This window comes from Perissodus microlepis, chromosome 15, assembly GCF_051167445.1.
Source record: "Perissodus microlepis isolate ML-2025 ecotype Zambia chromosome 15, ASM5116744v1, whole genome shotgun sequence".
NCBI classification, from domain to species: domain Eukaryota; kingdom Metazoa; phylum Chordata; class Actinopteri; order Cichliformes; family Cichlidae; genus Perissodus; species Perissodus microlepis.
Genome location: NC_140475.1, coordinates 14,963,940 through 15,027,725, shown reverse-complemented (window position 1 = coordinate 15,027,725; position 63,786 = coordinate 14,963,940). Strand labels below are relative to the sequence as shown.

General features: G+C 40.7%; 1 protein-coding gene across 1 annotated transcript; it reads right to left on the bottom strand.

Annotated features, from left to right (window-relative positions):
- Positions 1-14,406: 14,406 nt before the first annotated feature.
- Positions 14,407-62,466, bottom strand: tmem121ab (transmembrane protein 121Ab). The gene is made up of 2 exons (XM_084953967.1): positions 61,863-62,466; positions 14,407-17,291 (listed from the first exon to the last, which is right to left on the bottom strand). Exon 2 carries the CDS (start codon positions 16,461-16,463, stop codon positions 15,519-15,521), a length of 945 nt encoding a protein of 314 aa, XP_084810093.1. The 5' UTR covers positions 16,464-17,291; positions 61,863-62,466; the 3' UTR covers positions 14,407-15,518.
- Positions 62,467-63,786: the final 1,320 nt, after the last annotated feature.

Below are 63,786 nucleotides of genomic sequence, written 5' to 3'. Positions count from 1 at the left end.
TACATATACTCCCCTGATATTTAGCAAAAATTAATTTTACAGTATTGTCCCAATTTTGGTCAGGTGCTAACATCCTGCAGAGCCTGCACACAGTGAAGGGATAAATCACTATCTGGAAAAATGGGCTGAACAGAAGTAGTTTTACTTGTCTGCTTGTATCGGGTATCAAGATGACCTAATACGAGCGTGTTAATGATGACCCACGGTAAAGTCCTTGTAGTAATAATAATAATGGATTGCGTTTATAGTGCTTTTCAATTCCACTATTCATTCACCCTCACATTCACACACTGGTGATGATACTGGTTGTACTGAGGATTTCCACTTTATTTTATACTGTATTCCCCTAATGATTATTTCTGAGAAACTAATTGACCTAGATTTTCAGCTGTATACTCATGAGCTAATTTGTTAGGTACACTTTATCTGGATCACCGCTAGTACTAACTTACACCCCCTTTGCCTTCAGAACTGCCCCAATTCTTCATGGCATAAATTCAACAAGGTGCTGGAAACATTTCAGAGATTTTGGTCCATGTTGAGATGATGGCATCCCACATTTGTTGCACATATGCCACCTGGACATCAACGATGTGAAGCTTCCATTCCACCACACCAACCAGTTTTGAGATGATTAGAGTTTTGTGGCATACTGCATTATTCTGCTGGAAGCAGCCATTAAAAGATAAGTACGCTGTGGTCATAATGGGATGGACACGGTAGGCGACAACACTCAGCAAGGCTGTGGCTTTTAAATGATGCTCAGTTGGTACTAAGGGGACCACAGTGTGCCAGGAAAATATTCCTCACACCAGGAGCCTGAACAGTTGATACAGGCATGATGGAATCGTGCTTTCACATTTATGCCCTACCATCTTAATGTCGCAGCAGAAACTCATCACACAGGCAAATTTCCGATGTTCAATTCGGTGAGATTGTTTAAATTGTAGATTTAGTTTCTTCTTAGCTGATGGGACTGGCACTCAGTGCGGCCTTTTACTGTTGTAGCCCATTGGCACAACACTGAGAGATACTCTTCTGCTTAACTTGGTTGTAGCAAGTTGTTATTTGAGTTTCTGTTACCTTCCTCTCAACTCAAAGCACTCTGGCATCAACAAGGCATTTTAACTCAGAGAACCGTTGCTCATTGGATACTTTCTTTTTTCTGACCACTTTCTGTAAACCCAGGAGATGGTTATGTGGGAAAAGCCGAGCAGGTCAACAGTTACTAAAATTCCTAATCCAGCCCATCTGGCGCCAGCAACCATGCCAATTTCAAAGACACTTAGAGTTGTGGTCAGAAGTTTGCCCAGTTCTTATTTTAGAAAGTTATTGAAGTTGTATGCTGTACAAGAGATCTAGCCCAGAGAAAGAACAGTTCAAAGAAATGAGCAAAAGCCTAAATTTACCATGACCTTCATGCCCTTGATGTGTGTCTGTAAACTTCTGCTCATAATTTTATATCACCTTTCTTTCCCACTCTGATGCTTGGTTTGACTCTCAGCAGATCTTTTTTTGACCACATCGAGTTTCACATGTTTTTGCATTTACTGGTATTTATTCTGTAAGATGTCTTATTTCTAGTTAAGGTTTGGAAAGTTTGCATAAAATTATTTTCCAGTAATTCATTTTAATTTCTTAGTATAAGATTTAATTAACTGGAAGTGACAGCACTTGAGGACGATTTCAGACTTGCTGAATCAATCACATTTTTCCCTTAAACCAAGAGCCAATTGTATAAGTGCAGTTTCCACAGTTAACATATATAATGATTCTTTCTTGTTCAAAAACCCCTCAAGATAAAAGTAGACTTTTTCTGTAGTTCTCATAGCTGCTGTTGCACAATCATGATTGATCTTTTAAACAAAAGTGGTCGTCTGGAGAAAAAAACTCTTTATTATTCCGGCTACATCACTATGGCTTGATTGCATCCTCAAGTATTACATCTTACTCACTGATTTTCCTCACTACAGAATTCACAGTTTTTTAATTAAGTTCCAGCATCTTCCAGTCACATCAGCAGTTGATAAATTCACACTCAATCAACCCTCAAAGTAATAACATGCAACAATACTCTTTATTTTGGGATATGTGTTCAGACAGAAAGCAAATAAATCATCTGCTACTTGGTTGAAGCATCCCTGCAAAGAATCGCTAAATGAATGAGTCCCACTTCTGATATAGATGTAGCTGCTGCAGCGTGTATTTCGCCTTCAGTGAATGACGAGTAATGATTTATTGGTCCTCACTTGAAACTTGTCTTGTGGGATAATCAAGCTGAAGAGGGCTGTACTTATTAAGACAGGGTGATTGCAAACAATGTGTCATTTACAATGACAGCTGGCAACATGTGAAGAGTCCATTGAGCGGCGAGTGACGGGGAAAAAAAACATATTTTGATTGTATCTCTCCTCCATTAATCTGGAGTTACAGTCAATAGCACCAGTAGGGGGCAATGTTGGAACAGGATTTATGTTTCAGTGCCACCAACAAACTTTGCAAAACAGAAGCTCAGGATAAACTGACATAGAGCTCTTCTCCCCCCAGTGAATTAGACTTTGGCACTCCATGATATAAAGTTTCAGTTATCAAATTGTGACAAAGTCACACAATGAGTGCCTTCTATACTATTCCATCACAAAAAATATAGTGTGCATCATTTGTTAATGATGGATGTCGATAACCTTCTTCATCCAGACGGACAGCCATCTGGTGAGGCCAGCAAGGCCCATGCAGGCGACTGGTGCTTCTCCCTAATGAGCCACCTCTTGGCTACCCTACTACAGTTAACAAGCTCCTCTGTCAGCCGTGATCTTGTGCACTGATGAGTTCCCTCTTTGCCCCCTAACAAGCCCGTTTGGGCAGCTACTCTGTGTCTCCCCTGAATGCCGGCTTAGCTCTCCTTCGCCATTTGCTGTGCCACATTTAGAGTCAAGGCCCACGCATCCTGGCCTTGACATATACAGCACCATAATCCTGCTTTGAAAAGTTGTTTATCTGTTCACCCGCCGCCTCCACAGCTATAGTTTGGGGACATTTTCTTTCCTTGTTTGTGCTTTGCCAGTATTTTTGACACCACGTTGCTGTTTGGGTAAATGGCTGTGCTGCAGTGATGGATGGTTAGCAAACTGGGTTGCTGCTGCTTGCTGCAGTTGCTCATAAGGGCATCCTGTACTGCTGAATGCAAGGTGTTGTGGGCAAATGGTAACCTCAGGAGCCAAGCGAGAGTGCCAGAAACTGCAGTTCTTGTCAAAAGCAGTTTTGGCTTTCATAGATAGTTTGGAGTATTTTATTTTATTATTATTTTTAAATATCCTTGAGCTTCAATGCCAGCGTCAGGCCTGTGAGATTGAGGATGCTGCGCAGAATCTTGGTCGTCCTTCTGAACAGAGCTCTTGGGTGTTTTTCCTGTGATCTGCTGGATCCATTTAGCCTTATTTTTGCCATAATTTATGTATGCAGCTTACTAACTACCAGGTAGCACACCATTATATGCCAACTAGCTCTACTTCAATAACCACACAAACACTGATGCTGTTTTGCTTTCCATCTTTTTCTGTCTTCATTTATGTCCAAGGTGATAGCAGGGCTGCATGTTTCAGTTTTTTTAGAAATTCTGGTCATAACATGGTATATCACAGGGGTGGGCAATTCCAGGCCTCGAGGGCCGGTGTCCTGCAGGTTTTAGATCTCACCTTGGGTCAACACACCTGAATCACATGATTAGTTCGTTACCAGGCCTCTGGAGAACTGCAGGAGCTAATTTAGCCATTTAAATCAGCTGTGTTGGTTCAAGGACGCATCTAAAACTTGCAGGGACACCGGCCCTCAAGGCCTGGAGTTGCCCACCCCTGGTATATCATCTTTAGATGGAAACTAGCGAGCTAACTTCCTGCTAACTTCTAACTGTTGAACTTTGTAATTTGCCTTTTTTAATTAATGCTTGTATCTTAAACTGTATTGTAGCACTTAGAGCAGCCACACTAAACAATTTACTGGAGATGAAAGAATTTGAGGCAATTTTAACTCTCAGTAATGCTGCAGTGTTTGAATTTGGGAACTGAAGAAAACTCTGGCTAATAATGTCAATAAGAGGCAGATTAGGCCACTCCTGGCTTCAACAAAACATGGCTTTGGCCAAAACCACTAAGTGATGTTGAGGTGACTACGTCCAATCTTTAGGCTGTCTATGGGTGCACGTTGCTTCTTCAGCCTCAGGTTTGGTTTGTACTCCCCTATACTAAAATTAGCATTTGAACCTTGACCATACACTTCTGTTTAATTAATTATGTGCACCCAAATTATGAAAGAAGCTTTTTTTTTGTAACTTACCCAGTCATATTTAACAGCCAAGCAGATTTTTATTTTGGCGAAGTTTTGAGACACCATCTCTGCCTCATTAAATGAAGGCATATGGGAGTTTGTTGTTCTTGCAAAAACACACTGGTTTCCATAATCCGCACACATTGTTGTGAACAATTTTGACAAAAAACAGCTTTGAAAAAACTAGCTTTAAAAAAAAAAAACAAACAAAAAAAAAAAAAAACTTGTAGTCTCCATGTTTGCCATGAGTTTCCAGTGGCATACATAGTACAAAAAGGCAAACAGAGACAGTGACCGCATCACCCCCTCAGCCCTCACCCTGCCAAAAAAAGACAAAAAACAAACAAACCACTCTTTCTCAATTGTTTAACAAGATCCAGATAAAGAGCCAAAAATACCATGTTATGATTCTGAGCTGATTGTCTTTTAACTGTATGCCATCTATAATTCAGTTTTGAGATCCCTTCTCAGACGACTTCACACCCACTCACATCCTGGGCCATTTGACCTCAGTAAATCACATGATAGGGTGGGGCTAGGTTTCACAATAGGTTCACCTGAAACCTTGGCTGATTGTGACCCACACCCGTTTTCACATCTTGCTCCTTAGCCACAGAAGCTTGTTTAATTGCTAATACTAACTAAATATTAACACAAACACAGTTTGATAGCTCTTCTTAAATCCTGTAGTTTTGCTGACATGTCATGAAGTTGACTTAAATGGAAACATAGTCGAGCCTGCTTCCAGAGACAATAGTCACTGCAAAAAAAGAAAAACAAAAAAACCCCAAAACCCACCATTTTCACTTTGGTACATTTTAATTGATGTCTGTTCTTCACTGGACAATCACTGCATGCTCCTGAGTGTATCACAATTCCATCTGGCTGACCTGAGCTTGTCCACATAGTGACATGTAGACCTAGAAGAAAATAAGATTTCAGATACTCTAAAGTTTTTTTCAGTGTTAAATTAGCATATATATTATTTTCAATATTAGTGTTTGTGGAGTGTGAATATAGAATTCTGAAACTCAGCACATGCCAAATTAACAACAATCTGATTTCACTTTGGACTGTTTCTCTTTCGTAACCATCTCCATGTGCAGTTCTGGGTTGCTTAAAGCTTGGATGGTATTTTTAGATCTAGACTTGACTTGTTGCGATGTAGAAAAACAAAATTCTAATTATAAGTGGAGGACCTCCAGCAGACATCACAGAAGCTAAAACGCAAGTTGCCCGAACAATACTTTTCAGGGACTGATGTAAAAACAGCAGGCGTGCTGGAACCAGGCCAGGTGTGTTCAAGGACACTACCTTGTAGAGAAGATCAGCCAATTTTTTTTGTTTTTAATTATTGGAGTCATGGAACATTATTATACCACCTCATAAAAAGTAATACTGCTATTGGTTATCAGTTTAAAATCAGTGAGAAGATGGGCGGTCTGGGTGTGAGCATCAGACTCTTAAATTGCGGCATTTTTAGGCATTAATTTGTAGCTTTTCTGCACGTTACTGTGTCAGGTGAGGTTAGCGGTTATGCTGCTGCTGACAGAGATTACAACCCTCTATAGGTGTTTGTGTCTGGTAGGGACTGTGACAAAGTGGATGAGCAGTTACATTGCTCTCCATTTGTCCCATATGTGTTGACCCTTTTTTTTTTTTCTGTGCACATTATACACACTATTCTGTTTCTGTTTATTTGCTATGATTTGCTATTTGTCCAGTAACATTGCTGCACTCACTATCCCGGGTTTGTGTAAGCGTTCTGTTGCCGGCAAATCAAACATTCTGCAAATTAAGGCAAATACTCAGTTACATGTTTCTTCATATTTTATTATGTTACAGATTAAGTCATTTGTTCATACTTACTTAGTTCTTTCTTTTCAGTCTTCAGGGTCAGGTGTGGGGAAACGCCCACCTAGCATTTCCTCATTTTAAAGTCCTAATGATGTCACACATGACATCAGCAGGTCGAACCAAGTGGAGGGGGTTCTTTGTCCATAGAAATGCTTCCTTTTGTTTGTGTCAAGGTTTAAAGGGATTTATTGGATCTTTTTCTTTTCGTTAATACAGCCTTAATTTACAGTTGTGTAAATGTGCCAATTAGAAGTGTGAAGAGGTTTTGTGTCTTTTTAATCATCTGTGTAGCGTTTTAGATCCCTCAGTTCAAGTGAGTGGTACTGGCTGGTCTAATTGAAGGGAAATTGATGGCCCTATTTAAAGCCAGTCTCTGGCAGATTCAGAGGAGAGAGTAGAGGTGAGCTGTGTTACCAGAGGTTTGTTAAGTTACACATTAAATTAAGTTTACTGTAAATAAATTGCTCGCCTCTGGAAACCTGAAATGTCTGCGTAGTCTGTTTCCCTACCACCTTCCTTGACGTTCGAGTCTGGCTACTTCACAGGGACAATTACATTTACCACAAAAGATTCTGACTCCAGTTGAGATGGAGCAGGATGCCTCCGTGATGCCTTCTAGGTGATGTGTTCCAGGCATGTCCCATCAGGAGGAGGCCCCAGAGTAGCATCAGAACATGCTGGAAAGATTATATCTCTCAGTTGGCTTGGGAATGCCTTAGTGACAGAATAGCTGGAGGAAGTGGCCAGGGAGAAGGAGGTCTGGGCGTCTCTGCATAGACCCCCACCCAAGAAAATATTCCACGATTATAACCTGCATTCTGGAAAAAAAGATCCCTCCCTCTAAGAGGAATTCCTTTCTTAGTTACTGGGATGTGTCAAGTTGGACTGTAATGGTTTCCTTCACAGTGTCTTTTTGAATCCTTGACTCCCTTGTGTCTCTGTTGGGGGGGAGGCATATAACATTTTTAAGCTAACAGTTCACAACCCTTAAGTGGTACATCGCTGTGGTACTCTACTAAAACCATGTGACCTTTCCCTGGTATTTAAAATCGTCTGCAAACTTTATAACTAGATAAAATTAAAATACACTGAATAATGATAAAGGCAGTGACATTATGAGAGCCATAACCTGCGGTCACTGGCTGTTTTTAGCAATCCAGCTGATAATGAAGTCACTTTTAAGAAAGCACAGAAATCAAGCCATAAACTCAGAGGACAGTCAGCTCTTTTCACAACTAGCAGCAGGACTTTCTACCGCCGCGCACGCTCAGCTTTCATTTATGCTTATCTGTTTATGACAGCTCCCACAGTCTATTCCCCTGTGCATTGTGACTCAGTGATTAATCCATTCTGCACACGCTGTACACTTCATGAAGGTAACACAATACCTTCTTATCTATCTGTGTATGAATATTAAGTAGCCAGCCTTGGTGACGCCAGCAATGTTGCAATGAAGACTGATAGTTTTGATAAGACCACCTAGAAACATCCACTAGTGGCGAGTGAGCATTGAACCCTTTTAATCAAGGTTAGAATCAGTATGTGTAATAGATCACCGAGTGTTGAGGACTTTTGTTAGGCCGTTCTGCAGAGATCAATCATTAAAAGAGCACATTAGTGTTGGAAGGAGTCCAAGGCTTTCCATTTGTTGCCTGAAATATAGATTCACACCCAGAGTCAAATCTAATTTTAAATAAAAACAGGAAAGCTGACTCAGATACATCACTTTCTTTTCTTTTTTTTCCCCCAGAAGAAACCACATCCATAATTCAGGGTATCACAATGGGGTACAGCCTCCTTTGTTGGTAAATTATGTTTTGTTCAGCTTGTTAAGTGATTAACAAATAAATCAGAACTATTTCTTCATTTTTTCCCTCTATTTGTGTATTTAAGTGCAATTAATTTGTATTTGTTTGAACAAGGACACTAGCATTAAGTAATTATTAGGTGTTGCTTTGTAGCAGTTGCTGTGTTTTTTCCCTCTTACATCTTTTTTTCACATTGTGACTGGCATATTCACCTCTTACTACAGTAAACATGTTTCAACACAGAGCAGCCTTGATCAGCATTAGCGCTCATTTACAAGTGCATTTCTGTCCACTTTACAAATGTCAAGCAGTCCAATATTCACTTCCTTTGAAATTTTGTTTTGGTTTCCATGAACTCCTGAGGGAAATATCTGGCTCTTTAGCTGCTAAATGCTCCAGTGTGTTCACCAGCTACTGTAGCAGCAAAGTGCTGGCTTTTTGTGAGAATTTCACTGGGCCGTGTGTCTGTTTAACACGAAGGGGCATGTGCTTACAGATTGGGTGACTATGGAAATGGTTAAATCCTATTTTCACAGTTTAGGCTTTAAATGTTCAACAGTAAAATTTAGAAACCTGCGTGTTTGTATCCGTATTTAAGTCTGACTCATTTCCATGAACAGTTATCTGGATATTCATTTGCAGAATCTGTATGCAAAGGACAATATTTTTGCTGTTTTTCTGGTTTATGTTTGGAGTCATAATTTTATTGACCAATCCCGTTTGAGTGGACTTTGGCTGCATGTAGTTAAACAAACAATTATCTAACCTTTATTTAAACACTGGCTGCTGTTGGCCTATGAAAGCAGATCAAATTTCATGAATTTGTAAGTCAACATTAGAGTTTCTGGTAATACGGTAATATTTACTTTGTCAAAAAAAAAAAAGGATTAGAAGGTATAAAAATTATGTAAAGCCATAGAATGAAAAACATATCCAATCATTTTCTTGTCAAACGTTTCCATTAAAGGCAATACAAATCATTGAATGAATATGTTGACTTGCAATCTAGTTTAATTGCCAGTTTATTAGATGACTTCAACAAAGTGTTCAAACTGGCCTCTGGTAGAAAGATGAATATCCGAGGCACATACAAACCCCAATTTGAGAAATGCAGGGACAGACCCATATTTTATTCACAACAGAACATGGAAAACACATCAAATGTAAAACTTAACTGATAGAAAAAAAACGCCAATTTCGACTTTGATGGCAGCAGCATGTCTTAAAAAAGTTGGGATAGGTCCATATTTTAGTGTGTGGCATCCCCTCTTCTTTTACCAACAGACCGAAACATCTGAAAAATGAGGAGACCAGCTGATGGACCAGAAGAAAGAGGAACATTGTTGTATTTCATGCTTATTTTGTCATGTTTTCATTTAGTTAAGGTCTGGTTCAGCCAGGCCCCTATCCTGGCTATTTTGAGACAAGTTACTACCAAATGACTTCAAAATACTTCAAAATGAGCTAAAATGTTTCATGAAATAGCAAAATTTCCAAGTTTTAAAATCTGATGTTTTTTATGTTCTATTGTGAATTAAGCAAATGTTAAGTATTAAACAAATACTTGCAAAACTTTTAGCATGATTCTGCAAGACTGAAGGTCACTGTTTGTTGTCCAGTGGGCAATAAATACAGTGCAGTTATATGGTGGAGTCAGTGAGTGATTTACATACAGATTACTGTGCACAATGGGGTGTGTAGCAGCAGCGTTGTGTAGCCACAGAAGTGACTATGGAATGAGAACAGAGACATTTACTAACAAGTAAAACACCGAGAGAGCCACCGGAGAAGAAATTCCTTCAAGTCAGCAAATACAAAGGTGGTTCAGAGAAATTCTGCAGTACCGGTAATGCCACGCTCATCTTATTGGTTCTGATTTAAATTAGCTGAGACTAAGTGCTGCAGGAAGTCGTGGATACACAGTAAATCAGATGCAGAGAGAGAAAAGGCACTTTTACCAACTTATTACATATGAAGAGAGCACAATTGCATTCCTGATGTGCAGTCTTGGTGATTTATAGATGAGTCTCTCGCTCAGAGGGTCTCGGAAAGGTGATCTGTTGCAGAGGCAGGCACAGGTAATTTATTCTATTCCCAAGTTTGCCATTTACTTCCCCCCACCCCAACCACTTGCGCTGACAAGATTTATTCAAACAATAGCGGTATTATGCTGTTATGCTGTAAGTCTAACAATAAGAAAGAAAAAAGATTTGGACATACATATAAAAGTTCTACTACCGTGGAATGGTTCTGTAGCTTCATATTCAGGAGGATGTTTTTAATTAAATGTAGGATTTCGTTCTCGGTTTCATTCTTCTGACTCTACCGTGTAAAAAACACGAGTGGAGATTTCATTTCGTGAGTTGCATCAGAAAGCCAACAAGGCATCTAGAAGTCTGTTCAAATTGAAGAAAATAACAGCAGTGTCATTCCAACACTTAGAGTAATGGTCTGTTTACATGCAATAATTAATTTTGCAGTACATGAGGTGTGTAATTAGATGTTTGAAATCCCCTTATTTATGTTGAGCGGTGTCAAACCTCGATTAACCGCTGTCCCTGCTAACAAGCATGCTGTGAATATGGGAAGCTGGATATGACATTAAAGAGTGTAAGGTGACACGATTTTGAAGGATTATTGATTTGGGGGGAGTTATATTTCTTCCGCTATGTGACAGGTGATTGTCAGTAAACAGTGTAAGGTGATATTTTACTGCAAACTGTTTGCGCAAGACAGATTCACCTAGCATGTGTAATAGCATGCTGGTGCCTCGCAAAATATTATGTTAAAATGTGAAAATGATCCCTCATTGCAGTGGGAAACAGAAGATAAGTACAGTATGTCTTTAAGCTGCGATAGATGCTTCCTAAGCAGGATAGTTTAACTAAGACTAGCTCCCATTAAAAATGCAATAATTTGCACACCCTACAGTGCAAGGACTATAGACTGCTGTGACTGGAACAAAATATAAACGATGACAATCATCAACCTCCCTACGATTCGTGCTTTCTTCAGCTCCAGAAGGCTCGAGGATTAAAGTTAAATTCTTAGACGCCAAAAACTGAACTTATCCTCCACATTACGCCACAGTAAAATTGATGTTGTCAGCCTTCTTTAAGTGCAACCTCCACAAATGTTTTGGAGGTGGGTGTATTTAGGTTTGAAGTAAAGTTAAGCTTTTACTGCAAAACATGCCTGAAAATCTGCTGCTGCTGTAGTTTGTGCTCTCCGGAAATAATTCCAGTGGTTTTGCGGCTGAGCTTGTAATATGTGGCTGACTGCCTCGATTTGTTGGGTCGACTGAGCTATTACTGAGACTACAAACTAATTGACGCCATGTGAAGGAAGTTTCCAGAGTGGGTTCATTTTGTTGAAATGGCCAGTTGTTGAGTGTAAACTTTTGTAGTAGTTTTTAGCGCCGCTCTACTACCACATCTATCTAAAAAAAAGAGTTAGCTGGCTCGTCTCTGTTAGGAAGTGATGTTTGACGCTTTGATTGTAAAAATATGAGAAATGACATATTTCAGTGTAATTTTCTTTCAGGCTGCTGTCTTTGGGGTCGGCACAGAGGATCATCTGCCTCTGTCTCACCCCAACCTTTAATCCATTTTGGTCACACCAACCCTCTTGCATGCCCTCCTTCATGACATCCTACTCTCTCTCTCTCCATCCGAGCATGCTTTCCCCCTCTCCTCCTTTGTCTTTGCCTAACAATAGCACAGCTTCCGTTGACACCCTGCTGATCAGCAGCACTGGTGGCAATCTTGTTAACCCAGGCTTCAACCGATCCAGTATAGAAATCTCATTGTCGATGATCTACATATTTTATTTGGCAAAGATTTGATACCGAATGCCTTTCCTGGGCATTTGCAACCCTTCCCATTTTCCCCATTTATCTTGGCTTGGCACTGGCATTAGGAGCACACTGACTTATGGATGACAAGCCTCCTCCCTCCACAAAATTCATAATAATTTCATAATGGATTGATTAAATATGCTACAAATGATTGCTTTTTATGATTATAAATAATTTAGTCTAAACACACTAGCAGGTCTAGTATATAGTATATTTCTCAAACAGTGGGAGATGTAGTTAATCTATTTTTACATAAACACCCTAAAATGCTGAAAAAGGAATTCAAGTAAACACTTGTCTAAACTGCTGAGAAAAATCTCTCTTAACAGGAAGTATCTTTCAGCACATTCGGGCCCATGGAGGGTAGCAATTTTCCACAACAATTTGCTGTGTGAGGGGCAGAGAAAAAAAGCAAAGATGTGCATAACAGAACAAACAGTACAAACTACAAGACAGGAATCACAAAGTTACTGATATGCAACAGTGGCACATAAATACATGGAGAGTGAAGGAGAACTGCTCAATGCATGACGGGAGGTCCCCCAGCAGACTGAACCAGTAGCACCAAAACCAAGAGATGCTTCAGGGTCACCTGATCCATTAGATTAAGAAATGGCTTGCCAATAACAGCAATACTGCACCATGTCAAAGTTAACATTTATTTGTCAGCCTTAATAATGCAGACTTCTAGTAAGACAGGAGCTGAACAGAAAACATTCAACCAGAATGAAGTGGACGTGCTCCACGTCTCAGAAATATTTCATACTCTACCAGCAAGAACAATCAATATGTTTCTACAGAGGAGAATCCATGAGAAGAGACTGTCAGTTTGCAACTAATACCGTAAGTCACATACGGACCCTGCGTTCTGTATTAAGTAATGAATCCAAAGTAACAACACAGGAAATCGGAAAGTAATTAAGCATTTCTGCAAATAGCTTTTTTTTTCATACAGTAGTTGGAAAACTGCCTTTTTGCGTATTTTGTATATTTTGCTAAAACAAGGCCCTAGTCAGTATGCAAGCACATGCAGCACAACTTGTACCAATTTGCAAAGCAAGCACAATTGTACCTGAGTTTTAGAATTATTACCACTGCTTTGCAAGGGATTTGTAGTAACGCAACAGGCAAAGCAAATTACATCTTTCCACAGATAATTTATCTGAATTTCACACGCCTGTAATTGCTGCTTGTGCAAAACACCTCTGTGTTCCTGTTTCTGTGCCGCACCTTCCCTGCTTTTTTCTCTACCTTCTCTCAAAGGTCCCGTCAATCCTCAGTGAGGCTTTGCCCAAATCGCAGCCTTTGACCTTGTTGCTTCATTATCAATAACTGTTTTTCATTCATATTTGTGGAGTGTGTCCTTGCTAGCAAATAGTAATTTCAAATTGGAATTTTAGCCAATGCCATTTTTGAATTATGCTGTAATTAAGCTTAAATACCACCAATACAAATATTTATCTTGGTCTTTGCAGTTATTTCAATCTGATTTAGCTTTATTAAAATAGTACTACCTGTGCAAAGGACAATTTGAGAACCGGGTATGGAATAAGTATGTTTTTTTAAATTAAAAAAATCTATTATGCATCATGAAATAAAACAATATGACAAAAGAAGCGGCTGAAATTCGACATCAAGCAAGAATGGGAAACCATTTTGCTTTTAAAAACTATAGCAATTGGTTTCCTCAGTTCCCAGACGCTTACCAGAGTGTTGTTAGCAGAAGAGGTGATGCAACACAGTGGCAAACATGTCCTTGCACTGACTTTTTTACTGGCATAAAAAAATCAGAGAGCAGTAAGATTTCTTAGTTCAACATTTTCAACATGTTGCCATCAAGTTTAAGTACTTTGCAAAACCATGTATTCCTTTTCATTAACATTTTACGCAGCCTCTCACCTTTTTTCTGAAAACTGTAAAAAGAAAACGCCATTCAGTTTCTTTGCGACTCTGCGGATGACAGTTATCGTTAATTGAGTTGGGCCACTCAGCGTCTGAGAGTGTGTCCCTTTGAGCTGAGATCAGCAGTTAACAGAAGTTAGATGACCTGATGACGGTAAAAAATGAATCTCCTCATGTGGCTGACCTCTCCACCTTCTTCTGAAACACCCAGATCCTTTGATGCAAGTCTCTATGGAGACACGAAGGCTTCTCATTGGCTGAAAAAAGTTTTGTTTGATAACTGATACCCGGTCAATACAGAGGTGATAACTGGTAATAGAACAAAACAAACAAAAAAAAAAGCTGGAAGGTGATAATGAGAACTGGGAGGAAAAGAGCGAAACCGACAAAAGGTTCATACATTATTATCACATTTTGAGAATAAATTCATTGATTGCATTCCCCCAAAATTGGTAGCCTTAGGGACAAAATGCTCCAAGATCCCAGAAAAAGGCTGCGCAGTCTAAATATTCATGTGCTGTGTGGATTGTTTTGTGAAAAATATGTTGATGGTAGGAAGCTGTTGCTCTCAAAATATAACACAAGCACCAAATAATCTTTAACTGAATAAAAAAAAACTATATTTATTTAATTATAGTCAGCACCGAAAAAAGAAACCACCATCTTGTTATTATTAATTTCTACTTTTATTAAAACATCATTGACCTCCAACATGTAAAGAATGTACATAATAATAATAATAATAATAATAATAATAATAATGAACTGAATAACATCTGAAATGTCTTTTTTCTGTGTTATTTTATTTCTTTATGTTTGTCAATTCTCTTGTGAGGCATACTTGGGATTCTCAAGGCTTGAGATAGTTTTAAAGGAATGTACAGTACAGGAAACATGGAGTATCTTTCCCCCATCGTCTTATTTCGCTTCTGACATCTACATATTTTTGTTTCATTTGCAGTTCGTCACACCCATCAAACACTTTCATCTGCTCCAAAACAACTTGAAATAGGCTAAACCTCCCGTGGTCAACACGCAAGCCCTTCAGACATACACACTCTTGCGTGCACGCATGCACACAAACACATGTCGTTTCACTTTAACGCACTCTGGGATGCCTGCAGTGGATGGTATAGTGATTTGCACCGGTGCTTTGATCAGACTTTTGGTCTGTAGCATTTCCCACAGAGAACCTTCCTCAGCAGACCCAAACATAGAAGCCATCAACCTTGCTCTAGCACAGATAGCCAGAACAGATAGCCTCTCACGAATGACCCTTGTCACTCTCTGCTCCTCTTTTCCATCAGTGCTTCACGCTGAGTGGTATGTCCTTTGGTGCTGGAATTCAAAGGAAATGCCACAGATGCGCTGTCATAAAAGTGACCTTTAAAAAAAATGCAAGATACTCACTGAAGGGGAACCAGCTGTCCATTTTACACGACTTAATGTCACTGGTCAGAGCAGTGTGGAGATTGTCTCTAAATAAAGTTTGAACTTTTAAAACATTTGAGACAATTAAAAACACAACAGCACGATAAAAACTTTTGTTTTGACTTGAAAAGTCTGCTCGCTGCACTCAGTCAAGTGTAGGTTTACAGTATATTCTGACAGGCAGGTGATGCTAGAAATCTCTTTTATGGTTTCACAGCAGTTCGTGTGGGCTTGACAAGAGCAGAATATCATCCTGTCATGCAGCTGATTTCTCTATTCTCTGTCCTCCACTCCTAGAGCTTTCACTTATTTTGTACTGTTGTTGAGTCTAGCGCTGGCGGTCATGTGTCGATGACATCCTGCGCCGGTGAGGGTTCGTGTGGCAAACTGGTGGCGTTGGGCAGTGGCTGTGTGTGGCTGACTGAGTTCTGCTGCAGCTCTAGTGCCATTGCATTCTGTGGGTGGGGGAACTCTTTCACCTGTCTGCGATACTCCAGGAAGGTTGAGGCCTTGGTCGCGATGGCCACCACGTTCTTCCCGACGAAGATTGTGGAGACCCGACTGTCCTGAAACAACACCATGTTTACACCACGTATGAGGATAGTGACCACGTTTATGGTGACCAGGCTTAGGACTGGGTATAGCATCATTTTCTGGGGTGACATGTGCTCCCCCTGCATGCTGATTTCACTGAGCGACACACAGGGCAGAATAAGCAGCAGGATGTAGCAGTAGAAGAACATCAGGCCCTCAGCCCAGATGGGCAGGCCTGTCCGCTGGGGCTCCCACAGGTTAGCTTGGATATCCAGCAGGTCCAGAAGATCCAGAGCCACCCAGAAGAGACGACTCCTCATGTCCTCCTTCTTCCGGAAAGTTCTCACATATTCCATGCTATCCAGAGCCACTAAAACTAAGTATAACCCAGGCACACACACGGATAATAGTAACGTCAATGCTTTCCGTGCTACTGTCTCCAGACTTTTCCTGTCAGCCTTGCAATTCTGGAAGACAAAGTAGAGTTTGATCTCCAGCACAAAGATGTACAGAAACCACAGGATCATGGCGTATCCTCGTCGGGCGGTGCGCACCTCAGCACCGACCCAAACTGCCACATATCGTAGCACTATGAGAAAGCACACATCCCCGACTAGCACTATTATGCACACACCGATTTTCCTGGGACCCTGGTTCTGCTCCACCAGGTAGGCATCCATGAAGGCCATGCTGGTCATGATGACGATGGTGGTCAGGCAAACGTGGCGTTTGTCTGGGGGTGGCAACACCATGGCGAGGGCACCTCTTGGCTCTCACTGTCAGGCCACAGCTTGTGAAAATAAAAATAAAGTAGTCTGGACACTCCAAACCTTTAAGGCTGGAGGGGGAAAAATGGCATTTAAGGTGCTCTGACAGATGTTGTGTGCACAGGAGCAGATGTCCTGCTACAGTTTATTTCATAATAAAATAAGTCACTGCACTAATAGTCCATAGAGGACGATGATTATTGCAGCGTAGAAGCAGAGCTCTGTGTGGGGTACGACGCTAACTGCTGATTGCTCCCAGACCACGCGAAAACAGGGACACCGCCTCGTTACTCAGCGCACTTCCATTGATCCAGCTCTGCCCCTGAGCAGTGGCTACACCAAGGGCTCCACAGCTGACACACCATAACTGATCGTAATCCACACGCCGTCAAATGGAGCCGACTCTGAGAGCAGGCTTTGTCTAATGGACATGTGACTGGATGGCGGGGCACGGTGCCGCAGTGTAGGAATGTTTATGGGGGTGTTTATTTTTGTATGCAGTGGATATATGCACGCTTGTGGTGCAGCTTGGCATGTGCGAGGAATCCCTTTTTGAATGCTCCTGTGGACGGTGGTGCAGTGTGTGTGGCTCCTTGCGGTCCTGCAGTGTGCGTGAAGGGAAGTGGAGGAGAGAGAGGAGAGGAGTCTGCAGTGGCCAGAGGCCCCCAGCCGCCATAAATCACGGAGACAGCAGGTCAACGGCCCGTGAGGTCTTGCGTCTGACGCCGGCTTCCCCGGGGGGAGGCTCTTACACCGGGCTGAAGATCCATCCTACCCCCTCCTCTTCTTGCCACGTGCCGGCCTCTCCAAAGCCTAAAGGAGGAAGAAATAAAGAGGGGATGGGGGGTAGAGGAGAAGGAGAAGGAGAAAGAAACCTGTCAGCACTACTGGGCCATATAACACAGTTTCATTGCCAACGGCCTTCCACATATGAGGAGCCAAGTAATGTGTCAGCTTGGCTCAAATATAGCCCGTTTCACTATTGATGGGACAGAGCATATTGCACATGTAAAACTGCTTCAGGATGTTATTTCCTCTCTATTGTCTGTGATATGTCACATGACATCTGGTTGCACGACTTAATATGCTTCCGTGGAAATGTTAATATATTCAGCATATTTGGGGCCATAATACCCTGTAGTTTAATTCTGAGAGCTAAATTAATAGAGGATTTATTACAGAAACTTATAGAAGCCAATTTTAAAGTCACACACAGTAGCTAACTGCTCTACGCCTCTTTCTTTCTTTTTTTTTTCATTCATTTATTTCTTTTTTAAAAACATTGCTTGGCACTGCATTTTCTTCCTAGGCAAGGGTAAATGGGATAAGCGACGGCAAAGAGTTCATTTCCTGCACATATATTGAGTCAGTTCGGTGCAGTTTCAAGGAAACGAGGAAAGTGCGACTGCAGCATGTATGCAGCAGGATTTTTTTAGCGGCTACGGTGACTTTTGTTTCAGTGACTGCAGAACAGAAAGCGACACAGATTTCAGCTATCATTCATGCGTGCTCTTTGTCAACAGTGCATCATGAATGATACTGATAATAATAACCCTGTCCATGTTTAATTTTACCTTCAGTTTAAGCTCCAGTTACAATTACTCTTCACACTCTGTTTTTTTGCTGAATGATGTTTCAAGGTGTTTCTGTTTTGACCTGTTTAATATTTGAGCTGATGTGTGTGTCGGAGCGTGTGACAGGTTCGGTTTGGGAAGGCTGTGTGGGCATCTGTGAAAAATAAATAAATAAAAAATTAATAAATAAATTAAAAAAAAAAAAAAAAACAGATGCCAGGCACTTAACTAGCCAGCAGGAGCTTACCTTCTGCACTGACCTCATCCATAAATAACTCAGCAAGTCTAAATATTAGCGTGGAGAAAAGAGAAAAAAAGGAAAAATCGAGGTTTGAGAAAAGAAAGTGAAATGTGCTAATTGAGCAGAAACGTCTCAATCAGTTTGAGTTTGTCGAGTTTCACATTGAGCGGGAACTAGCGTTTATCTGTCGTTCTGTTCTGTTCATTTCTGCCTACTCCTGTCACCGGATCCTTCAGGCAGAACGCACATAAATCACATTAGTGTTTCTGTCAGCCCAAGTATGCTTCAAATCAAGACACGACTGCAACATTCAATGTGTGCTGCTCGTACAAACAAAAGTTGTTTGGCTAACGCAAGTCTAACTCAAAATTTCTGCAGTGTGGAAAATATCCTGTTATTGTCAGGAAAACAGAAAACACAACTGGTGTGATTTTACTTTGCATCATTAAATTTTCAACAAATGTCAATATAATAAAAAATATCATAGAAATGAAAAAAATTGTACCAGGCGATATTGATTGTTTTTCTTTTCTTTTGTTATAAAGAAGTAATACGTGAACTGATGAATTCTCATGTTCTCAGTCATTAGGTCTTCAGTTATATACTTTACTATGTTATTGATGAGTAGGTTTTGTCTGGTTTGTTTAGTATTCTCCCAAATCTGGACACCTAAAAGTTGTTGAGTCATATATATTCTTTGGTACTACACACTTCAAGCCTTCAGTACCATCTTAATTCTTCTGACATTCATTCAATAAAGTGCCAGAACAATTCCTCGCAGATTTTGCTCCATATTGACATGATAGTATCACACAAATGCTGCTCATTTGTAAGCTGCACATGATGTGAATTTCCCATCCCACCAAATCCCTAAGGTATGCCTTTGGATTGAGATTTGGTGAATGCGGAGGCAGGAAAATTGCATTACAACAGCAGCCAGTCTGGCACCAACACCCATGCCACGTTTGAAGTCACATAAATCATCTAATGCTCTGAACTTTAGCAACTCATCTAAAGCAGTACTACATCCTTAAAGTACTGAGCTGACTGATTAGATGTAAATGGTAAATAGGACTTTCCTACTCTACTTAAGCACTCAAAGTGCTTCCATACAACATGTCTCATTCACACACACTCATACAGCCACTTTTTCTCCAAGTGCTTTCTATCTACAATAGTCACACTCTGATGAACAAATCAGGAGGAACTTGGGGTTCAGCATCTTGGCCAAGGATACTTGGGCATGTAGACTGGAGGAGTCAGAGGACTGACCCACAAACCTTGCAATTAGTAGATGACTCGCTCTCCCACAGCCACCTGATGTTTGGGTTTATGAGCAGTTTAAGAGGTGGTAGTGGGTTGTTCAACTGCTCGTTAACACAAAGAGCAACTTGAGTGTATAATGCATTAGTAAATCATTATGAAAATGTCATGGTCCCTGGGTTATTGAGCAAGTGTTTTGAGTTTGAGTTTTTTCTAGGTCTTTCTCATTTTTAATTATCGTTGTATTATATGTTCTATCATAGGTCTTTACGGTTTATGTTTGAGTCCCATGACCTTCTGTCTATGATGCACTCTCCTAGTACCTCAGAGTTTTGTTATTTATATTTCTAGTTGACGGTTTCATATTTGATTATGTTAATTTCTTTTCGTGCCCTAGTTTTGTCTCTGTGTCTTGTCCTCAGCGTCTCCTGTGAAAAGTCTCCCTGTTCGTTTATGTCTCTGTCTCTCCAGTCATGCCCCTGTTTAGTTCTGTCAAATTCGTATGTCTTAGTCTCAGTGTTTGTTTTCCCATTTCTCTAATTACCTAGTATGTATATATTCTCTAAGTCTTCCTTTCCTCTTTGTTATGTTGTCCCTCCTGGTTGTGTCCTCGCTTGCAGTATGTGGTCCTTGTTGAGCTGAAGGTTTGATTTTCTTTGTTTTGGTTATGTTATTCTGAGTCCTGCATTTGGGTACTGCCTTTGCCCTCCACACAGCCTACATGATATAAAATAGTTAGTAAAAGCAGTGCTTTCAACAGCCACTCTTAAACTGTCTTTTTTTAAATAAAAGTTTGCCTTTGAAAGTAGTACCAAAGTTGGAAAAGCACTAAAACAAGAAATACTCCAACCTCAAATATGTCAACTGTGTTTCTAACAAAAATGGAAAGTCAAAGCCTAAATTTCCTGCCCAAGCCACTTTCTGACCACTTTAGCAAAACAATGGCAAGCCTTTTAGTGATATTGATTGCCTTCTTTGCAAAAAGCCAATCGAGACATGCATTAAAAGTGATCCACCACTGTGGACTTTACTATTGTAATTTAGAAACTGGGACTTTACTCCTAGTTTGACTAACTGTGCTCTTGATATGAGAGATTTAAGTATGACATAAATAAACATGAGCTTGTTTTCACACCCGCTGTGTGAAATCACTAAAGCAAAAATGGGCTTTTGAGCTTTTTGAATGAGATCCAAAGATTGCGGAGAGGTTGTTTTTCATCAGAAAATACCCCCCTTAGAAAACATGAACTGCACCGTGTACACCCTAAAAGCACATACAGAAAAATGCAGCTTTAATGGCACCCCTGCAAGAATTTAAAAGGGTGCACTGGGTTATACCCCCATTTCGTTGAAGAATACAAAAACAACATGTTATCTAATAACATGTCAAATCAAGGACTGCCAGTGGAAGCCCAGTTTAAGTGCACGGTACCAGAGTGCGCCTCATTTGTAATCCAAGCATGGATTTGAATGTTTAAAACCCATTATGTAGAACAGGGGGTACGTAAGAGATTAAATTCATAAGATGGTGATTAATTGACTGATTAGCAGAATGCTGTGGATCATTAACATGCTATAAGGAAGACTGCTTCCACATATACCGTACATCGAATCATCATTTAAATGCCATTAATTATCAAAAAAAGACTTTGAGATTGTTTCGCTAATGAACGGATTACGGCCAGAGTGATAATATGAGAGTGCCAAATTGGATGGTTTGAACCTTGGAGGAATTACGACTTGAGCTGCGAAACATGGATCCCAAGATGTCATCGCTGTGATTCGTTGTTGCTGGTGCGCCCTACGAAGCAGGAAGTTGATGAACTTTGACAATATTAGATTATTATTAATCCCATCTGCCACAGACTGTGAAAAAATCTCTTTGTCTGCGTGAAGTGATGTCAGAAGCGCACTGCTCTGCTTAGCATATTCCGTTCAGAATTTATAATGTATTTCTCAAGGCTGAAGATTAGTTAACGCTGAATTAGAAAAAAAAAGAAAAGAAATGTCCACTGATATGAGATTTGACAGCTGCGATTTCACATCTCTGCATGACTTTTTCTTCCCCTCCCTTTGGCGCAGGGGGCCTCTATTTATAGGAGTCTGTATGTTTCAGCTCTACTCAGAAGCTTCAATTATACTGCGTATTAATTATGGTTTACTATAAATAGGCACCACGGGGGGCTGTGAACTGGCAGGACAACATTTCTTCACAGAGGGAGGCTATTATTGTGTCTGTGGTCCAGGCCATTATCTCTCTAAACAGCCAGAGCTTCCTTGTCAGGCAGTTATTTTAACAGTTAGCCTCTCTGACTGGCTGCAGACGTCCACACTGATCACAACAGGACCAGAGGTTGGGGTATCAAGTGACATGTTTGCTTTGCTGTTCTGTTTGTCCTAAAAATCAGTGAAGGAGGTCAGTTTAAGCCAAAGAACAGGGCAGTGCAGCTGCAAGAACAGCACTTTGGCACAGGATTCTTTCACTCTCTACCATGTGGAAAAAAACAAAACAAAAGAAAAAATCAATTCAAAACCCTATACTCGTTTTAAATGGTGCAGTGTGCAGGTGCTGCTTTTGAAAATGAGCCTGAAAACAGAACATTTTCAAGCTCTGACTTCGCTTAATTACCCTTGTTCCTGCTGGATTGATGTTTGTCTTTTTTTTTGACACAGATTCAGAGCTTGAGAAAAGTAAAGTCTTTCAAGCTCCGAGAAGCTTCTCTTTTAACACTGAGGTGTTCTGACACTTCATACACTCAGTAAAGGTTGTGGGCTTGCACTTGTTTACAGCAGCAAAAACATTTCATCCTGCAACAGTGGATGGCGTTCTCCCTTACCTGTAGGTTTCAAAGAACACTGAGCTGTTTATGCTTTTGGAAACTGTATTGTTATGCATTAAACATATCGCATTACACTGCCAATTTCGTTGTCTCTCCATGCTTCCTCCTGCCTCAAAACCTCAAGGATGATCAAATGTTTACGTCAATGTCAGCAACGTTGCAGTGGGACAGCGCAGGTCTCGAGAGTGGGCCGTTTTGTCCGATATTTATGTCAGGTTGTCTTCATTAGGACCAGAATGAAACCCATATGCTGTCTTGGCTGCAAGCCATCTCCATCATCTCAGCAGGTGTTCTGCGCTGTCCTTTGTGTTACAGTCAGCGCTTGGCTAGGTTGAGGAGAGATAGCAGATTGCTTTGAATTTTCTCAGTACACAGGGTACAGCTCAGCACAGCTCAGCTGAACAAATGCTTGTGCACACACACAGTAACTTAACACACATGCACTGTGTATGTGAGTGAGCACGTGCAAACGCACGAAAGCTCTCAGAAAACTCCATCTTTTCTTGCCTGAAAGGCTGCTGAAAGGATTGCAATCTCTAGGTCACACCTTTATCCCGTATTTCACAGCTTCACAATGTTCGGTAACCACACACTGATCGAATATATCCTGCGCTGATTATAACACGGAAAGGTATTAAATCCCCAGATCCCTGAATACATGTTAAAACGTGTCTCACGTTCCCTACTGGGACCAATAACAAACCCAGCTGCATTCAAAGCTGACTGCTTGAGTTCCCCAGTTGTGCTGAAGACTCAGTGTGACACAATGTTCTATAATCACCAGAGACTTAAGCTCTTGTGCAATACATTATTTACAGTGTATTTCTATTATTCCTAATGAATTGCTGTGGTGGTGAATTCAAATTGTGAACACATTTATTTTGCTTTCTGTTGTCATTTTTGGCAGGTTTAGTCCTTTTCCATCTATTTTGTGCAATTCAAAGCAGAGACATCAATTAGTCAAAACACAATACACTAGGTTTGTACGTTACTAGCTGCTCTTATATCGCTATTCTCTTGTTTTCTTGTTATCCCTGTATAATATGCTTGTGATTGCTTATAAGGTTGCACTGGGTTAGAATACTGAGAAGGATCTGAAACTAAGAAGAAGGCTGTGATTTGTAGCAGTAGCTAAGCTCATTTTATCACCCATTATGGTTGATTAAGGCTGATCCTTATTCTACTTTGCCATGTCACATTGTGTGTGTGTGATAAGCACTGAAGGTTCATTTCAGCCCATAACTGTAACTAACTCAATCTGTATTTGGGCTGTCTCTGCTTTTAAATAGCCGTGGGTGTTGATCAAACACTATTGAATCAAACATGCTGCACATGACAAAGGATAGATAGCTGCTGTGCAGGATAGGCTACAATAATAGGCATTGTACAGGGTTAGATGTTGAAAGCAGCTCAAAAGTGTTTTTCCTCCAACTTGGCCCTTAGCAGCAGAGACAAGGGGCTTTTCAACATGACAGACATGTCTTTTTCTCCTCTGCCAACTCTCAAACGGCCATAATGTGCGCAGCGTCAATCAAAGTGTATTCTTTATTCACAAAGCTGGGGAGAGGATCAAAGGCACCATGCCACAGTGAATCATCATCAAAGTGAAGAGCCCTCTGACATCCCACCCAGCATTTAGTCACTGACACAGGGGGCGAAGATGACTGGTTGCCTAATGTATACACGTGAGGCAAGACACAAGACACTTGAGGTACCGTCCAAAGAGGATGCAGTTCAAATGGTCATTACCGTCAAACATCTTAACCTGATATTCTTGTAATTCTTCTATAACCAGTTTATACAGGGATCATATTAAATGTAAACACTGCATTACTGTGCTACTTTCAAAGTTCTGGCAGAAGTAAGAGCCAATCGTTGATTAATTCCCTCTGATTGGCAGAGATTTTCATTCTCTAAGAGCGAATTCTGAGGTCTAGTCTTTTGTCATCCATGCATCCATGCATTTTCTAACGATTATCTATTTCAGTGTCGCAAGGCGCTGGAACCTAACCAGGGTGGAGAGGCAGGATACACTCTCGACAGGTCGCCAGTCTGTCTCAGGGCTAGCATATATAAACAGCCAACTATTCATCTCAGGTTCACACCTACAGCCAATTTAGTATCACTTATTAACCTAATCCCATGCATGTTTTTGGAGTGTGGGAGGAAGCTGGAATGCCTGGAGAGAACCCATGCAGAACATGGAAACAGAAAGGCCCAAGACTGGACCGTCTTGCTGTGAGGCAACGGTGCTATCCACTGATCCGCTATGCCGCCCATCTCTATCATTTTTAGTTTTAACAAAGTTAAACAATAACTGATTTGTGCAACATCAATAAAACTTTTTCCTATTACGGATGCAGTATCATGATATTAAAGTAAACTGCAGTACTTGGAAATTTAGAAGGCATTTTTCTTCAATATTTAAAAAAAAACATATTCGCCATTAACTTTTGGTTGATTTTTGGTTAGAAATCGACAAAAAAATTAATAAAAAAAATAAGAATAATAATACTCGAAACATAATAAAAATGAAATTGGATCATTACAACAGGAAACTGAGCTAACAGACATCATTTATGGAAGGAGAAATTGTAGGTCTGGAAATTTTGTGCTGCTTACAGCATTTATTTTTACTCAGTGTGACTAATATTGGTGAAAATTTGATTTCAGTGCAATTTAAATGTGTTGAAGTAATTGGTGTTTCACAATATAGATGGCAAAAGTGCCAAGTCAATAAAAGCTTGATGATAGTGTTTTTCTATTGTACTGTGGGTGCAGATGTTACCATAGGTACCACACGGATTGGAGAGATTGGGGAGTAAGTGCAGGTACAGCGAGTGAGACGAGTCATACATCGAGATAATTTACATTTCAGTCACGCAGCCAATAAGTAAAAACCTCAAATATATCAAAGTACCTCAGAGACACGGATCCAAATCTTCATGCAGAACTCAAGCTGAGTGAGATTCAGTTTTTACCTTTGTATGAACATGATATCAAATTACAGTTAGTAAGTTAATAACAAATATCATTGTAACTTTATCCATCTACTTTCTGCCACTTGCAAGGTCTTGAGGGTGCTGGGGCTGATCCCAGCTGTTACAGGGTGAAAGTTAGGGTACACCCCGGAGAGGTCACCAGTCTCATTCGCAGGGCTAACACAGTGACAAATAACCATTCGCACTCACATTCACACCTGCAGTGAATTTAGAATTTGCCATTTAAACTAACATGCATGTCTTTGGACTGTGGGAGCAGCACCTGGAGAGAGCCCACTCAGGCAGAAGGAGAACATGAAAACACCACACAACAGGGCCCCTAGGTGGTGAGTTGACAGGTTTGACTTCTGCACCTCCCTGCCACCTTGTATTGTTAGTAGGCTCTGTAATAGCAGTCAGACTATAAAATCATGCCAACATGTTTGTTAGTGTATTGCATATACAGTAGTAGATACAATCTAATTTAAGATGAAATGAAATGTTGGCAACATATAAAGCTTTAAGTTTTTAGACAAAGGAAAAGTAAGCTGAGCAAAAGTATTCCACGAGAAAAAAAATGTTCACTCCTTTCTCTCTGCTTCTTTTTCTTTTCTTTTCTTTTTTTAAAACTTTGTACTCTTATACCCCACCTCTCAATTAGCCTCAGTCTGTCAAACATGTGACACCCAAACCCTTGAAGTTTAAGGCCTTGAAATAGTGTGTGAAGTGTTAGAGGCTGCAGAATAGTTTTCCTTGTAAAATTCCGTAGTCATGTACTAATGAGTATATGGATATTTTAATATGTCAGAAACCTTAATGTGTGACTGATACTGTGCAAAGGCCATTATATTTATAGGAAAGCAGCACTGGACATTATGGCAGCATAAATATCCCACAGTGAAATGTGGGATATTGCTGGACTGTGATCAAGGCAGCTGAGCTCTAATATGAATAACTCTTCATTCTGAGAGTTTAATTGGTTTCATGTTGCAAGGCATAATATACTTTACTTTGAAATTTGTTAATCATTACTTGGTTCATCTCAAATGAGGGTGGGTAACCATGGTAACCTGTCTTCAACTGGCAGCTGACAGGAAGTGGAATAGAGTGCAATGAAGAAGTGCATCCAATTAAGCATATTGTGCTTAATACAGAACAGTGCATAGAATGAAATTACGTAGTTAGTTTAGTCTATAGTCTTTTCCTGTTTGCAGAACAGAAACAAGTATGCTTTACACCACGCGGGATACACCAAGCTGTCTGCCAAAGTAAATGTTAAATTTAATTAAACAAACACTAAAGTTGTGGGTCATAAAACTGAAAACTAAAAAAATGAAGAGAAAGAAACTAAAACGTCTCTGAAGTGCATAGTGAAAGTCAATGCAAGTGATCCAATTTCTTTTTTACATTTTTAATATAAAAACAGATTTAAGGTGAAAATGCAATGTTCTGCCAGTTTTGCATGGCATTTTTAAGCTTATACTTTGTCTGCAGGGAACGAGAACCCCATTTTCCATTATTTCCAAAGAACAAAATGAAAAAAATCCACTGGGTCTCAACATTACTGCTCTCTGTTCAAACTTGATCTTCCAAAAATAATATTGCTGGTTATACTGGTGATTTAAGACATTTGAATTGACCTGAAAATATACCTTATACCCAAGTGTGCTTTCACCTCTAATGCTGCTGTCAGTTTTAATCAAAGAAACGCATCCTCATCCAAAAGATATAGCCCCTCATTTTCTCTCAGTTTTCCAAAATTCCCAAATGGCAGTCACCGAAGCAGCACCATCCTGCACGCAAATCCCCCAGCTTTGGGCTTTGTGGAACTAAAGCCAAGCAATAACAATTAGTGATTCCTGAATAATTAAGTTTTTTCTTATTTTTTAACCCCTTACATTGAAGAGGCACACCTTCAAGCACTTTTACTTCCTCTCGCGCTGATAATTGGATTGTCCCTTTAAGCAATAGTGTGACTCCCTTTTAATTTTTTAAATTGAGGGCCACAAAAGGGCATAAAGTACCGCAGTGATTATCATTACCCCACTTCTTCACACACACGCACACACACACACACAAAAACACACAGACTCAGACAAACATCTGTGGCATGGCACTGAAGCTGTACCATGGTAACACGCTATTACACACTCTAGCTTTTAATTCTCTGATGTAAGAGTCTAACAAGCATATTGATTTACCCATGTGATCCAAACTCTCATATTTATTTCAGTATATCATTTGGGTGTGTGATCAACCAGGGAAAGAAGTGATTTTCATCCAGCAGTTTTACAGGGAGATCCATTTAATCTTTGTGTCAATAACCCAACCCCCTTTCCCTCCCATCTCCCTTTTTCAGCGTACTCTTTTGCCATGCTTTGCAATTCCTCCCCGTGTGTTCAGTGTTGCAATTTCTAATCTGGCCACCCTAAGGGAGGTGGCTTCATTCCAGTCATGCTTCATTCCAGAACAAGCACTGTTCTGTTTGCTTTTATCCCACTTACGGAGAAAATGACATCCCAAAGACATCAAACCCTCACAGGTCCTATATTATGTTACTGGCTAAAATGTAGGAAGTGACAATCCTGATAGTTCTCTCTGGTGTAACCAGTAAAGCTTACTTTGTTGTCCATCTCAATTAAACACCTACTCAAACTGCTGTTGCTACTACTTTGCATAAAACAGATATGCGCTGGTAGGTAAAAGGGCAAGGCCAGTCACCTTCATGCGCTGTCCTCAGGGGGAAGAGCAACTAGAGAGCAAGGAGAGGGAGAATGAGACAAGGGAGCAAGGGTTGCTGTTCCACGGGATCGACTAAAAAGCAAAAAGAGATGTGATACAGGGAGGATTTGAAGTGTTGCTAATGAGCAAGGAGTTAAATCGGATATCCTTTGCAGAAGAAACTGATTTAAATATTAGCAGCTAGGGATTCATGATTAGAGGGGGGAGGAAAAAAAACAGGGAAAAATTGTCCCTTTCAACAAGTCATTTAATCTTAACGTTCAGTCTTAAAAAATAATTTGCCATGAAGTAAGTGGAGAAAATCTATTGATGATGTGAGAAATGTCCCCAGTTTTAAGGATGGTTGCTTTTTTAAATGGAATATAAAATCATTTACCTTAAGAGGAGTTTGGCAGAGAAAGAGGATCTTTTGTCAGATTCTGTTTGTGTGCTTTCTATTACGTCTGAAGCGGTATTTGACAAAATGTTGCAAAGCTTTGAATGAGTCTCATGGGTACAGTGTTTGCTGAAGGCTGCACCTGTTTTGTATGATAATGAAATGGAAAACAATATTTCACTCAGGATTAGACAATTGTTTGCCGTGCGACACACTGAGAGGTGTCGAATTTCTTGGCAGCTGCTTTATACCGAGGTGTGTTTGGGCATGACTTCAGTGCTCACAAGTGCCTATGCGTGGCGTGAGTGAAGGATTCATGCAATTTATATTTACTGACTATAACTTTAGAAAATCGGAAATACTTAATCTGTTTGCCGCGGCTGCTTTTGTCTGTTAGATGGCCTTATATTTTGCTCATCTTCATTCCCCATTCCCCGTGGTTGTTGTTCACTAAGGTTTACTAGTGATTATTAGTTGTTTCATTGTGAAGAGATTGCTGCAGCTTTTGGCATGTTGTTATTACTCTACACAGCAGTGTGCAATTTTTAATGGGATAATACAACTGTGAAGCTGGAGCTTTTTAGCCTTCACATACACTGGACATAAGCAATTACGACAATGCTGGGAAAATTACTTGAGAATATATTCAGATGGTGAGTACTTATTGTACCCTAGTGACTCTACACAGCACTCCAAAATGCTATTCTCATAGCAGAAATGTCCATTTTACACATCCTCCAGCTGAGAACGGAAAGTAAGAGCACATAAAATGCAAAGACTGCAACTTTCGAAGTATCACACAGCATACTAAAATCAAGTACTTATTTCCTGTGACTCAGATTACTAACAATCACACAAAGGCGACTTCAAACCTCTTCCGAACCACTATAACAGCAGGCTACCTGGAAATATAAAAGAAGACTGTGGTTTTAAAGTGACAAGCTTAAAGTGTACAGGGATATTGCTGATCAATAGTTCCAGCGCTCCAGAGATTCACCTCCAAATAGGCAAAAAAAAAAAGCAGTAAATTAAAATAAACCAAAACATTTCATTTGTTATCTATCTAATTTATGCACTCTTGTTGCACTTCATCTGGATGCGAAAGCCTTTGCTGTCAATTACCCTTGTGATAGTTTCTCTCCTCTCTTTTGACTGTGTTTATGTCTGATTTACAGTGTTTGTGTGTGTATGTGTGTGCTGGGGGGTGGTGAAGAGTAGGAGAGGAGAGACGGCGTTGGCGAGAACTTGGATGCCTAAAAAAAAATGCAGTCACAACCTTTTCCACAAAGTGAAATGTTGTGTACTGTGTTCCCTGAAATGCTGTGTTTTTAGTTTTGTTGTTGTTGTTTGCAACTCAAGGCCACCGTATTAGCCTCCGTTAAGTGCTTTAAAAGCTTCCTAACAAGTGTTAATACCTCTAAAACTGAAGACGGATAGATGCTGACCACAAACCTTTGAAAGTGCGATGGCAGGAAAGATAGAGCCCTGGCGGCTCCCCTGCTGAGTTACAGCTGAACTCCCTGAGAAGCACAGGAGGACCAGCTTTGATCTACCTTCATTTCAAAGGCATGGGAGGAAGAGCTGTTATTATTAACAAACTGCCCAGAGTTCAACTGTGTTATCTGTAATCTGTCCAGAAGCTCTGGGATTCACAGATATTTCAAGTCTGAATGAAATTCAGGTAACTCTGCAAGACACGCCCACAAGTAGTCGGCTAGCCAGCTTAGAAGATACACGAGACATGCATACATTTCACCTATTTTGGTGAATCCATCTCAATATCCATTTCTCCATTAAAAACTTCTCATTTAATTCTTTATGAGACAAAAAATGAGCCATCTACCAACATTACTGGATGGCCATATGAAGGTTAATCATGTTACACTAATATGTAAAAAGCCATGCAGATCCACACAGGATCTAAAACTAAACTAAAACTACTCCTGACAAAAGCACAAGGTAAGTCTAAAAGTAATAAAATGTTCGGCCCATTCATCCACCTGCACAGACTTCCTCCTTCTTTGTACTACTACTTCTAATAAGTGAAGCTTACTTTAATACTTTTTCTTCAGCTGTGGCGCCCCAACAGCCTGGTCAGGTACAATCGTGTTTCTTTGATCAGTGTGATGTTGAAGAACAAACACTAACACAGCAATGCCAGATAAACCTTTATGTTTTAAAAAAATCACTCACTTCGGGAAGGAACTTTCCTTTTTGCGAAACCAAATAGTTAGGGCTGGATCTGGTGACCCTGAATCCTCCCTAAGTTACGTTGAAATAGGTCTAGACTGCTGGGGGATTCCCAGGATGCATTGAGTGTTTAGTCTTCACTCACTATGTGTCTATACACCTCTCTGCGTTTAATCATTACTTATTATTAGTCTCTGGCTCTCTTCCACAGCATGTGTTTAGTCCGGTCTTCCTTCCCTCACCCCAACCGTTCGGCAAATGGCCATACCTCCCTGAGCCTGGTTCTGCTGGAGGTTTCTTTCCCTTCCTACTGTCGCCTACTTGCTCATAGGGGTCATATGGTTGTTGGGGTTTTCTGTTTTCTTTGTATTATTGTAGGGTCTTTACCTTAAAATATAAAGGCATTGAGGCAACTGTTGCTGTGATTTGGCACTATATAAAAAAATGAATTAAAAATTAAATTGAAGTTATATTTGCTGTGTGTTACTTTAGTTGAATTTCCAGAATGCAGGTGTGCTATGGGCACACACTGTTTCACAATAAAACTTTGTCCAGCCTACAACTTTCTGCTAACATCTCCAGCTTCATTACATTACACCCTTTATTTACTGTTGCAAAAGTTACAATCATGGACCACAAGATATGATCAGTGATAATGCAAAATTATTTATATTTCAGTTTTCTCACATATAAAGACTATGAATGGTGAATAAAAAAGGTCTTAACTGCTGCACTCTCCAATGCCTCTACGTGCGTACGTGTCCTGTAAGATTAATGCTTAATTTAACTATAAAAAACCAACCAACTGAGAGAATCTGTGCACACTGACTGCTTGCTTCCTTTGATGTACTGTTGATATGTCCAGGGGGCAAGCCTTCTGTATCCCAAAGTCAGCTGGGTTAGGCTCAGGCCCTTCTGCTACTCTAGTCAGAGAAGTGGTCAGAGCACGGATGGATGGACTATTTGCTAAACAGTGTAAACCAGGATGCAAACATTGACAAACACTGACTGCTTGAATTAAGGATCTTCTGACATCCACAGTGACTCAGTGTTTTACTCATCTAACACCAGCAGGGTCTGTTCACGCTGTTTGATGTCCAGACTGCAGGCAGAAATGGCACAAAGCGAATTTTTTTCTCCCTCTCTCATATGTGACTCAGATCTGTTTTTAGTGCAGTGGAGACAACACAAATCCCATGCAATCAGATTGTTCTTTTCCAGTTCTGATTTGGGCTGATTCCATATGCGATCCAAACACAGATCCTATGTCTTGCAATGTGATCTCAGTTTCAACAGCCACACTGAAAATCATGTGATTTTTATGACCTGTCCGTCTAGCCCAGGGAGTTTCGTGCAGAGTGTCCAATCCTAAGCCAGATACGCTTCTCTCTGTAAACATCATCGCCATGCAAACTGCAACAACTGGCCTGTGCTTGGTAGCAATATGGCATGCAATCGTGAAAATCAATATAAACACAACATACTGACTTGTTCAAAGATATTTCTTCTGTGAAATAAAATTTAACGTGTAATGGGATGTAATTGCGGCTTCTGGCTTCCTCATAATGCTAACGCAATAGTCGGTAATCTGCCGCCGTAGCCATCTGCTATTTCCTCGTTTTCAAAGCTCTGCCAGTCTGTGTATAGACTCGATTGGTGCTCTCTATTTTTGCCATTGCAATCATTTCAGCAAAAGAAACTGCTGCTCAACATTTATTAGCACCGACTCCAACATAACAGCTCAGATCAGTCCCCTTTGTTTGAAGTACACAAACTAACTCAACTCAGTGGCGTGGTAATCACACCGCCAATTAGAGTTTTGGAGAACAACCCAAACATGTAAAATGTGTTAGAAGATTTTTTTTTAAAAAGGCATAAAGGTACAGCAATTAATTCTCACTTGTTTTATATTTTTATACTTTGTTTTTATATTACAGCTTCTCATGGCAGTTTACTTTGAAAATGACTTAAATTAGAGGGAAAGAAGCTCCTCTAACCTGGTGTAAAAGTCATAAGGCTAACACCACAAACTTAAATATTTCTGTTAAAGAAGAGTTACAAAAAAAGATACTGACTGCCTATGAGTGTTCTGAGCAAGAAGACCTGGCTTTTTAATTGAAATTAGCTTTATTAACTTGTGAATCCCTATCCACAATCACAGCAAAATGTTTCATTACCGCCAGACATAGTGCTTTGTGATGGAAGGCCTTAGAGTCAATGAGAAACCATTAGTGCACAAGTATTCTATTATTTGCTTAGAAAATAATCATGTCAAATCTAAAATGTATTATAGTGGGTGCAATATTATGGAATTAATAAAACTGATTAATTGCACCATTAATACAATTTAAGGGAGCAATTAATTTAACAATTTGAGCTGGTGCACCACCACGTTTCTGCAGAAGCTTTGTCAAGCAACAGTGGCATCTATTTAAATAGCATATTCTGTTTCACTTAATGCAGGCATCTTTAAATTAATTATGGAGATCAGAAGAAAGGCATCAAAGAGTGACATCAGGTTGTCTCATGTACACGCAGAGCCCGGCAAACAGATGGGGCACACTAATAAACTTCTGGTATGTCACGCTTTTCAAACAATGCTCATAAACAATGCAGAGGCGCCATTAAGACGAGCGATTTCAATCTGAGGTAATAATTACGTGACAATTAAGCTGTGGAACGAAGAGAGAAACTTTCATAAAAAGCCTGAAAGTTATATCAGACTGCAAGTGATGACTTGTGGAGTTGTTTTAATTTGATGGCCTCGCTTTATCAAGACGGAAAATACAACCATCCGGGGGGCTCAGCTGGCCAAGGCCCAGCCACCTTAATCATTGTCAGCCTTCTGTCTTAGGACATCAGGATGCCAGTGAATGCTAAAGGGCTGTTTCCTGGCTCAACAACCAGCATCTGATAATAAGTCATAATACAATATAGAGTAATAAAAAACGTTATGTTGTTGTAGAAAAATACTCTGTGGTGCAATACTTTGGATTTTGTTGTAGTACATACAGAACAGTTCTGGTTCTTTTAGTTCTGTATCGGATTTTTGTAATATTAGTTTTTTTCTGATCTCAGATTTTTCATCTATTTTTTAGGTTTCTGTTTCCATGCCTCGCCTGTGATCCACGCTCCACGCTTAGCCAGCCTTATTTTCAAGTTTGTGTATTTCGAGTCTCCGCACTCGGTGTTCCCTTCCTGTCTTCCCAGTCACTCAGGTCCCTGTATCTGTTTCACCCCGGTCTCAGTGTCAAGCCCCTGTGTCTTAGTCTTAGTCTCCGTACTTCCTGTTTTATTTTGACAGTCTCTCGTCTGGTGTTCAGTGTGTTCAGTTTTGCTTCCAATGTTCTGTTAGTCTGTATTAGTTCCAGCTGTGTTCCCTCCCATCCTCGCGTTATCCTGTGTATTTAAGTCCTCTGTCTTCCTCTTTTTGTTGTGTTATCTCCTCATCCTATGTGTTCAGGAGTTATCTGTGAGTTCCTTAGTCTCTCTGTTCTAGTTTCCACCTCGTATTAGTTTTTGGTTTTTTTTGTATCTTTGTTTTTACATTCCATTGTCTTCGAGTCCTGCATTTGGGTCCGGCCTGATAGTTAGGGCTGGATCAGGTGAACCTGAAGACTCCCTTAGTTATGCTGCAATAGGTCTAGGCTACTGGGGGGTTGCCATGAAATGCTGAACAAAAACATGTATTTTTACACCACTTTGCATTCAGTCACTAGTTGTTATTACTCTATTCTCTCTTCACAGTTTGTCTTGTCCTGCCTTCCCTCCCCTCTCCCCCTACTGGTTATGGCCAGATGGCTGCCCCTCCTTGAGCCTCCTGGTGGTGTCTTCCTGTTAAAAGGAAGTTTTTCCTTCCCACTGTCACCAAGTGCTTATTGAAAGGGGATCATCCTATTGTTGGGGTTTTGAGGTGAATGTTGAGGTGATTTGGTCCCAATAAAATATAAATAAAACTAAACTCAATTAAATTATTTAAGTCGTCTACATATTTCTTAATTTTAAGATAAAATCACTGTATTTCATGATTTAACTGAATTTCTAAAGCTGCTTTACTTTAATAAGAAATGTTTTAACTGCACTGTGTGAACAACAACACTGATCAGTTGTTTCAGGTTTACATTTATTATCATGGCCATTTTCATTTTTTGTACTAAGGTACACGCTGTATTTTTACCTAGGCAGCATTGACGTTTTTGAATTCACCAAACAATCCCATTCTTGAACCGCTGAGCAGCAAGACAAAAGAATTACACAAATCAATTTAGGTTTTGATTTAGATATTACATCTTATGCTGTTTGACCTCTATTGTGAACACTGCCTTGTGAATCAATTTGAACAGTGCGAAAAAATATTGTCCCATCCTAACTCAAGGTCTCAGACGAAGCCGGGTGGGTGGGAGGTGGTGCTGTTGCAAGCTAAAAAGTCAATCTGATCAATCAGCCAACTGCTGTCAGCCCTTTCAGACGTGAACAGCCTCAATCTGTGGAAATGCTATGCTGGTGCATACCACACACACACACACACACACACACACACACACACACACACACACACACACACACACCTCGGGCAAGCCTGCACCTTCACAGGCAACAGAGTGTATAGAGGAAGAATTAAAAAATGTCAATTGGTGTTTTTTTCTCCAGAATATTCTCCGTGTTTTCCAATTGATTCCGCCTTTGGGCTGTGCCTTCTGCCTTTATTAACAGATTAAAGGCAAAAAAGTAATCAGAATTAGCAATTCATCAGAAAGTTATTGGCAGTTTGGTCTCGCCAAACTGGGTCTGAAACCATTCAGGCCATAGGTTCCTATTACAGACACATTTTTTTTTTGTTTGAGCTTAGAGCAGTAGTCAGTGGAAACAGTGTCGTTTGCTACTGCAGTTCTTTTTGAGGTTTGTAATGTCCTCTGACAGAAGCCGAGCCCTATTTAACTGCCTCCTACATTGACACGCAATTTAGTTTTTGCTAATTATAGGGTACAGCGGTCATAAATTATTCCCTGCTCCTTAGCTCTCTCTCACCCGCTCTCTTTCTTCATACACAGACAGAAACACACACACCCACGCGTCCTCACTAATCATACAAACAAAATTACCCATCTGCTGATTTTCACACTAAGCCTGAATGTTGTGCACAATAGGACGGCACGCACTGACTCGCGGTGGGAGAAGGAGAGAGCAGGCGAAGAAACAAGAGCAGGGAAAATCCAGCAGTTCATCTTTCCCCTGCTGTTAAAGGCCATTCATAAATACTCAGCCTTCACTCTGCCTCACATTCATAGATTCTATCAGACTCCGGCGCCTCGGCATATCACAAGAAATGCTTTAAATTATCACAACACAAAAATGCTAGAGACATAAAATGCATCTTGACAAGAGAAAAAGAGCAGAAGCTAGAAGAAGGCAGCACCAAAGTGCCTGCTAACAACAGAACATGCACGAGCTCTCCAGCTATAATAATGAGACTTTCATAGAGCTGATATATTCAGTTTGCATGCAGCAGTAAGACACTTTCAGAGTGTAATGCTGCAAATGCTGAAGCAAAGTGGTTTTGTGTGCCACTATATTGTGGAATAATTGGATCACCTTAGACAGAAAAGCTAGATGCAACGAAGGCATGTCGGTACAGCCAGAAAACATGTTTTAACAATATTTATGTGCAGTTCACATGCATACATTATGGAAGCTATAGTCTAAAAATCTACTGAATAAATAAATAAGACTTGCGGACCTTACAGTACAGCAGTAGCATAATTTTGTTCCTAAAGATTTTGCTTTAGGAGCAAAATCAGTATTCATAAAATAACTCAACAACTCACAAATTTGAGATGTCGACCTGGAGCTCTCTGCCATGATTGTGGTGTTGGTGCTTTTGGAGAATTTTCAATGCACTTATCTAACAAGTAATATGACACGCTTTGCAGTTAGCTCTACAGCCATCCAAGCCATCTGTGCTCCAGTTATGGTGACTGAAATGCTACCATTGTATTTGTATGCTATTTAACACTAATTAGCAGATGCACCACTACAACTGATGGATGCTTACTAATCAACATTGCTAGCATTAGCTGATCACTATAATTATTGCTAATTGTAGTCACTTCTGGCTCTAAAAATATAGCATTATGAGAACCATGATGGTTAACTCAAAGCTTTAAAACCAGAAAATCTTACCAAACTGTGCCTTTGTTTAAATATGATCTATGATCCTAAATCAGACATTCAAGGAAAAGTTGAAAAGTGCCAAGGAGCTGTGTATTTCTAAACGATCGTGTCAGATCTATGTTGAGTTTATTATTTAATCCAGGTCAATTCTGTCTGACAGCTGGACTTGATAGGCAGGACAAAAATTTAATGAGTTAACATTAGAAGGATTTAGCCATGCGAGGGCTAAACGCAGGTATAAAGAATGCACATATATATTTTTCTCTCTTTTTTTGTCTGTCTGTCTGGTCATAAACGTCGAGTATCCACAAGGGGAAAATGCTCCAATTCTCCCATTTCTCTCCTTGAGCGAGCTCTCCTCCCCTCCTTCCCACTATGCTCCCTCTCTGCCTCTTCATCTCCCTTGTCCTGATTTCTTTCTTATTTCACAGAACCTGTTTGACCTGCACTGAGGGGCTCCATCTCTCCCTTACTCTCTTCTCACAGAGCCAACGGACTTTCTTGTGCTCCCAATTATATTGAGCATTCGCGGTGCACACCTCACCTTGCAATGCGTCTTTAATTCAGCGCTAAGTTTGCTTTCTTCATGTTAACAGTAAATTCCAAGACACCAAGAACAGTTGCTTGGGATCACAACTGAACCTACACAACCTGCAGTAACTTTTTTTAACGACTTAAAACAGTCATGCACAGATGAGAGGAGCCAACCAGGGTGTTTAACAGAGCATGTCAAAGCAAAATTCCTTTGTTGCAGAGGCGACCTGTCTCCTGGCAGTCTGGGGTGCAATATTGAAGAGTAAGGATATAATAAAGACCTGGTTCCCTGTAGAGAAAACACTCGTGGCCAGTTTCACAGACAAGGATTATGCCTGGTCCTAGACTAATTTGCCTTTTCAGCAGACGTCTCTGTTGAGAAATCTCTTTAGTTGGTGACTATGCGTAACTGGCCCCCTGTGTCTCTCTCCTGAAGTTTCTTCAATTCAAGTGTGTGGCCTTTCTCCTCCTTTCTCTTTGTGAAAGCCGTAGACTGACTTAAGCTTGCTCCATCCATATTCTCACCCCGCTCCCCCTGGCGAGGAGTCTAGATTTAAGACTTCAGCAGATAGCACAAGTTGTACAGCTCAGGCATATTCATCATGTTAAATATCTCTTAGCCTTCCGCTCTCTCGGTGTAGATTATTCAAATGACGGCTCCCTCATATTTGGAATTAGGCTGTAGACATATCGGCTCATAAATTGGTCCGATCCGACAACCCTCTCCAGCAGCAAAGAACTCCCGTGATGTATTCTCTTGTGTGTCATAATGTACTATTATTCCATTTCGAACATGCTAGTAGGCCCTGTGTCTGCTGTCCAGATTAGAGTCATAAAACTTGGTGCTTAGATGATCTGACATTTCACCCAGGCTGTAAAATCTCCACAGGCAGATCATGCTTTCAAAGTGTAAATCCAAAGCTTGCAGTAAGAGCACTGAGACAGGGTTGTGCATGCTAATGGTATGGTAAATTTGTGTCTGTGGCCACAGTACAACTGGGTGTGTTCACTTTTATTTGTAGTGTACGTGCATTTATCCCATTTACTCAAACACATCCTCTGATGAGGTCTGCATGACCTAAAACAAGAGGCGTTTAGGAATCTTAGCTCTGATTGAATGCATTCATCCATGATGACTGAACACGTGTGCACAATAAACTGTAAAGTATATGCATGAATGGGTATTTGCCTAGCTACTGCTTTTGTATGAGGACTAAAAACTTTCTGTGAATGTTCAGTGCACTCTCCTGTACTATTTGTGTTCGCGTCTGCGTGGCATGATCAGTATCTCCACAGTCTATCGGGTGTGGTGGAAGCAGGTTGTACAAGGGAAGGAAAAGGGACAATGAATGACATTGACAGGCAATGTGCTCCAGAAAGTCTCCCTTTTCTAGGGACAACGAGCTGATCGCTGATAGCAGATGTGCGTCTAATTGCAGAGGGGCTGGGCGCCCTGGATACGTCTCCTCTCCTCTGCCTGCCAGGAAGCTAAGCCCCCTCCAGAGCCCCCAATCACTGCCTTAATTAGAGGCCTTATCTCTGTCAATCACAGTGCCTTTTGCTCTCCTCTGCGGCCCGCTGCACGGATAACAGGGTAACAGGCCTGGTCAGGATGGCACGGTGTCACTGAGGATGAGGACGAATGGAGACAGGAACGAGAGGGTGAAACGCCTCAGGGGGCTGACAGAACTAGAGGAAGCATCAAAACGATGTGTGTTTGTATGTCACCGCGTGTGTGCTCAGGTGTGAATGTGCTGTGCTTGCACAGGGTGGTGGAAAACTGTAAAAGTGGAGGTAAGGATGGAAAATGTCTTTTTAATTCAAGTAAGCCTAGCTTCCGAAGATCCATCTATACAGATCTACTGAGCGAATGCGCTGGCTCGGTTGGAGGTTAAGTGCTTTGCTCAATGGTAACTCAACAGCAGCTATTGACTGAGAGCAGCACTGAGTGTATTTACTTTCCCCTCCCACATTTTTCTAGTTTCTTCTCATGGCTGTCAGGCACAGGAGCATTTATTTACCCTTGAGGATACTGCCAAGTCTAAAATAAAATGATACAATTGCAACCACAATTTACTGTTTATATGGGATTAAACAGGCAAAAACTAGTTAAACTTGGTTTAACATGCTAATGATGTCACTATCCTGGGCAATCACATCAAAATTCATAGATAATCTCCTATAGATAGTGAGCTTTGGACTCACTGCTCCATCCATAGGAAATGTATATATTAAAACAATTATAAAAACGTAGAAACTTGGCTTAAAAGGGCATTGTGATTTAATTAAAAAAATGTCCCATTATATTGCCACTATTCAGTTCAACACTGAATTTCTCATTGAGAAGCACAACTGTATTTGACAAGAGGAATGCTGCTTTTCACATGTTCAAACATTGCTTTGGATTTGTTCAGCGAGTGACACGAGAGGATTAATGACTAAATATGAGCTTCGCCTGAGATACTCTTTGCTCAGCTGAGCTTGTAACATGAGGGCTGAAGGTGGTAACCTAAACAAAAAGGCAGACGCGGCCCAACTCAAAAGGTTTAAACAGTCTAACATATGCAGAGCCTGTTATTTCTAATATTACATCACATGAGAAAGAAATCAGCATGTGGCTTTGCTCGGCATTTCTAATACAAATTATTTTGTCCTCAAGTTATCATCCACATAGTTTAAGAAAAGGTTTTATCTTGCACTCAACTACTGCAGATAAAAATACTTTGTTCTCTGAGGAAGGGTTTTAGAAAAATCTGATGATTTGTGTTGCTGTTTCTCCGAAAAATAAATATGATCAAAGGATTTTAAGCATGAGTCTATCTAAGGTCATGCAAATGGACAGAAATAAACTTTCATCCCCCTACTCATAAAAACTTCTAGTTGTGATTTTGACCTCTATTTATTCACCCATCCTCCAGTCTCTTAAAAATGTTGTTATATAAAATACTGGCACATCCTGTCTACTGGCCTTACTTTTGTCAAAGAGTTTGTTAATTCTCCATTATTTGCTTCAAAGCAATCGAGTAATTTCAGAGATAAATTTGTAAAGTCCCATTTTTCAAGTCCTCTTTCCCCTGGAAATGTTCCATGTTTGAACTGTGTGAACTACGATGCCACGATTAAAGAGGAACATTTCTCACACAACCCAAAAAACCTTCAAAGAATCTCATGCAGGGCCACATGCAATATGTAGTTGAGTTAATAACATGTTGATTTTGTTATGCAGAGAAGACTACTAGAGGTTTGAGAAGACAAGAGTAACATTAGAAATAATAATGAGGGATCTCACATAGCTACAGTTTTTCCATTCTGTTGGACATAGTGTTTGCCATGTATGGTTCAGGGGTATTGAAGTGAGGCAATAATACAGAGGGGAGGCTTCTTCAAAGTGAGGCCTGTTGGATATATCATCAAACAGTGTATCCTGCAGGATTAAAAGAGCAATTTTTGTGTTTCTCGTTATTTCAGTATTTCATCTGTCTTTAGTGAGATGTCTTGTATTCCTTATCAGACGTCCTGGGGTAATCAGTTTATTTATGTGGGCAATTGTGCACAGTGGCACAGAATAAGACATTTGGTCATTTTTCTTATAATTTGTATGGGTTATAGTCACTAGACTCTATGTAATGTTCAGGGTTTAGTTTAGTCTGTAAGTGTTTTCTGTATGTTGACCTGTTATTGAAGCAGAACTTCGACAATCTCTATTCTTATGACATACATACGGTGGCCCTGAGAGGCCAAACGGACTTAAGAAAACACCAGCAATAAGAAAAACGCTGCAAAAGCACACAAAACACAACGGAAATAGGAAAAAACACAAGGGAAGTGTTTCTGGGGAGACAATAACCCGACGGACCAGTTGCAGGAACCCAAAAGATGGTAGGCCTGTTTTATCATGATTCATATAATACTGATGACAGATTTTTAGGCTAATAGTTAGGCTAACACACTTACCTCTCATCTTTTCTTTCCTCACAAAACCGATAGATCCTCCACTTCTTTTAAGTGTCTCCCAGCGCAATTCTTAGCATATTTTGGTTCCTGCAACTGGTCCGTCAGGTTATTGTCTCCCCAGAAACACTTCCCTTGTGCTTTTGAAAATCTGTTTTTCCTATTTCTGTTTTCTTTTTTCCTATTTCCGTTGTGTTTTGTGTGCTTTTGCAGCATTTTTCTTATTGCTGGTGTTTTCTTAAGTTGCACTCCGTTTGGCCTCTCAGGGCCACCGTACATACGTCATAATTTCTTTCAGTTTGTTATTCGATGAGTCGATGATTGTCAGGTGTGATAAGAGATGATCGTTCCCTCATATGGTGCTTTAATGTCTGGCTGAAATGCACTACTGTACATTTTATCCATCTGCAGTTCCACAGTGACATAGCACTGCAGAACGAGACCGTGGCAAAATTTCTTTTTAATTGCTCTTTTATTCTGTCCATCAGACAGCCTTTTTAGAAACTGAAAAATACAGGAGGCAGAGGATGTAGGAATTTAGCTGGTTTCTTAAAACAACAACAACAACAACCCCCCCCCCCCCCCAAAAAGTCAAAAGGAAAAAGCCCAAATAAAGGACCATCTTCTGAACAAACACCAACTAAAAATTGTTTGAAGAGGGAATTTTTCCTGTGTGAAGCTTAATAATATCTTGTCTCCCTTAACTGGTACTCAGTTATCAAAAATTTGGAAACCCTTGTCCTTGTTGATGTTACGAAGGCTACAGGTTTATTCTTGTTTGTCGAGGGTAGTGGAACATACTCTTTTTCAGTTCTCCGCACTGATTCAACTGATGCACTTTCCACAGTGTATCCCGTTGACGATATAATTCACACTCTTGAGCAGAACGGCTCTCTTTCTCTTTGCCCTGCTCAGCCTAGAATCAGCATCACCACAACAACACTTCCTCTCTACTACAGAGCGGCAACACCTTTCACAAGATGATTCATTTGGCCTACTTGTTCACTGAAATCCTGTTTACTGTTTGGTTTAGCTTGAGAAGAGATGGCAAAAAAGAGGCAGTATTTTTTTTTTAGTCGTCACATAGAGCTGCGATGTCAAAGTCATTTACCTCATGGACCACAAATAGCTCAATTTGATTTCAAGTGGGCCCAACCGGTGAAGCCAATGCATAATGACTTATTTAAATAACTTTCAAATGTTTTCTTTTCTTATGAAAAAGTACAGCTATACTCTAAAAATGTTTTTTCCACATTCAGCCAGTCTAGTGTCATTACAAATAAATGCTAGCGTGGTAAATCAAAAACATGCCGTCACGGCTCTTTGGCTTAAACCATCTTACTTGCGAGCTGATGGCAGGCCGTGGGTAATGTCTTTGACAGTAGGAAGGCTGTAAAACTGATGATGATTCAGACCTGTGGCTCCTATGAAATTAACAGTTTCTCATTCTCGCGAGGTGATCCATACTTAATGCAACACAACGCTGCATTAAGACTGGGGAAAAAAGGGGGAAAAATTATGCCCTCTTTGTTTCTTGTACAAAGCCATCCAGTCGGCAGGACTGAAACCTGTGACGGGCTGGTTCAGGCTTTCGCACCCATGATATAGACTTTATATGGAGTGCTGTTATTAATTCTGGAGGTGGCTAATTTCTTCTGATGGGAACACAAAAGATGTCCAACTGAAAGCACATTAAATCCACTTCACTTATACTACATTTAGCAGTGTTGGGTTAACATTAGCATACCTTTTTAGAAATGTTAGGATGCTGTTTGCATGTAATAGTTTCCCTTAGCTGTTTCTTGGCATTTCTCTCGATGTAACGAGTTAAGCTCATGGACCACTTTGTTTTTCCAAGAACCAGTAACTTCACACAGGCAGACACATTAATGAATGTAAGTAGGCTCCCATTAATGCCAGTATAGCAGTAGGAAGCTTATTCTAATCAGGAGCTGAACTGTGGGATTCCAGATGCTGCAGACCACTGAATAAGACTTTAAACAGTGCATAGTCCATTTGTCCATTCCAGTGTTTTGTTTTGTTTTTTATTAGAAAGTTCATCTGGTTTTTATTTATTGATAAAAAATGCAAAAGAATTTTATCCTGGTTGAAATATTCTTTATTTAGGCCCGAGTGCTGACAGTGTAGAGGCTCTATTATGTCTGTCCAGTTTGTTAGTAGGATTATTTGCAGCCTTTACAAGGACGTATACTCTCTTGAAAGTACAGGGAATGTACGTAAACAGGAGCTGTGTTTGAAATTTGGTACACACATAACAGAAAACACACAAAAAAGCCTCCATGACCTAAACCCCAAAGGAAGTTTGATTTGAAGAGAAAAGTTTGATTCCATTTTTGTCATTTTCAGGGGTTATACTTTTTTAAACTTCTCCTGGGGATTTTATTTACTTTGTATTTGGTCAATGTCAACTACAGACCCTCCAAAGTTATAATGACTAAGAAGGGTTCACGCACATAAGGTGCAAGGGCCCTCAGTTTGACAGTGAACATCTTTGATATTGTTTATGTGGATATTTATGCTGTTTTTTATCGATAACATTTCTTCTAAACAGCAAATATGTGGAAAAATGCAAAATTGTGAATAAACTTGGTATAATACTGCAAATGCAATACACAGGGTTGTTTTTTCTCTCTCTCTCTTCAGACCACTAAAACTTTGAAAAAGTATAATTTAATATATGACTAAAGATCACTACAGATTTGTCCTTGGATTTTCTCCATTAACCATGAGATGTCAACTTCCATTTCCTTACTGAAATCCATTCATGCTCATTTAGGTTCGGTTTGCATTCTCAGTCCAAAGAATTTAGACTCCAGTTCACCTCAAAGACGACTGGGACCTGCAATTTGGGGTCCTGCATATATATGAGTGAAGAGTAAAATGGGATAATAGTTCATAAGATGATCCCATCGTTGAGATATGTGAACAGATTGTGTAAATGAAGGTGAGAAGTTGAGGTTAAGTAGGAGAGATTGAAACAAAAGGACAGATGTGTGGCGATGAAACTTAAGTACAGGATAAAAAGGCGGCTGAGGCCAGAGGTGTAGAGGGCTGGAACATGTCCAGAGAGAGAGAGTGAAACAAGGAGAGCGAGGAAGGAATCCTCTCCCTCGCTCCATCTCAATGTCTCTCCATGCCAGTTCTGTCTGGGCACCTCTTCAAAATCAATTTAAGAAATTACCATTCAGCCGGAGTTCCGTCATTAGGATTTTATAATTTCATCTTCCTCCTCCAATGCCTTTATCCCAAAGCCCCTCAGTTCATCTCTGCAGCGCAACCCTGGTGAATAATTAACCGCAGCCGTGAGCAGAAAGACGATGAGCGACAAAAGCGTTCTATCATTCACACACAGGCGCACACCTTTGGCGGCGGCAGCGTGCTTTTAAGTCTCTTTCTCTGTCTATCTCCGTGCAGTTTTACTTATATCTGACATACCATGCCTCTCATTTGGAGGCAAACATGCCAGAACTCTGAAAGATAAAAACAAGGTCTCACAAGCAGAACTCACATTCCCCTTATCGTATGCACGCACGCTTGCTTACTGTCTGTCTGCTCTGCACTTCCTCTGTTTCCTAAAATGAGAGGTAGGTGGGGCTGGAGAGGGTTGATATAGGACAAGCAACACCTCACTCTCTAAGATCCCATGGTGACATAGCAAGTTGGCAAGCCCGTTCACCAAGACAGGCAATGGGAGCAGGGCTGGGGCTGGAAAGACAAAGCCTCAGTTGCCTGAAGTGTAAAGCTCTGCAATTACTGCTGCTAAGGGGTGCATGAGGTGACGGTCTTAGTCTAGAGTTTAGCTTTGAGACCTGATGTGGGCAAACATGCTTTGTGACAATCAATAGGACAGGTCAGATGGATTCTCTGCAGTCCTGCCGTTTCCAGACTTTCCAAAATCAGCTGACTCTTAGTGGAGCACAGGCATTTATCTGGGAGCTGTTTGGTTAATGAGCCTTTGGTGTGTAATATCTCCCGTAAACAGCAGTAGTGATTACTCATATTCTGCTAACACGGGTCCAGCATGTCTAGAAAAAAATATGCTAATGTTTATCCAAAGAATAAATTGGCAGATTCAAGCAATGGCAGGGAATTAGAGATCTATTTAACATATGTACGTAGTTCTACAAAGACAATACATTTCTTTTCTTCTATTGGCCTTACTGTTGTCTATTGAATTCTTATTATTGTTTTTCTCCCTGCTGAATGTTTCCATTCAATTCCTGTTGGTTATTTTTTTTAATGTCTTTAAATTATCATTTTGATTCATATATGTCTGTTTTCTTTCTTTTCTAATTGGTTCTCTTTGTGGTGTGATGCTTTTCTTTTTGTGTCTCATTGTTTTTTCTCTTACATGCCTCTGCAGTGGCCACAGGCATTATGTGCTTGAGTTGTTTGCCCATCTGTTCTACTCTTGTGAACTCGATATCTTGCCAATATTACGGCAGAGATGTTCACGGGGGTTAAGGATGAAATTGTTAGGTTTTTGTGGTCAAAGGTCATTCTAGCCCCACAAAACACATCTTGCATAATTAATGTGCATGAAAATTCATACATCAGTGATTAAGGAGGCTAATAATGATGTAACAATGATCAATTTGGCTGATCGCTGATGCAGAAATTTTTTTGTTGTCATTTATTCGTTCTTTTTGTAAAAACAACTGAATTGTTTTCCAGTCTTTCAGCTCGTATTTGAACATTTGACCACTGTAAATTTAATGTGACACAACAGATAAAAATCAGCCACTCTCAGTGATAAATCCATCTATCCATTTTCCACAGCTGGGGCAGCAGTCTAAGCAGAGACCCAGACCTCCCTCTCCCTTGCGACGTACTCCAGCTTTTCCCAGAGGACACAAAGACATTCCCAAGGCTGCGAGAGATGTAATCTCTCCAGCATGTCCTGGGTCTGCCCCGGGGCCTCCTCCTGGTAGGACATGCTTGAAGCACCTAGTAGATGCCCAGGAGGCATCCTTCCCCAAACCACCTCAACTGGCATTCAATGTGGAGGAGTAGCAGCTCTACTCTGAGACCCGTATGTCAGACACTCAGTGGAGGAAGCTAATTTCCACAGCTGTCTTTTGGTCTCTACTGGTTATAAGTAGGTGTGGGAACATAGACTGACCAGTAAACTGACAACTTCAACTGAACTTCAGTCAGCTTTCACACTCGGCTCTCTCTTCACCACAGCAGTAAAGGGTCTGCATCACTGCAGACGCTGGAACAATCTGTCTTTCAGTCCACTCTCCCCTCACTCATGAAAAAGACTCTGAGATACTTCAGCTCCTCAGGTACTATTGATATTTACCTGGTGTATTAGTGAATCTCTAAGAATAATGATAAAATTTTACACATTTGTCCGAAACCATGAATTTATATCCTAAGTGACCAATGCAGCTTTATTGGAACATCATAAAACAACAGTGGAAAACCAGCTATTGCTTGATATTCAGATATTCAGATATACAGAAGGAGAGATGGAAGTAAAGTGCACCATATCAAGAAGGTGTACAACCAAGGAATAATTATTTTAGTTTGCAAATGAAAGCTAACAGCTATATGAATAACATACCAGCATATGCAATAAATGAGAAGTTTTGCTCAACATTCTCTGTCCCCAGCTGAGACAGTGTACTCTGGTACCTGCTGAATTGTTATCTAACTCCAACAGCAGGGCAAAATTTACATAAACAGATCTCTGAGGACCATGAATGATTTTAGTCATCCTCCTGAATTTTTCTCTACTGCCATCAGTAGGTTGACAATAGCGACTCAGACTATAATCTCTCCAGAACTACTCCAATAGGCTGACTTGCCATGAAGTTAGTTACACTAATTCTTGGTTTTTCATAAACTTTAGGTGATCCAGCTTGTCATCTACTCCATTTAGACACTCAGAAATTCAGTTTATTTCATACTTTGGTTACCTCTATTTAGCATAAGCATTGCAGCCTGCTAGCATGCTGGCACACACTTGAAATGCAAAGTGCTGTTTCACTTGCAGAGGAAAGTACTAAAGCGAGCAAAGGATTGTTTTCATCTATACAACAATGGAAAACCTATGCTGTTCTGGCTGGCTCCACAAAATTCTGGAAAGCTTGCTAAGGGTAACTGATTGGTTACTGTCTCTGTCTGGAATCAGACCACTGCAGAGAAACGAGTTGCTGCCAAAAGAATAATGTTCCAAAGGATGTAATCTGGGAACAAATCAGTCAGGAGTTACTGGCAGCTCTGCATTTAAATCACAACCCTCAGTTGTGATAGAAAGTTATAGGAACACCAAAAATAAATAGAAAGTTAAAGTGTGAAATACCCATTTGGCCTCATTACGAACGGGCAACACTTAAGAGGAAAGACACAAACTGGAGAAAACATGTTTACCTAAAATATATAATAGGCTGAATATTTAGCTTCTATCCCTTTCAACATGAAAACAGGATAAGCCTCTCTGATATTGTTGGCATGTGGAGATTTGTGTGTGCGTGGGCTTAGGGTGGCAATGTCGGCCTGACTGAATACCCCGCTCTCAGATGATGTTCACCGCACTAAATCAACGCTACTTACAGTAATGTTAGGCCTGTAAAACAAGTGTAGAAACTGTTGGAAAGATTGCTTGCGACTGCTACAAACTAGGTGGAATTTGCAGATTGTAAGTGGCATGCAATCATTCTTAATAATACACGTTCCCCAAAGTGTTGACTAATTGGAACCATTAAAATCTTGACACCGGTGGTTAATTTGTTTCCTTGTGTTTTATAGAGATCATTTGTCCCATCGGAAAGCTCTGATGAAACATTAGGCGATTATGCCAGTAAATAAGTCAGATGGCATTGAAGCGGCTTGAACAAGGAGCAGCCCAACATCTCACACCTCCCAAAATCTGTAATGCCATCAGTTGCTGGTATTTTGTCACGTGGAAATATGTAGATCAGTCGTCATGGCGAGCAGGACCTTTGCAAATGTGCTGAGACCCAAATGGGAAAATAGTCAGCTTGACCTTTCTGTGAAATCCTTATGGAGAACACAGTGAAATATCTTAATTAGAAAGAGATGGAGTTTTTAAGAACACACATTGATCAGGCAGAAACCACAGCAGTCTGCAGGGCTAGAAATGGGGGAGGGGGGCACAAAGCAGGGCTTGCTGTTAGACAATAATCATGAATCATGTTAACTCTGCTCTGGAATGAAGAATGGGATGAGTATCTGTGCAAAATAGTTTTTAATACAGACACAGAGCGCTCCCACACTGTACATAACAGAGCCTAATTTGATTTAGTTAAATTTCAGATAAAAAAATAAACAATAGACTGTAGTCTTTAAACCCACTCTGACTGAAAGCAGAGGCAGGAAAAATGGTGACATGAAACAGTGATGCCCTGCCAATCATTTCAACAATCTGTAGGTCCTGTTCATTGTCAGCAGGTTATAAAAAGCCCAAAGACAAACCATACAGTCCAAGACTGTGTCTGAAATCACCCCGTTCACTCTTTCACTATTCACTTTTCATGTTATTGTCAAATACTTTGTGAATACAATTAAACAGTCAAAATTCAGAACTGAATTTTGAATGCAGGGAGTAGCAGTTCGTCTAAAACACCCAAATTATTTACAACACGTGTTATTTTCTGCTTCAATATTATTTATTTATTCATTATTATTATTATTACTAATAATAATAATAATATTACATAAGTTGTGAATTCGGGCAGCACGGAGGCACGGTGGTTAGCACTGTTGCCTCACAGCAAGAAGGTCCTGAGCTCAATTTCACCTTTCCACCGGGTACTCCGGCTTCCTCCCGCAGTCAAAAGACATGCACTTTGTGGGGTTAACTGAAAAATCTAAATTGCCCAATTTAGAGTGAATGTGAGTGCAAATGGTTGTCTTTCCCTGTGTGTTAGCCCTGCGACAGACTGGCGACCTGTCCAGGGTGTATCCCATCTCTCGCCCTATGACAGCTGGGATAGGCTCCAGCACTCCCCGCGACCCTGAAAAGGATAAGCGGAAGCGAATGGATGGATGGATGAAGTTGTGGGTTAGGATGTAACTACAGTCCGCCCAATCTCATAACAAAGTGTCTATTTTTTTTATCTTCCTGGACTCAAAATGTCTTTTTTTTTGTCTCAGCGAGGCTGAATTTGTAAGCAATATGTTTCAAAAGTAAGTATACTTCATGTCATAATCATGAAGAAAGTGGGGAAGTGCAATCATTGCAACCAAGAAAGCGAAAGCATAATTTAGTTAAACTTCTGTTCAGAAACAAATCAATTTCAAAAACCATTTTCAAAAATAAGGCAATGCTGGATTCATTGGATCAAAGATGATTTCACAGTGTCCTATGATGTTGATATTTATGTGTAATATTTTTTCTATGTTGTATTTGAGGTATCAACCCATCCATTTTATTCAATTTAGGGTCATCGGTGGGGTTGAAGCCTATCGCAGATGTCATAGGGCAAAAGGTGGTGCACAACCATTGATAATCATTGATGCTCACAATCAGACCTTTTGACAGCTGCTAATTTAGGCTAACATGCATGCCTGTGGACTGTGGGAAGAAGCTGGAGTTCCCAGAGAGATCGAACACACGCGTGGGGAGAACATGCAAGCCACATACAGAAAGGCTCCGGCAGAGCAGCGGATTCAAACTCAAGATCTTCTTGCTGTGAGACGACGGTGCTAACCACGGCATCACCATGTTAAAACTTTAAATATTTAAATATTTCTCATACCACAATCTTCCCTAAAATAGGCCCAGATGATCTCCTTTCTCAAACCTGCAAAACTGAGATTGATTGTTTATTGTTTATTTCCAAAAAATATTAATTAGCTACAACACTGGTTTGGTGCCTGGACCCTATTTTGGGTTATTATGACAGTGACTGATGAGGGGTGGTAGAGAAATGAGATTTGCCTAAAAAAATTGAAATAATATATAATATTTTTTTTAAAATTATGTAATAAGTCTTCTGTCTGGTAAAACCGTGAGAATCTCAGTGCCAACAGCGTCAAACTAACTGATGCAATCTTTATGAAGGATTTTATTTTCTTTTTAAATTTTCACAAACATTTTTCTCCCAATCTTCACCAAAATTGACACAGAAACGTTTCAGACCAAGCCTCGCACGCGTTATAGGATGGATTGAAACGGTTTTGCACCCTTCTACATATGAAGTGAGCTCATATTATTTTTGCAACTGCTTATAGCAAACTAGCTGTGTGGTTTTGAAATGACTATATAACAGTGGTTTTCCTATCAGTAATTACAGCCACAGTTTTAACATTAGGTCAGGTACCCTTCTGAATTCCTCAGTCCTCTTATCACTGTTTATAGCTGTTTTTCTTTATTTTTTCTGCCCTTTTTAAGGAAATCCTGCTGTTTTGATCCTCAATATATCAATTATGTTTTGTGTTTAGTAGGCTTATCTAGTAAAATCCTATGATATTGAAGTTTTTATCATTTTAGATACGTAGCCTGTCTTTATTTTGTCCTCAGGCTGCACTTTATCCCTCTTTTAGTATATTTTCACTGTGTACATGTGCATACTCCTGTTCAGGGCTAGTGGGAATTGTAAATTTGTTTTTTCTCAGACAGATGAGCTTCAGAATATAGATGCACGGGTTCCCCAGTGCCGTCTGGAGTGCAGACATGTCGCTTGTAGCTTGTCATGGCCATTGACTGAGACCTTGTAAAACTCACTCCAGTGTCCAGTGATGCAAGGCACCAGTCAACATTTTTGACTCCTGTTGACCGTCTCTGATTTAAAAAGGGTGCCAGCAGACCACTTGTTTGACCAGTACAATGTTCTGTCTGTCTGCTGGTTTGATACAGTCCAGCCCCTTATTCAATTTCCAACCTCCATTTGGTTTCCAACAACTTGCATCAATGTAAGTGGCTGCTGTGATTGGTAATACAAGCATTTCCTTCCTGGCATGCTTCAGTTATTGGCAAGAGATTAAAAACAACAAGATATGAGAGATATTTGGCCTGACAGCATTCACAAGTAAAGCCTAGTAAGAGATGGGGATGCTGCTGGTTTCATCACACAGCTCCAGAGAGTTTGAGGTGAAAAAAAATTCATTACTATCAAGTTTTAGTGATTGCAAACAGACCGACAGGGAACATAGTTGATATTGATTTGCTGAGGCTAAGAATAATGTTCAAAGGCATCAGGCATCAGGGAGTGGGCTGGTCTGTTTCATTAAGTGTAAACATTTTCAGCTAAGAAATAGCTCGAAATGAGAGAAATCTATAGCAATGGCTGATGGTATAGATAGAAAGCCAATGAGAAAAGAAAGAGCAAACAATTCATGTTTTTCTTTTTTCCTTTTTTTTTGTTTTAAATTCCTCAAGCTATCTCTTTTGCTCTGCAGTCAGCTCAGGATAGACGAGCGTGTTTGCTGGATGATGGAGCTTTTCAGTCGTGATGGTGGCTGCATTCCCTGCATTTGGCTCTGACATGAAACTATGGCTAGTAGCCCCTGATACTCTCTGCCATAGCACTGTGGGGACAAGGATGAAACAGCCACCACTGCTTTAACTCTGATTCCAGTAACAACACCCACATAAGTGGCCTATATGGGATTTTAATAAGTGTTTGAGCAAACAGGCACTTGCATCTGCTTTTGTTTGATGTGTTTCAAGGGTATAGTAGTATCTGTTTGGCAGAGCGGGCTTCCACCTGCCGAAATATATTGCCGGGATGATAATAGCATTTGACTTCGATTGAGGGTTTTGCAACGGGCAGGGTGTAAATTGTTTCATCTTTGTTTATCAATGTTTTTCCCGTGGTTTTCGGCTAATTGCAGTGCAGAGTGGCTTGCAGAATGCCTATTAGTGCCGTGCTGAGTTGAGAGACAGGCTAGTTAAAAAAAGTGCTCATCACTGAAAACAAGACACAAGCACTCACACACATTTGTATGTAGGCAAATTCTCATCTGCTTTTTTCAAAAGTGCACTTCCATACACAAGTGTGTGCGTATCTAAACACACACACACACATTTGGGCAGTATGACAACAGGAAAGATAAGAAGGACCAATCTTTTGTGTTTGAGCCCACACAGAAAACGAAGCAGTACACGTGAGAGTACATCACTGTTGGGTGCGTGTGTGTGTCCCTGCATTATCTACTGCCTGTTGGTGCTGGTGTTTAAGTGCTGCTGAGAAAGGAAGCAAGAAAGATGGGAGAGAGGGGGAGGTGCAGTGGGAAGAGATAGAGGAAAAGAGTAACGGCAGAGTAGGGGGGAGAAAGCAAGCTTGGGGAAAAGGGGAGGAGAGTTGTCCTGTATCTCCAGAGTCTCCTTCCACAGCCGAGGGGCAGTGACACAGCAGCAGCTGCTTCTGCTTTTCCGAGCCGGAGTAACAGTCATATGGAGCTGAATTTATCCCCCCAGCAACATCTACCAGCAGCCACTATGGACTAATCAGTCTACCAGTCCTGGCTCCAGTCCAGCTCAGGGTGTCTGACTTTTCCCTTCGTCAGGCTTGATCTGTATCGATGATGATATACACAATAGTTACTGCACTCGGTGGGCTGAAACGTACAACACACAGGCAATAATGTCTTACAGACGGGTCAGGTGGCCCCATACAGCAGGGTTAATTCCCTGCCATGGTGGCTATCCTCCTGCACCTCACAAACCCAGTGAATTTGTGGAGGGCTGGCAAAGGGCAGCGAGTGACAAACGAGAGGGGAATACAGAGAGCTGCAGAAGAGAGTATGAGCCTTGTTGGCTTGCTGTTATTTGTGTGCACATGTGTGTGAACTGTGTGATTGTGCGGTAATTAAATCACGCAAGCCTCTGTTTTGTTGCATTGTACACGGAGCCTAGGCTAGCTTGGGTGCTGACTCGATGGGCCAGACTTAATTACAAGGAAAAAAAAGCACAAACTGTAATTACGCACAATCACACCTGCACAGCACTGCCAGCTTTACAAAGGTTGTCCAAACAATGTTCCCTACAGGAACAGTTTAAAATTACTAATAAGAATGCTTAGAGGACGATCCAGCGGTGTTCCCTTATTATCTACTGTATGTATTTGGTTTGGACACTGCCTTAGCCAATATAACCCTGACTGGTTTTGGAGCAAATAAAAAACAGAACAGCAGGAGACTGTCAGCAAAATGTGTCGTGGCTATTATGATAATATTTTTATGTCTCTAGTGGGGTGAAATCTGTCTCATGTGCACCTCTAGCCCTTGCCCAACTTAGACAACACCATAATGAGCGGGCAGCATATAGCTGTACAAACAGACATATGGTGACACATAATTGAAAACAACTTGATGACATCTACACAAAGGGTGACTCTTTGCACAACACAGAAGTAGACGCACATAACGAGGCCCTTGATGTACACCACAAGCTGTGTTTGGCAGATTTTCAGACAGTCTTTTTTTGTTTGTTTTTCCAGATGATCTCAATTCATTTTGCTTCTTAACCAGCAATGGCAGACAAGTCAACCAGCAAGGCAAGCCTTCCTGTCATCCTGGTACACTGATCTGTCACTCACTTGCTAACAGCTCTTCAACCCAAATGAAAAATGTCTTAAAAGCTATTATTAATGTTCACCATTCTTTTGCAATCTGATGCAAAATACTATTGCTAAGTACAGAAAAAAAGTCAACTTTAGTGTGAACCTATAAATGAGAAAAAATGAGGCAAAAGCTGACATAAACCATCTTGCAGTTGGTGCAGCTTAATACTTTTTCACATAGTTTGTCAGTGGAAATCTACTGCAGCAAATGTAGCGTACATCAGCCAGCCTGTGTAGCCTGTATATAAAAGATGTACATAGCCACATTTTGAACATTGCTTTTCAGAACCTAAACTGACAAAATTTGGATTACAAGATGAATATAAACACTAGCAAACTTGTTAAGTAGACTTCATCCATTAACTGTATGGATGTATGGTTGTATCCCACAGATAGAAACAAATGGTGATTAGTGATAAGTGGCTCAGACTAAGATAATAACACAATCGCACTGTTTGAAACGAGAGCAGAAACTTCTTACGATGGGCTCTACTTCGAAGCAGCACATATTGTTTGTCAGATAACTGCTTCAAAAGGCACTGACACAAAGAGCAATAACAAACAGAGGTCCAGTTCGGTGACTTGAATTTGTAGAGGTGTGGCACAGCAAACAGCTAACGCCTGTGTAGGCACAACCGCCAGGCAATGAGAAAACACTCGTGATTTTTATCTGTCGCAAAATCCAAACGGGATTTGGTTATTTTGCTGGGAGAAAGAAACTACAGGGATTTCATGGCTGAAGTCTATAGGGATTCCTCAAGTGGCCTCTTCAGGAACTGCACTTTTTGGCACTTGAGCGTTTTGGATTCATTTTTCAGCCCTGGAGGTTGCAGCTTGAGTGAAAACCATTTCAGTTAGCCAAGCTTGTGGAATAGATTATAGGGGCTTTTAAATGCTTCATGCACAGAATGATAGCATAGGTTTCAGGTGAGCAGTGTGGCAGCAAATAGTGAGCAGATCACTGACAGCTTAAGTACACCGCCATGATTGAAAGGGCGCATTGGATATACGCTGCTGTTAGGGGAGTATGTCATGTGGGTGTGAAGGAGGATCAACTTGGCTGTTTGAACTACCGGGCAGCTTCTGTTTCACGTAGCTCCAGGTTTGCTTTTTAGCTAATAAAAAGTGATGCCTTACTGATTCTACTGATTCACACTCTACACATTATTTACCAACTCTTAATCTTAAATGGAAGCATCTGCTATTTTTCTCATTCCTGTTCTTTGCATTCATCACCCATCTGTATCCCTCACTAGTGTAATCACTAGTGTAATAACAGAACTCCAAAATGTGAGAAATGCCATAATGCCTTCTCTCTTCTCTACTAAAACCTTTCCTGGCTTCAGTAATGCTAAATTAAAAGCAGCACAAAGTGATTCATGGTTCTTGAAATCATATCCCCGCTGACACTTCGCTGTAACTCGTAGACTCCTCTTTACTCACAAATGCAAACATCCACTGTCACACAGAGGCATAAACCAACACGCATTTAAAAACACACACACACACTGCAAAACACACACTTAAGACTAATCCAGACATACAGTACTCACATACTGCGCATTCACAAATTAGAAGAAATCAACTCATCTAGAAAATACACACATGCACGCATGTAAAGAAATATACACAGAAAGCATCTTGTCCAGTGTGCATACTCGCAGTAATAATATAACAAGATGGAAATGTGAAACACATTCTAAATGTGGACAAACATGGAATATTGCTGTTTATTTCCCTTTTAATAGTATTACACAGCAGAAACTGCAGCATTGCTGTGACACCCTCGTTATCCATGGACGTGTGTATGTGGCCAAATGCATTCACAGCCAAACACACATGCTGACAGATTAATGTGAATCCTTGTTTTGCTGACAGTCCGAGCATTTAAACGAGCGAGGTTGTGCATGTTGTAAGCTGTTTCCTATAAGTGCCCTGAAAAATGTAAAAATGGAACACGCATACAGACGTGCACTTCCTGTCTCTACCTCCTCACAAGATAAAGCCATTGAGAAGTCTGCATGAAAATGTGAAAATGGGTTTACTCTCCTACTTAAAATCACCATAAAGGAAACAGTCTCAGTGGGATAATATAGCATATTAATGTTTATGGACACTTAAATCCTCTAGAGCCTCTAGCTACAGCACATTACCTTGTTCTCTTCATTTTTGTATGTGATTCAGGTTTGGCCTGTGCACCTCAGAGAACATATATGCAGCTGCAGAGCAACAATAACATGCATGAATTAGAAATGAGGTTGACACAGAGATGTAACAGATCTTCTGAGTTTCATTCTGCAACACTCCCCTTATATTGCAGCAAGTAAATATGACTGTAGGATAGGTAAGGTTAGAGATAGATATTTATATAGAGGAAAAGAATCTTAAAAAGAGCGCAAAGCATGTATTTATGCACAATAGTTCATTTCAAGACCAGAACATATTCATAATAAACTAGCCATGAGTGTTTACGGTAGATACTGTGCACTCAGTCTGTAAAACTATAATCAAGGACTCAGAGCAAAAGCACTGCATTTCACTCAGTTCTTCATCAGGCTCATGGCTAAAGGAACACTACTTTTAGGCTGGTTACATGGATATCTGGACATAATAAATTTAAACCAAACTACTTTTTCATATTCTTTGTGCCCCCTGAAGTCATGAAAGATTATATTTTAACTTATGCACGCAAAATACGCACAGGTTTTAGAAATGTCTTTAAGCACATACTGAGGTCTGAAGAAATGAATATTTCCCTATTCATTTTTTTCCCAAAAGAAAAAAAAAACCCTCACTCTTATTCCATCCTGAGGCGCCAGAAATTAAAATTTAAATAGAGACATGGATTCATGTCTGAAACTTAAAATGTTTACAGGTTAAATAAAATATGAAGTATACGTTTAGAACGTATACATAGACTTTTCTACAGGGCCTCGCCCAACGACTGTGTTATTTGTAAAACACGGCAACATTAGGAAATGGGATGCAAACTGCAGTTTCTCTTCTAAAAAAACAGACATGCCCCCAACATCCACTCTGCTCCCCTGAGGTCTTGTAGCAGTAAACAACATTAGTACCTCCACCCCTGTTTCTGGGAAAGACCAATAATTATTTAAACTTCACATATACACATTATTACCCAAACCACAATCTGTTCTTGGCCCTTTCTAACCACTGTTGACCATACTTAACCATATATTAGAACAAATCTCTCTACATCTACCCGTGGTTAGAACGTAAGCTGCAGACATCAAGGCATGCACCTAAAAAAAGACAAGATTCTCTTCACCACAGGCCAGGCCACTCCACTTGAGCTGATTGATTTCCCATCAGTTCTATATCCCTGATAACTGCATGCCTGGAGGGCTGCAATGGCTCCAATATTTCACTTCTATATACCCGCACAATCACACTCTCTTTAAAGCATTCAGTGCACAAGCATGTGTATATGCGGTGCGTGGGTGGGTATATGGGTGGCATTAAAAAATGTAGGTGTGCTGTGCATGCCGTTGTGTGAGGGGAACAGCACTAGCTGCTAGTTACATGGTGACATTTGTGGTAATGACATGCCAAACATTTCTGCATATACGCAGGACAAGAGGCAGATTTGCATTCTGCTCCTGCTACAGGTCCCTTTATGTTTTTTTTTGTCAACAATCCTCCACTGGAGCAAATTAGTGAGCTGCGAGCAAAAAAAACATCCACAGTCAAAGCAGAGATTAAAAAAAAACCCAAAACAAAATCTTTAACCACCATACAGATGGTGCAGGTGGAATTTTATGCTACCACAACAAAGCTTGGAGTGATTGTTTAAAAATTCACATGGGTACATTTGTTTTCTCCTCCAGCCACACTCTGAGATTTGAAGTCTTTGATTTATAAACGTCCAGTGTAGCTGCTTTATGAGATGCTGAGCAGATTGCCAAATTGCCCTCTAACAGAGAAAGTGCCATTTAGGGTGGCAGTGATTTTTTTAAAGGCTGGATCTAATCATATCTTGGTTCTAGCAGTGTTAAAGTGTGGAACAGACAGAAAGATAAACTTCTTATCTTCCATTCAGGGCAATTTGCTTCTCTGCTGGAATAACAGCCGTTATTTAGCTCTAGCTGTGACCCTTACCTAGTTACCTTTGCAATTTGTATTCTTCCCAGAGCCGTCTTGGTCTTTTTCTCTGTGCATAACATTATCTCTGAGAACGGTGCAGACAAAACGTTTAAAACTGGATCATTTAAAGGCGCCTTTTCTACAGTGTGAAATACTAGCTGGTTTCTATCAGATAAAACTGTGAATATACTCCATACTCCCCCCATCGCACAGTTCTTTAACCTAGGTTTAGATAAAAGCTTGACTAATACTTAAAAACCAAATGAATTTTCTGGGTCCTCAGGGAAAACCAACAACTGTTAATTGAAAAGGCTAAATGTGTGAACGCTTTCCCCTTGCCTAATATTGACACCCACTGGTTTGTGTTTTCAAGAAAATCTGAAAAAAAAGCTTCCAAGTACAACAAATGATGAATATTTACTCATGATTTTCCTCAGTGCACTATGCAAACGTTTATATTTTACAGTAGTTCAGGCTCCAGTTTTGTGCTGTTTGTGTGTGTTTGTGTGTGGGATGTGGTGATTAGAGAGTGAGGAAAGCAAGCCTGGAAAGTGGTACCAGTATTTTTCCAACTGCTGTGCCTATATTAGCGTAGATCATGCAGCAATCCATAATGCATGGATCGTTAACAAGGCTGGTATTTTTGATCCATAATTAAGGAATATATATTCAAAGGGTTTTTCAGAGTTAAACACGATGGCTGCATGCTGCTTTTCGCCTCTGTCTCTCCCAGGCCACGTTATTGTACAGTATTGTAGCTATCGATTCACTGTGCCATTTGGCTATTGATTGGAGTGGGTGCCATTATGTCAGTGAGATTATAGCCCTCCGAAGCATAGCGATACTGGAGTGCAAAACCAGTGGCAGGGAACCGGTGAGACGAGCTGTGTGCTCACTGCATCAGATGCAATAGCAGCTGTGTTTCGGCTAACGACACTGAGCACAGCAAAGCAAGGCACAACACAGAACCACACAGTTTAGCGTAGCACGCTTTGCCCAGTAGAGCCTAGCACAGGAAAGACAGAGCACTCTCACGAATCCCGTTTCTATCTTTGCAATAAGACGTAAAGAAACACACCTAGGAGGGAATAACCACACTTCTGCGGACACGCAGATTTTATACTGATGAGGCTCACTGTGGCCCAGTATTCTGTGTGACAGCCATTGCTCCCTGACTGTCTTCTGCTGACCATTCAAATTGCCCACAACTCACCATGTGGCGGGGTGAGGGGGAGAGGATTTCGATTAGGAAGGGGGAGTGATGTGGAGTGAGGAGGGTGAGTGGGTGTTCACTGCCTGTGCCTGTTCGGCGGCCTTCAGATCGGCCCATCGTGTATTTATAGCAATATGGGATCTAATTGCATTTCTAGCAAAGGCCTGAATTTTAAGAGACGCCACAAATGGAATTCTGGGCATGCAGAAACATGATCCACTGTGCAATGAGCATGTAAAATGCATACTCATGAAAAGCAACGCGGTTCTGCAATCTATGTAATGCAAAAAAAGAAAAAAAAGAAGAAAAATCTAAAGCAAAGCCCATCAACAAGCTGTGTTGTGGATGCCAGTGTGGACTCCCAACTGCTGACCCTAAGGCTGTGGTTGTGCCGTGCCATGTTTCTCAATGAGGCATGGTTTGAGACAGTGTGAACAACCCCAGTTGAGAGGTAACCCTCTAGGTGGCAAATGAATGTTAAACTGGCACTGCTTTCATGGTACAAGAAAATGAAATGCCTCAGGACAACTGCCCTGAACTCAGAGCATCTCATGTTCACTGCAGCCACTGCAATTTTCAACAAAATAAATGCAGTTTACAGAGAGGTAAAAGGCAATTCTGGGGTGTGCCCTCTGTAGGGCCACTATTAAAATTCAAATTCATGGTCTGTTTATTGGATAATAAATTGAGCATGAAAGATTAATTTGCATTTAGTTCATCATCCCAATGATATAGAGCAGCAATTTCTATACAGTGGTGCCCAGAGCTTAATAACCCAGAGGCAACACTGGCATATCAATATATGCTTTCTTTCTTTCAAGGACACGGGAGTGGAGCCCCGTGGCAACATCTCCGCTGTGATTCACACTTCTTGCTTCCTCCCACTTAATTCTTGTCACTCAGAGTCTGAGCCGACATATCAGACACACTTAACGCAGTGCCGAGAGTTATCACACATTCAGTGTAATCAAAATCCTAATGAACATCATTAAAATCAAGGCTTTAAAAACTGAGGCTTACATCACTGTGAGTTTACACACAGTCGGAGAGTATGCATGTGTGTGAGAGTGTGTCTGAAGGGCTAACAGAGCCTGTTGGAGTGCTGCAGGCAAAAAAAAAAAAAAAAAGCCACCAAAAACCACAGGGGTCACCTCTTATTCAAAGCAGCCCTGACACTGGCATTTTTCTTCTTTTACATTTTGAAAGCTAATTTCTTCGTGCAAAAGAGCTGCAGCCGACAGATCAAGCAATGCATGGAGTGAACAAGCTGGGTGGTCACATCAAGTTTAAGCACCAGTCTGGAAACCAAAAGGTCACGTGGTTAATCCCAGCAATGGCTAATGTGCTGCTTAGATTAAATGGGTATTAAAAAAAAGAGAAAACCTTTAACGTGACAATATTTGCTATCACTTGACACATTTTTTAAAGGCCTGTGGGTTTTATTCATGAGTGGGGCAATGATTAATATGCTTATTATTTTAATCTATGAGGCGTAAGAAAGTTTATGAAAAAGGCCTTTTAGTCTCAGCTCCACACACAGTCCACCCCCCAAATAACATCTTACTGTTACATGACATACAGGAAAACAGCATGTATTCAAACTTCAAAGGTTTACAGTTTGAGCTCATGGACTGATTTTGTCCTCTTATATACACTCCAATAATTACCAAACTATAGTTCTGACTGGTAGCTAAAGAAACTGGTTATCACACACCTATAACTATACAGCCTAACACACACTTTAATCATCTGAAGCTTCACAGTGGTTACACCTGCAAGATTAACCTTTGGAGTCATCGGGTTAAAGCCACGGCTGGTGGCTTGAAAAACTCAGAAATGAGGCGAGAAATTGAAACCGAGGCTTGGTCTCTCCGAAAAAGAAAGAAATATTGAAGTAAATGCGTGTGTGCTAAAAGGGAGGAGCGCCTTTCTTTCTTGTGCCCATTATCAAATAGAAAGGCTAAAATATCGATGAGGTGGGAAAGCACAGGGGTCGTGAGGATTAACAGTCGCGTGCTGTGGGGGCGGTGTGAACGTCTATGTGTGTGTGTGTTGGGTGCGGAGGCTGGTGGGGGCCTCTGAACACGGATGGACTGATTTTCCGCGCAGACCGGAGGCACGAGCCGCTGCCGCTGCCGCCCGGGCACACGCTGACTCTTCAAAATAAACAGCTGCCTTAAATGAAACCGGCGGGGGGGGGGGAACGGAAGCCCCCTGCTTATCGAAGCATGGCGACAAATCTAATCATTCAAATAGCTGTAGAAACAAGTAATGCTTGGCAATTACTTTAGTAGCTCCCCCCCACCCCCCCACACACACATAGCACGAATTCCTTTAAAGGAGCGCCTAAAATAAGCCCCCCAAAAAGAGTCTGAACAAGAACGAGAGAAAGTGGCAGAACTGGGAAAGCTTTACACCTACCAATCTTTTTTAAACTTACTAGCGAGGAAACTGTGCTTTCTGTGATTTCAACCTCTCAGCATCACCGTTTTAATGTCTGGCATGTGCGCACATCCCGCTCTGAAGCAGCGCTGAGACAAGTGATAGCACGTTCAGGAGTCATTTGGTCTCCTTTTAACCTGCTCTTTCCCGTCACCGCCGTGAAGATACAAGGCAGAAGGGCTTCTGCTAACTCCTGCTGGCTTACCTCCACTGGACGGTGAATCGCTGCCCCGGGTGCTGAAACGCTTAGTCTCTGTCCAGGGTGCTGAATTTCATTGCGGGTTCCGGAGAGGCTTTGTAAATCCGCTGCGAGGAGGTGCCGGAAAAAAAAGAAAAAAGAAAAAAAGAAAAACGCCGGTCCAACAACTGCTGCCGCCGTTAAGTTATGTTAAAGAAAATCCTATTCCCAGCTGCCTCTCCAGCACAGCGCAGACAGGAAGAGACGCGGAGCGACTGTGGCTCGAACACGTATGCAAAATTGTTCATTCACATTTAAACGGTGAATGCTGCAAGTGTAGCCTGCTGGCTAAATGGAACCGTTTTGGCAAGTGTAACTGCTGAGGCTTCTTGGCTAGTTGCTTCTTCCTCCGGATAGGCTTAACCACCTCTCTCTCTCTCTCTCTCTCTCTCTCTCTCTTCTATTCTCCTCGCTCTATCAATCACTGTTCAGTTCTAATATGTTGGAGTGACAAGTAGGAAACCAGTATCCCAGTATTGTATAGCTTACAATAGACATTACTGCCAATTCTTAAACAGAAAATCATTTGGAATTAGCCTCATTGGTCGTGATGTGATAAAGAAACGTTCAATTTGATTTAATTCAGTGCGACTGTGCACGAAAAGAAAAAGTCTCCTCCTGCTTATAAGCTCTCTAAGTCTCTCTCTCTCTCTCTCTCTCTCTCACTCACACACACACACACACACACACACACACACACCAGGGAGAAATGAATTGAATTTATGGTCAATTTATTTATGTAGAGGGAACAGCCATCTGTTTCGGGCCCCTCCTGTCCTGTCATTTAGTGTGTTTGCCCCCTTTTTATTTAAGAGTGTTACAGTTTTTCCACAGGAAATTTTAGTAGCACATCAACACCGGAAAGGGGGGAATTGAGGGAGGGTTCAATTAGAATAGGTATGGCAGCAGGGTCTGAATAACAGTATTATAAGAATTAGTGTTACAAGTATAATTGAGATTTGTGTGACTATAAACTGGCAAAGTCTATTTGGGAGCACCGATAACATGCGGTCACTGCTAGGACACAGACACTCATCAAGTCAGCGTGTTTCATTATCTGCAGTATATGAAGTCAAAAAGCCTTCTGTGTGGAGTGAAAGTAAAAGACTAATATTATTCACATTAAGTGTGTCCTGGTTTTGGGTTTCAGTTGATCTAGGATGATGCTTTATTTCCTAGTTCTCGTCCCTTATGTTTTCTCTTTCCACTCGCCTCCTGTTTTCTTATCTGTGTCTCTCTGTTTGTCATTTCCCAGATTACTCTGTTCCCTTCTTCTTGTGCCCCTGTTTTCATACTTACTTTCTTTCTCTTTCACCTCAACTGAACTACACTTTGCTACTCGGCATGGTCTTCTGCTGCTGTAGCCCATCTGCTTCTCGATTCCATGTCTCATTGGGGATGCTCGTCTGCAAACCTTGGCTGTAAAACTCTTTTTGAGTGACTTTTACTTTCCTATCAGCTCAAACTAGTCTGGACATTCCCTGCTGACATTTGATATTGACAAGGTATTTTCACCGGTGAGAGAACCGGTGCTCACTGGATTTTTTTCTCTGTTTCAGGTCATTCTCTGTAAAGCCTAGAAATGCTTGTGTGGAAAAATCCCAGTAGATCAGCAGTTTCTGAATTACTGATACCAGCCACGTTCGAGTCACTTAAATCACCTTTATGTCCCATGCTGATGCTCAGTGTGATCTTTAGCAGGTCACATGCCGTGTCTGCATGCCTAAATGCACTGTGTTGCTGCCAGCCAATTACCAGAGTTATTAGGATGCATTTTCTGGATTTTCTGGGAACCATGACTATCTGCTCACCCTTCCCATGTATGTTGCTGTGTTTCACTGATTAAGTAGAAACTATGATCCAGACCGAGAAGGATCAAAGCCATTAAGAT

Bases quoted from the DNA above. Each gene is read 5' to 3' on its own strand.
- tmem121ab (XM_084953967.1), bottom strand. From the start codon at position 16,463: ATGGTGTTGCCACCCCCAGACAAACGCCACGTTTGCCTGACCACCATC.